This window comes from Malus sylvestris, chromosome 4 (genome assembly GCF_916048215.2).
Source record: "Malus sylvestris chromosome 4, drMalSylv7.2, whole genome shotgun sequence".
NCBI classification, from domain to species: Eukaryota; Viridiplantae; Streptophyta; class Magnoliopsida; order Rosales; family Rosaceae; genus Malus; species Malus sylvestris.
Window position 1 is genome coordinate 22,015,706 of NC_062263.1, and position 60,791 is coordinate 22,076,496.

A 60,791-nucleotide genomic window follows, 5' to 3' on the forward strand; every position below is an offset into this window, starting at 1 on the left:
TGTTTTTCAAATAACTGAAAGGGTTTTTAAAGAAAATATTTTGAGTTCCAAAAGCACTTAAAGTGCTTTATGCAAGAAGCACCAGTTGTGTGCTTCTTCTAGGAAGTACTTTAAATATTTTTCTAGGATTTACTTACATCATTACTAAATATTGGTTTTAAACATTTTCACAAAAAAGACTTTCAGTTATTTTAAAAGCGCATCCAAACGAGCCCATTATTAATTCAATTGCGCTACTTCTAAATAAGACTATCATTCATGTACATTATTTGAAAATAAGACTGTCATACATGTACATTATTTGAAAAGGAAGTTTGGCGGTTCAGTGTTAGGGATTACGCTTCAATTAATGTAGCAAATCGCCTCCAAAATTCATTGCCTCTAACATTCATGCATGGCTATAAGGTGCGAGGGACAAATGCAGGGTGAAGCTTTCTTGATGATTCTTGTGAAACAGGACCAGAGGCGTATGTAGGGGCATTGCTTTTCGCAGAGATAAGGCAAGAGTATTCCTGCAAATTAAAAACATTTGACAAAGAATATTAGTACTTGTACATCAAGTTAAAATGCTCTAATACCATGTTAGATAACCATAAAATGCTTAGATTAAGAAATATCGTCAATCATATGCATGACGATTTCAACTACTTAAATAGAAATCATAACAGAAAATAATGAAATTGAAGGTTACGCGTCCACATGTCTCAAAAGATTAAGAATGCTCAAACAAATAAAAAAATGGAGGGGCATATCGAGAAAATGTCACAAGTTGAGGGGGAAATTTTTAACTACGAAAAAAGGTATCAATAATAAAAGTAAGAAAAAAGGTAAATGCATTGGCATTGCACATGTAAATCGGAAGAAGACAGAATTAGAATCCCCATCATTCTTTACATTATTTTTATTAAACATTTGCTCCTTTTTAAACTTTAATCAAAGACGCTTTTGACTAAAGGCCATGTCATCACATTTAATCTAATTTTATTAATGTATTTATTGTGTTTAATAAAAAAAATTATTGTGTTTTTACGACCAAAATTTCATATTTGTCTTTTTTTATATTTTATTTTATTAAACGATATATTTGTTAAATTAAATGTTAGATTAGGGAGCCGACGGAGTTCGAACCAACGCTGTGGTGTAAGGACAACACTCATCTCCACCATTATGGTAGAGGGCCACTTGCAAATTGTTAGGATTTTAGTTGTATGCTCTATTTTTGTTTCCTTATATGTTAGGATTTTAGTTATTAATTGTTGGTGTACTCAAAAAGCTTTTTATATTAACACCCCACATACTTAATACACATCACATTTGTTTTTTTTTAATTAAAATTTATCTTATTACACCACATGTCCTTTCCCATAATACCCTCACATCTCACATTCTTTCCTATAATACCCTCACACCCCACACTCTCAAAATACACCTTACATTTTCTACAAACACCCCACACTCTTCACAAGGATTTCTTTCTTCTTCTTCTTCTTCTTCTTTTTTTTTTTTTTTTTTTGTCTATGCTATGTATCATTTGATACAAAATCATTTATGTCATACAAGGATTTACTCGATTTTTTTTCTAACTAGTGAATGTGGATGCAAATTTCCGCCGTCTTCTCCTTTGACGAAAATGCACTTACAAAATAATAACACCTAAAATTATGGCCAAAAGTCTCATGCTCCCACGATGAATTTGGGGTGGGGGGGCTTTGGCCGAAGAATTTTTGATGCCAAAGTTAGAATTCTGAAGAGAATGTGTTTAGGAGTTTGTGGGTAGCAAATAACTTAGCTTTTTAGTGGGATAATAGGGTTATTTATAGGAGAGTGGCCGACCATAGTAGACCAGTGTGGATGCAAATTTCTTCCTCCTTGTTCTTGGACAAAATTGCACCTACAAAACAAATAACACTTTAGGTCAAGACCAAGAGCCTCACGTGCACATGATGAATGGGGGGGGAAGCTTTGGCCGAAGAACCTCTGATGCCAAAGTTAGAATTTTGAGGGAAAAGTGTTTGGAGAATTTAGAGAATTTAGCAAGAGAATTGGCATTGAGTTTTGGAGAGAATGAGGGTGTTTATATAGGGGTGTGGCCGGCCCCTTTGGGAGGAGATGGACCGGCCACTTGGATGGCTTTTTGGGTTAGGTTCTTGATTTGTAGCTAATTAGTAAACTAATTGAATATTAAATCAATTAATTAGCTAATTAATATAATTAAAAATGAATGATTTGGGGGTTACCTTGTGGAGAGGATTTGATGAGGATGGATGAAATAGGTTTTGAATAAATACCTATTTTGGGCACTTTTGACTTGGTTGAGGGATGATTGTCCACTGCTCGCGCGTAGGAATTCCAGTGTTCTTCGAGGGTAATTTTCTCCTTTTTACCATAGAATCCATGTGTCGCCTCCATATTCTTCTTGATTATTTTTGGCTCCACAAATGCCCCTACACCAGTTGGGCCGTTCGCAAGAAAGGGCAGTAGGTGTAGAGATCTTCTTGCTTTAGGAAACATAGGATTGCTTCCTATTTTGTTGTAAATTCCCTCTTTAATTGGAAATTAGATCCCTCTAAGAAAGGGAAATAAATCACTTCTAAAGTCTATTTAAGTCTACCTTAAGTAGATGATTAAATCAACTTCAGAGAGCAATTTATTCTACTCTACAAGAAAGAGAAAGCCATAAGATATTTGTTCCTCCTCCCCTAGCAATCTTCTACACTTGCCCATGCAAATGATTGTCTTTCGTTGCTTTCTTTGTCTTCTCCACCCCGCACCGAGGTAAGAAAAATTTAATTTTCCTTGTCTTTTTCTTGGATAGTGTTGTCCCGGGGCAGCCGTTGGGGTGGTGCGGCACGTCAACTAGCAGGGGCTAGGAGTCGGCTCGGCATGAGTCGAGGAGTGTTGTGGCTGGGACCACTGCTTGGGCTGCTTGTCTTAGCTAAAGCCAAAGGCAGCTGTGCGACTAGGGCAACAGATTGTGGCGCTAAGCCGCAGTGCTAGGTGAGTCGTATGGCTCATGTCCTTTAGGCTCTTGAACCTGTCACGGGCTGGGCTGGAGATTGAGAGAAATAAGGAGATCACGAGATTCGTGGGTTGCTGGAATGATGGGCATGCATGCCTCCTGCCTGCTGGTCCGAAAGAAAAAATGAGGGAAAAGTCAGCATGGATTGAGCTCTCCTGCTGAGTACCGTGAATGGCGTTGGCTGCTTAGTCCTCTTCGCTAAGAGAAAGGTGGGCTGCTTCTGTAACGATCCAAAAATTTTATTTGGAAGCTTAATTCGATAATAGGCCAAAATAAAGTCATGGTTAATCTCTACGCTATTAACCATAATAAATTTCTTTCCTTAAAGAAATCAAGTACAATAATAAATTTGGGTTATTTTATGGTTGCATCTAACCTTCGCGTTAGATTGCCCACGTACCTTACGAAAGGATCAAGCCATTCGTAGTTCACAAATTTAATTTTTAACTCATTTTCAAAATCATTCAAGTGACTAACAATCGTTAACTATGTTCAAACAAGCGATTCACACCAATTGCATATCAAATATAGATTCAGAATATCGAAATTAGCTTAGAAGGGCATCTTTGGCTCACTATCCACGTGGCGTCGCGAGTAGCAGTTTCCAGCAAACGGAAACTCCAAATTTCGACGAACTCTAAAAATTACCAAATTTTACAAGGTTGTAAAGTTCAATGAGAGGAACAACTTTCATACCTGGGCTGAAGTCCAATTCAGTCGGGAAACACCTGAAATTAGCCTCTATTCATGTAAAACCCTTGAATTGGGTGGTTTCGATTCGACACCAAAACGAACTTTAACGCCCCATCCAATGCATGGGCTTTGTTCTTGAGGTTGAGGGAAATGTATTGGTGGTGATGGTTGCCTTAGTTAGCTTCAGATTTGGTGAATCTCCACCCAAACCCCGTCATACCCACTGTGGGGTTCCTCATGAAATCGAACCTCATTTCGTCTGTTTTGGGGTGAAAATGGGGGAGTGATCGATTGAGGTTCACATAAGGATTAATATAGCACTGGCCCCGTCATTTACGGTGGCTGGAATCGGGAGTTACAATTGGGTTGGGTCGGCAAGTTAAATGTGACCCGGGTTCGGCCGATTCTTTCCTTTCTTTCTTTCTTTCTTTTTTTTCTTTTTTTTTCTTCTTCCCTTCCCTTTTTCTCGATTGGGCTACAACCCTCATTTCTCTCCTTCTGTTTCTTTCCTCTCCCATCACAATATGACACATGGCACCCATACAACTACTTCAGCAAATCTGGAGCCTTCTAGATTCAGGGCAAATAACCATTTTGCCCTAACCTTCGTTCGTTTGTAATTTATTTGTTTTAACTTTGTTTCATGAACGGTTTTTGCCTACGCGCTCGTGGGATCGAGCTCTATCCAAATATGCCAAGAAATAAGACAAAGCATATAAGGATAAAATATGTCCTTATAAAATTACGTTTAGTCAAATAGGGATATTTTTGTCATTTCATTTTCCAATAAAAATTTCCACATAATCATATATTTTAAATTTTTCAGGGTATTACATTCAATCCCCATTAAAATAAATCTTGTCCTCAAGATTTCAATCACGGGATAAGGATAAGGTATTTAAAACCAATCCGCAATACCGTTAATCTTGAACGAAATCAAAATCTTATTCTATGATTTCATTCATATCCTCACGTGAACCAAACTAACCATATTAATCATGTAGCCATAATCATCATTGGTCAAACAATGATCCTTATTAAAATAAATCTCGTTCTCGAGATTTCCAACCATTGAATAACGAAAAGGAATTTAGAACTAATCCCACCGTTCCATTTATAGTGAATAAAATCATAACCTCAGTCTACGATTTTATTCAAGCTCCAAAATAAATATTTCAACGAAATAATCATCTATACTCAGATTTCCTACCACCCTCATTGGTAGAATGATTTCAAAAATTCTAGCCATACGCATTGGCAAAATAAATATTAAAACATCAAGCCATAATCCTCATGGCCTAAATAAATACTAGATTATCAAACCACATCTCCCATTGGTTAGATAAATACTGGCATAATAATTACAATCATTGGTAAACCACTTACCATCAATGGCTATACACATCCGTTGCCACCATTCTTCGTTAAGATTTCTAGCCACCATCACTGGCAATACCAAACATTAGAAAATCTTTACCATAATCATCATTGGCAAAAAAAATATCATTAATTCAAGCCGTAACTATCATTGGCCAAATCAATATCGAAATTTCTAGCCATAATCATCAGTGGCTGAATAAATATCACAATTTCAAGCCAAGCCATTAGAATTGGAAAAAATCAAATATTAGAAATTCCAACCAAAATCATTGGAATTTCCAATCACAATTATTGGTAAAACCACTTACCATCATTGGTTATACGTAGCCGTTACCACGATTCTTCCTCAATTTTTAGCCATAATCACTGGCGATATCAAACATCAGAAAATTTTTGCCATATTCATCCTCGGCAAAACAAATATCATAAATTCTAGCCAAACCATCATTGGCCAAATAAATATCAGAATTTTAAGCCACACCTACTATTGGTAAAACCACTTACCATTACTGCCATTTTCATCCATGGCAAAACAAATGTCATAAGTTCAAGTCGTAATGATCATCGGCCAAATAAATACCAAAATACCAAGCCATAATCATCAGTGGCTAGGCAAAAATCACAATTTCAAGGCAATCCATTTAAATTGGCAATTCAAATATAAGAAATTCCAACCAAAACCATTGGAATTTCAAATCACAATCACTGGTAAAATCACTTACCATTATTGGCTAAACATAGCCGTCACCACGATTCACCTTCAAAATTCGTGTGCCAACATAATCCAATTTGATGACCGGTCCCGCGACCGATTACCCTCACTTTAATCTGACCACAACAACATAAAGTAGGGTAACAAGAGTGCCCATTTAATCCTACACCCCAGAACCAAGTACCCTCCCCACATGATATGGTACAAGTTTGGCCGTGTAGGCCTCCAGAAGTTTAGAGAATCGAAACCCAAGGCAGCGCGCGATGCCCCTCACTCCTAGTACCTCTCAATCTAGGAGTATCTATTTTTCAATGGCCATACCACATAGACTATCTCGCAGGAATAGCCCGACCAGATAACACCCTCTAAAAGTTTAGGGGATCAAAACCCAAGGGAACCTCACAGTCCCTTTCACTCCCAGGTCATCAAAATCATCAATGGTACCTGCATTCACAATCCATAGGAACCTGCACTCACAATCCAACATGTGAGTGATTCAAAGCACATATATGTATCTCACATAACCATAGAAATTATGAAATATGCAACCGCAATGCAAATCATAATTTCCACTAACAAAATTCCATAATCACCATGGAAATTGCACCATGCTACATACGCGAGTGGTCCTCCATATATATATATATATATATATATATATATATCACCTGAATGCCACTTTATTCACAAAATTTTGAAATAATGCTTTCACAATTCATAAAACTTGTGAAATATAACAATATCACCACAATCATATTTCACATCATCAAAACACGAAAATATATCTATATTCACTCTGCCATTGAGAGATTCATAATACATGTGTATTTCACATTAATGTCACATTAATCATTGAAATAATGAATAATGCAATATCAATGCAAATCATAATTGACACCAACATGAACATGAGAATATTGCATATTATAGAGTAGGATCATTTGCTCTGATACCACTTTGTAACGATCCAAAATTTTTATTTGGAAGCTAAATTCGGTGATAGGCCAAAATAAGGTCATGGTTAATCTCTACGCTATTAACCATAATAAATTTCTTTCCTTAAAGAAATCAAGTATAATAATAAATTTGGGTTATTTTATGGCTGCATATAACCTTCACGTTAGACTGCCTACGTACCCTATGAAGGGATCAAGCCATTCGTAGTTCACAAACTCAATTTCTAACTCATTTCCAAAATCATTCAAGTGACTAACAATCACTAACTAAGTTCAAACAAGCGATTCACACCAATTGCATATCAAATATAGATTCAAAATATCAAAATTAGCTTAGAAAGGCAGGGTCAGCTCACTGTCCACGCGTCGTCGCACGTGGCAGATTCTGGCAAACAGAAACTCCAAATTCTGACAAACTCTAAAAATTACCAAATTTTACAGGGTTGTAGAGTTCAATGAGATGAACAACTTTCATACTTGGGCTAAAGTCCAATTCGGCCGGGAAACACCTGAAATTAGCCTCTATCCGTGTAGAACCTTAGAATTTGGTGGTTTCGATTCGACACCAAAACGAACTCAAACGCCCCATCCAATGCATAGGCTTTGTTCATGAGGTTGAGGGAAATGTATTGGTGGTGATGGTTGCCTGAGTTAGCTCCAGATTTGGTGAATCTCCACCCAAACCCATTTTACCCATTGTGGGGTTCCTCGTGAAATCAAACCTCATTTTGTCTGTTTTGGGGTGAAAAGGGAGAAGGTGTAAGATCCCACATCACCCATGGGAGTGATCCTTATATGTATATTCCCATCCTTACCTAGCACGAGGCCCTTTAGGAGCTCATTGGCTTCGGGTTTCGTCGGAACTCCGAAGTTAAGCGAGAATGTGGCCAGAGCACTCCCATGATGGGTGACCCACAGGGAAGTTGTTCGTGAGTTCCCAGAAACAAAACCATGAAGGTGTGGTCGGGGCCAAAAGCTGACAATATCGTGCTACAGTGGTGGAACGGGCCCAGGAAGTGGTTCATCCCGGGCTGGGATGTGACAGAATGATCGATTGAGGTTTACATAAGGATTAATATAGCACCGGCCCCGTCATCTACGGTGGTCGGAATCGGGAGTTATAGCCGAGTTACGTCGGGTCGGTGGGTTGAATAGGACCCAGGTTCTGTTGGTTCCTCATTTTCTTTCTTTTTTTTCTTTTTTTTTCTTTTTCCCTCCCCTTTTTCCCAATTGAGCTACAACCCTCATTTATCTCCTTTTCTTTCTTTCCTTCCTCTCTCATCACAATATGACACGTGGCACCCACACAACTACTCCAACAAATCTGGAGCCTTCCAGATTTAGGGCAAATAACCATTTTACCCCTACCTTCGTTTGTTTCTAATTTGTTTGTTTTAACTCCATTTCACGAACGGTTTTCGCCTATGCACTCATGGGATCAATCTCTATCCAAATATGCCAAGAAATATGATGAAGCATATAAGGATAAAATACATTCTCATAAAATTATGTTTAGTTATGTTTAGTCAAAGAGGGATATTTTTGTAATTTCACTTTCCGATAAAAATTTCCACATAATCATATATTTTAAATTTTGCAGGGTATTACAACTCCTGAGAGAAGAGATGAATAGGATCAAGGTGAATGCGTTGGATCGTCTGATCGCTGTTGTGGATCCCGCTGCAAATGAAGGTGGGAAAAGAGATCTTCCCTGCCTACTCAAGATATGCTGGCTGAGAAAAAACTAAAAACTTCTTTCGCTGTTCATGAGGGTTCGCCAACTGCCCCCAGGCTTACGATTGACTTGACTTCTTCTAAGGGGACGAAAGATAGGGCTACTAGATCCGAGCCAGTGACGCATGCCATGCCAAAGATGGCTAGTTTAATTGTTGATAGAGTTACTCAGCGTAAATGATCCATTGTGCCTCCAGTGCCAAAACTAGTGCCAAGGCGTTCGTTGGGAGCTAAGTCTGGTTCACCTTTGTAGAGGCTTACTAATATGATGAGCGATAAGGTGGACTCTGCTGCTCAAATGGTGCCAATGCCTACTCATTCTGCTACTAAGATTGATTCGTCTGCTGGGAAGAAGGAGACTGCTCGCGTGGGCAGCTGTGAGAAATTCACTAAGCCTGCTTATGGGGATGCTGCTGAGATATGTGCGCTTTTGAAACCAGATATGCTTGAAGACATGGACACTAGGGCCAAGTTTGTCAATGGCGTTAAAAGGGTTATTTGCCTGAGAAGTTGATGTAGAATATTTAAACTTTACTCAAGATTAAACTCTTTCTATGGCGTGTGGCTACTAATTGCTTACCTACGATGCTAGCCCTATACAACAAGAGGGCTGCCTCAAACCCGCTATGCCCCTTATGCAAAGAATTCCCAGAATCAATGGAGCATGTCCTTTTCCTGTGTCCTTGGACTATCAAGGTTTGGTTTTCAAACTCACTCAATCATCGAATTAACAGATCAAGCATCACAACTTTTGATGACTGGTTTTTAGCTCTAAAGAGAGCTGGGCCATATCTATGATACCTAACCTTGGGTATATACCACTGCTCCCTTTATATGTTGGGAAATATGGAAAGCAATGTGTAATTGCACTTTCAATTGTTTAGTCCTTTCAACAAAATATACAGGTGATAAGGCCTCACCGGACGCATTGGACTATATCAAAGCAAATGCAAGTCCTGAGGGATATAGGCTCTCTTCCCCTCGAACTTTAAACTCTCATCACCAGCCTTGGGAACCTTCCCCATTGGCGTCACAAAGGCTAACTTTGATAGAGCTTGGTCAAGCAAAAACTTTCATTCTGGTTTGGCAGTTATATTCTGCTCTTCCAACTGATCTATTATTGTTGGCTCTTCAAGTCCATGCTTATCTTCCTCATCTCTCCAAACTGAGGCTAAGGCAGCCCTCCTAGCTGTCCGTTCAGCGATCCACAACAACTTTCAAGATGTGGTCTTCGAATCCGACTCTCTAAAGCTCATCAGCAACTTCAAGGGTAACTTCAAGAATTGAAACTGGACCATTTTTCCCTTGTTACTCCAAATTTGGAATCTCTCTAATCGCTTTCATTTGATCAACTGGTGGTGGATTCCTCGTCAAGCGAACTATACAGCCGATTGGGTTGCTTCGCAATGTAAAAGAGGGATGCGCTTTGATGTTTAAGTCATAAGGCCCCCATCTTCTGTAGTTCACATTTTATCCAAAGATCCCTTGCCCCACCCCCCCCCCCTTAAACCTTTGGAAGCTGAGATTGGGGAGGATAGCAGATTGGACCTCAGCCTCGCTTTTGTGTCGTGCTTTGCCTTCTTCCCAGTCTCAGCTCTGGGCAAGACCTCTTTTGGCTTTCTCTTGTTCTATATTTCTTTTTTTTTTTTTTATCTATATTGTGAAGTTTTATTTCCTTGTATTGTTGTGTAGCTTCTAGGCTTCGCCCCTAATGAAAAGTTCTCTCTTGTCCAAAAAACAAAAAAAACAAAAAAAAAAACCTTGGTATGTTGATTCTTGGAACATGAAACCACAATAATTATCTTGCAAGTTAGGTTCCTAGTATGCATACAATGTAATTAGTTAACAACTATAAATCCATGTTTGTTTTCATTTGTTTCGTAAACAAACACTACATGAATATTTAAACGTGTCATGCATGACTAGTTTTGTTAGGTACGAAATTTAAGAACACTTATATGACGATAAATACGTTGCATATTCTAGAATTAAGTAACAAATATCATAAGCGTCACTCTAAAGGTAGGAAAAAAAAGGCATTTATCAAAAAACCCCCAAATCATATAAGTCATATCTAATGCATTTCACTGATCTCTCTCTCAAACTCACTCCCTCTCACTTCTCACTCAGACAACGAAGTCCCTCTCCCTTTCTAATCTTCCAACCGCCGTCCACATCCTCTCCAACTCTTACCAACCATCACTCTCTCCCAAGCTCTCTTCTCCAGTTTTCTCACTTCCCAGTCTCAAAGACGAATTCGATCGAAAGTTTGAAACCCTAGAAAAAACCAGTCACGTCATCTCCTTCCTCTAGTCGTAATCGCTGCCACTCCAATCATAAATGGTAAGTCAATCTCTTGAATTTATTTGCATTTTATAAAATTAAGGTCTTGATTTTTTTAATTTTTACATTCAAATTGGGATTGGGATTGGGGGTTTACTAGAAATTGTTGTTGATTTAGAAATTGGGAGTTTAGGTTCACTTGTGCACAAGGTATTGATTTTTTCTTTTTGATGTAATGTAAATTAATTGGGGTTTACTGCTATCTCTGTATGTGTGTGTATATGTAATATGTGTATGTGCGTAATCTCCGTGTGTGTGGCTTGCAATTTAATGATTTTATTTATTTATTTTTTTTTTTTTGGTGAATAATTTATGAATCAATCTGAACAATTTAGGCTTATTCGAAAGTTTGTTATATCAAACTCTCAAAGTGTGCAGCTCAATAGTGCTGAAGTCATGGATAAACCTGAATTCTTAGTCGGAATCGCTTGATTTTGGTATATAGATAAGCCTTGTTGGTATGTATTCTATACAATTCTTTCTTATTTAAGTTAGAGACCACTTTTGATGAGTTATTATACGACTACAAGTCTGAAGAACTCCATTGCTGCTCATGGAAATAAGTTCTTTTATAACTAATATGTCTATTTTTGACAAATTTGTTGACTCAAGTGTAATCTGCTTCATGTAAGATTTTTATTTTTTTGGCATTTTGTTCTGTAATTGTGTCATACAATAGTAGATTGGCATTGTTAATTACTCTTAATCATTGTAAAGTAAGATGAATTATTAAATATATTCTTGATTATTCTTAATCATTCTAATTAAGTTCTAATAGAACTTAGAATAAGCAAGAAGACGCCAGATAAACAACTAAATTAATTTCTTAATGAAAGGGCTAGCTAAACCAACTCTCCAGGTTTTCTACACTGCCAGGAAATGGACGTCGGAGGGCCGAGATCGAAGCTATTCTAGGTAAGCCGAACTATCGAGCTTTCCCTAGGAAAACTGTAGCAATTTTTAGGTCTTAAAACTGTTACAATGTGATTGTGGATGTCCCTAGCTTCGTTTTGGTACAAATTTCATGAAAAATGGTTAAGAAACGAGCGAGAATAGACGTTTTAAAGTTTTACCCAGTTTTCCGGCAACCGGCGACTCGTCGAAGAAGATGACGACATTTTCCGTCAGTTTGGACGGAATATGCTGACGCCGTCAGTCAGTTTTAACAGAATCTGTTAGATTTTAACGGAATATTTCCTAACGGCAGTTAGGAAATCCGTCAGTGCGCCTGCGCGTGGGCCGTGCCCTCCCCGACGCGTGAAGGCGCGTGAGCCACAGAAAAATTATTTTAAAAATATCACGATGTTTGTGAGGTTGTGTAGGTCACGTTGATATATTCAAATACCAAAATTGAGCAATGTATGAGAAGTTATTAGCTAGTTTTTCCTATGTGCTTTAAAATAACATTTTTATAGTTAATTCACATATAGGTGAGACTTATCCCAAGGATGAGCGTATCCATGGGCGACTCGGAGGTTACGACCCGTCGACATACCAGTGAGTGGGCTTTTGTTTTCAGTATATATTTATATACTTGATATATTTCCTAGAAATGCATTTTTAAGGAAAGTATGCTTTGAAATAATATGCCAAATGCTTTTATATTCTGAATATGCATTTCATGGTTGCATATATATATATAAATGTGGTGATGTGGACGTATAAGTAAGTTCAGGTAAGTTATGTTTGGTTATGTGAATCATCGATGATGTGATATGTGATTGAATAATGTTGAGCTCATGAAACTGCACCTAGGGTGATTATGATTTAACCAGAGATATGAAATACATGCCTGTTTATTTACATCACCTCCCACACTATATGCTCATATTGGATCCAACTTAAGTGCACAGTCTTGTCGTACAGAAATTATTTATGGTTCTGACTCGTAGGTGACTAGCGATTTATCGTCCGGCTATTATGAGAGAATATAATTGAGCATAATTATATTACACCCAATCTTGTCGTATAGACCCCTTTTTAGTGGTTCCAACTTATGTGCATTATATTGCCGTATAGGTAATTGTAATGACTCCGGCTAGATTGACCTTTGAGCTATGAATTCAGCTGTACAGACTACCACAGGGGTTTCGGCTAACATATCATATTTTTATGAAATCATTCTTACCTGGATTGTTTACTTTGTTATATTTTGGCATGGCATACATATGAATATGATTATGTGAAGCATGAATTGAATTGTTATGATTTCAAATATATATATATATATATGCTTATATCTTGATTCTGGGAAAATTATACATGTTTTACAGCGAGGGGTTAGATATGTTGATAAATGAAATGATTTTGTAAAACATTTGTTTTTGCCCACTCACGTTTTCTGTTTTGCGCCCCTCCAGGTTTTAAGTAAGCTTGATGTTGGTGGCTTAAGGACGTCGGTAGTTCTGACTTATCTAAATAATAGTAGGACATTCCTAGTACTTGTCCTACTGGACTGCACCTAGACTTTATGCTCTGATTAGGAGTGTTTACTGTTGTAACTAACTCCTATCACTTTCTATTTAGTAGTGCACTCTAGTAATTTGGTTTTCAATTATTCGTATAATTCTTATCAGTATCGCTTCCGCACTGCTACGTCACTCTCACGTGACGGCCAGCATGCCTTGATCTTGGTTGGGGTGTGTCATTTTTTCTAAAACCTAAAAAATAAAAGTTTTTCTTCTTTGTTTTGAATTGTAATGAGTTAATATTATTATCTGATTTGTTATAAATAATGCATGATTATATTATTTAACCCAGAGGGCAGCGCACAAATTCAAATAATTTGTCGTTCCTCACCCCCCCTTTCTCTCTTTTCTCCTCAAGTTCTTCAACAAAAAAAAATTATAGAAAAAATTCAAAGAAACCAACACAAATCAAGTACTGAAACGCATACTTGTCAAACAAAAAATTTAACTAGGTTGCAGACAAATCAAGAACTCAACCCACCCAAATCAAACCCTTAAAAAAAAGGGAATTTTAACGAAAAGCACCCGGTACTGTTCACTTTAACGAAAAACCACATTTTTACACTAAAAAGTCAATCCTGGTACTATTCACTTTACCCTTTATTTTGTCCTTATCATTAAAACTCAAAGTTTTCAATCCCTTTTCATTAGTTTTCCTTAAAAAAAATCGTAGCCGGTTGTCGTCAAGATGTTGTCACGGACTGGGCAAAATCGAAAACAACGTAGCTTATGCACGTTGCCCAACTTTATTGGGTTGGTTTTTTGTTTGAGTTTTTAGCCTAATCATTAAATAAAGTTATGTAAGTGTTTTTTTTTTTAGATAAAGATTTAAATATTGGAGGCCCTTATCATTACGAGAAAAGAGAGGGGAGGACGAGGGGAGAGAGAGAGAGAGAGAGGTGGGGCCAAGAAGAAAAACGAGGAAGAGAAATGAAAGGACAATGATTGTCTGCCCTCCTAGTTGTGGTGCCCTTCCATGCCTTTTTATTTTGTGCGGTCACGGTTAAGCCACGTTAATATTTTATATTTTTATTATTTTTTGTCTTATTATCTCATTAAAAAATTAATATAAAATGTTGACGTGGCTTAACCGTGACCGCACAAAATAGGAAGGCATGGAAGGGCACCACAACTAGGAGGGCAGACAATCCTTGTCCGAAATGAAAAAGACACTCTTATTGGGATAGTTTTATTGAATTTTGTACTCAGAATTAAATAAAAAGAAAATTAATGAAAATAATTTGAAAACTTTGAGTTTTAAGAATAAGAACAAAATAAAGAGTAAAATGAATAGAACCAGGATTGACTTTTTAGTGTTAAAAAGTGATTTTTTGTTAAAGCGAACAGTACTTGAAGTTTTTCATTAAAGTTCCCTTAAATAAATTTATTAGGAAGCTTTTGGTTAAAATTCAAAATTTTAAACCATTTTCATTTTTTTAAATTATTTGGGTGTTGGAAACAGTTCACAAACTGTGTTTTATTGTTCGATCAAATCCAATGGTTGGGGTTAAAACCTAAATTTTTAGCCGAGAAAGTTTAGGTTTTAACCCAAAATAGTTTTTCTCCTCCAATGCTTTTGACTTAAAATTTTAGCCCGATATTATTAAAGAATGAATTGAGGCTAATTTTTTTTTTCAGTAACTTTTTGAAAATTAAAATTTATGTAGATTATCAATCTTACAACAATTACTAATACAAATGTTTTAACCATCTGATTCGTTTGGAATAGGAAAAAATAGTTTTGGAAGTGGGTATAAAGAAAAATTAGAAGAATTGTATGAGGAAGGTGAATTTTTTGGGTATTTGAACAAATACATAAGTATTTATAGAGTTTTTTGCTGAATTTTGATTTAAATAATTTTTTTAAATTGTTTTAGTCATTGAATTTTATTTTGTGCCATTTGACTTTTCGTTTTTTACTATAAGATTTGATTTGGGTGGCCAGTAAAGCTGTCAGCAGTGGATCCCACCCGCTGCAACTCTGTCACGTGTGGAACTTGGGGGGTGTCGGTGCACCAAGCGTGCATTTTTTCCTTGTGCGTGAATGCAAAATGGTGGGCTAGAAATATAGGTTTGGCCTATTTTTTGGGCTAAATATGCCCAACTTTTAGGTTGTATCCCAAAACTTGTTTAAGGTACAATGATTGGAGATGATTTGAATAGGTTTAACACCTAAATTTTAGGTTTTAATCCAATTATAAGAATTCATTTTAAGGAAAACTAATGAAAAAGTCTTGAAAACTTTGAGTTTTAACGATAAAGACAAAATAAAGAGTAAAACAAATAGTATCAAGTTTGACTTTTTAGTAGGGGTGGGTTCAAAAAACCGAAAACCGAAAAAAAAACCGAAAACCAAACCGAACCGAAACCGAAAAAACCGAACCGAACAAAAAAACCAAACCGAATTGAAAAAACCGAACCGAACCGAATTCTTTTGGTTCGGTTCGGTTTTAGTGATCTAGAAACCGAACCAAACCGAATTAATTAAATTAATTTTTTTATTTAATTATTTGTTTTCGGTATTATTTTCTAAACCCAATTTGTAAGTTAAAATGTGCTAAATCCAATGTGTTGCCAAACTTTAAGCTCAAAATATTAAAAAAATGCCTTTAAAAACTCTAAACCCTAACCTATTATTTCTCCCCCATATAAGGTTCCGGAACCAAACCTCCTCCTGAAGTACCTACATCCATCTCCATAGCACTGTCTACTTCTGGCCCAGCTTTCTTTTCCAAATCTACTCTCATATAACATGTAACATAATCCATAAACATTTACTTCAGGTAGATTACTTGGGTAATTTGTGATGGAAAAGAATCCAACACACACTAAATAAATCCACCCACGCATTACCTTTACTAATCAAGTTGTCAACATGCAGTTACTAGCAAACAACCCTGATCTTTGAACAACATCATATAATTTAACTTTTCTAAGTCATTTGTACGATTTTTGTGTTGTGAGGTTGTTAGTTTGGACTTTAGAAGACTTGATTGATGATTTTAGTTCAACTTTAAATGTTTATTTTCATTGTCTTTGATTCTAGTTAGAATGCTAATGTTATGATTGTGTTGGATATGTTAAAATTTAAAATTTCAATGTTTTTCATTTTTTGAAAAAAAACAAAAGCAAAAAACCGAAACCGAACCGGAAAAAACCGAACCGAAAAAAAATTGAACCGAACCGAACCGAACCGAAATTTTGGTTTGGTTTCGGTTTTGGCAAAAAACCAAACCCACCCCTACTTTTTAGTGTAAAAATGTGGTTTTTCGTTAAAGTGAACAGTACCGTGGACTTTTCGTTAAAACTCCCTTGATTATAGTGGTCACATACTAAACATCATTAGGAGATTGCTTCTCATCGTCTGCAATCCAAGGAGAAATACATAGCCTATACCTACACTACACACATAATATTTGATAGTAAAATGAACAGAGCTTACGCGCAAAACATACGTAGAAAAACCAGATCTTGGTTGCCACTTTCCACCGAGTCAACTTCTTAGTCCTCTTTCTCATAGTCGTCAAGAAGAAAAATTTAAGTGAAAAAAATGTGGAAATAAGGATATTATTAATTAATCAAGTTGAACATTCAGATTGCATTTATCTCTCAAATAATAAAATTGTTGGAAGTTTAGAAGACTAACTTTCCCAACCTGCTACATAAGACTCAACCAAAGATCTTTTACGTGTGAGAACTTTTAAGGGTCTTCCATTATTTTTATTGTCTGGGTATATATAATTTCAATTTCTCACCAAATCATCAACCACGTAAAGTTGATACATATAAATGAGGAGGCTACAACAAGGATTAAGCTTACAGTATTTAGTTTTGCTTTTAATACCAATAGTTTCGTTGAACAATGACAAACGAAATTGTTGATTCCATAGAATATTTCCTTTATTAACCTAACCTTAGTTGACCAAATTAAAATAGTTCTCTCTCATAATTTTAGAATGTCCCTGTATTACCAAAGGTGGTCGCAGTGAAAGTTTTATTTTTTGGGTTAATTTAAGATTTTTTTGATGTGAAATTTGTAGTTGTTAGTATAGTGTGATGGGTTAATCTAATGAATATCGTTATATATATATATATATATATATGTATGTATTAAAAAAGCCATTGATTGTGCTCGTGGAATTCAACTCTAAAAATTCCAATTTCCAGTACTCACTTTTGCAATTGGATGGGGCATCATATGTCGAATTAGTAAATCTATCGGCATCTGATTGTTAGACATTTTTTGATAGCTTAATTAATTAACATACTAATAACGAATTTGAGTATGACCTGAGGATTAAAATAAGGTTGACCGTATCTGTGATGTGACCATTTATGTCTACTACCACATAATACAACCCCTCCCAGAAAATTTGTTTGATTTCTGGGATTTTAATCGGTCAAAGATGGAATGTACGCGTAGTGGTTTAGGGTTTCATCGAATGGTCAGCTGCGATGGGTGGGTTCGAAGCAATACAGCGGCGACATGATCATAAGATGTTGTCAACTTATTGAAAAATCTTGGAAATTGATCGAGCTCCGTCTCCTAGAAACAAATACCAATTCATTGTTACTCAATATACAGAAGCAAACTTTATAGTTGGAGTAAACTACCGATCTTTCTCCTGAACTTTCACTTAACTTTTGATTCTCCCCTAAACTTAGAAAATTAAGGACTTAAACTAATTTTTTTGGCCAATTTCCCCCTACTGTTAGTTTTCCATAGATTTCATCCAATTACGTTAACTTTTATTACGTGCATACCACATAACTCTCTTTTGAGGACAAAAGTGTCACTTCGCTAGACCTTCAAATACAACAGCTAAAGAATCACACATATTTGCATAGGGTGACATTAAATCTAGGGTTTTCAATTATTTTAAAAAATAAAGCAACTAAACTACCTTATCTCACATGTTGTGCGCATGCTTCCATTTAACAAAAATTTGATGGAATTAATGAAAAACTAACAATAGGAAAAAATTGACCAAAAAATTAGTTCCTTAATTTTTCATTTAATTATTTCCTCATGCTTGCATTACTTTCTCTGTTTTCTATCTGTTGTTTTATTATTTCATACTCCAAATATACAATATATCCCATATCATGTTGGTTTATAAAAAAAAAAAAAAAAAAAAAAAGAACCCGTCATGTACATATAATTAACTAAACAATATAGTAGCCTTAAACTAATGAGTAAGGAACTAAACAATATAGTATCCCACCTCTCACGTTAACTAAAAAGAAAAAAACAACACCAAAAAGTTATATATTTATATATGTTGTTACTCTCTAAATTCTATTATGGGTTAATGCCAATCTTGAAAAAATGAGATATTTCATGCCAACGTGATCTTTGGGGATTAAGATGTTCCAATTGTGAAAATGAGCTCAACAAATTAACAAATTCAATCCCTGCCACATCAGTGATAGTAACTTATCATTCAATCCAGTTGATAGGAGGAATGAAGGTAAGAGCGAAATAACAGTGTAGGAATAAGAAATAAATTTTGTATAGAGTACTCAGGGACTTAGCTAAATGCAAATAGGTATTTGCATTTAGCGACCTTACTTGGTGTACAAGCCAGATAGAAATCAGTTAACAGAATGGGATGAGTATTGAAGGTAAAGAGCGAGATAATAGTGTATGAATAAGAAATAAATTTTGTATAGAGTACTCGAGACTTAGCTAAATGCAATAAATTTAATGACCATACTTGGTGTACACACATTTTCGGATAGAAATCAGTAATAAACCTTTTCATTTCATAAGCACTGAGAATTCACCCTAAATTAAATAGAAGAAGAAAAAAAAATACTTACACAAATGGCACACGACCTTGTCCACTTTATCGAGAAGATGCAGTCTTACAAGGTTTACATTGAGAAATATTCAACTCTAATACACCGCGGTAGTTCCCTTATCTTAAAGTTCGTCAGCCTGTAAAGTGTAATTTGGACACGGTCAAAATGATGTCATTCAACATGGTTGGTTTGGTTGAAGAACCAAGTTTCCGACTTGTGTTCATATCTTTATGCTAGCATTCTCTGACGAGTCACCAATTTAATCAAACTGTTAACCGCGTCTGTGATACTAAAGTTATTTTGTATGCCGGTATCTTCAACATTTCAAAGTCCTTGACAAAACAAATGCAAATTTATTGGTTAATTTTCCACGCAATTGTGGAAATAATGGGCCGGTTAGCAACTACTTTCCAAATGCCTATATAAACATAGCATATATCGACCTCTGAGATATCACAAGAGTAATACAATATTCCATAACAATAGACAATTCTCAAACTTCTCATTTCCCCTTGAGCTAGCTCTTTTAATTTGTTCCCCATATGGCACGCTTAGCCTTTGTGCTAGCTTGTGTTCTAGCTCTATTAGCTTCCTCAGTAGCCTCTGGTGCAATTGTTGAGCATTCTTTTAATGTAAGTCTTGCCTCAATTTTGGGTAGCTTATTAATGTTTCTAGAATGGCTAAAAACGCATTATAACTTTTAAAAATACTTCTGATTCAATTTGACAAAAAAAATGAAAGTATTTTTAGGTCATAGAAGCAGTTTTTAGAGACAATTTCAAATAAGCCATTTGGCAGCCTTATTTTATCATGCATATTTCCTCTCCAGTTATTCGAATGTTTCCTTTGAATAATAGAAGTCATGATATTATTTTTTTCCATTGTTTTCAGGTGAACAACCTGACTGTTAGTCGACTATGTCAGAATCAATCAATTACTGTAGTAAATGGAAGTTATCCAGGACCAGCCATATATGCACGAGATGGAGACACACTTATTGTCCACGTTTTAAACCAATCGCCCTATAACATTAGTATTCACTGGTAAATACCAATTATCCAAAAATCATTTAACAACCCCCAAGGGGAATTTTGAGTTATATATATTTTGCTCAGGTTGTATAGTTTTTGTCTTATTGCAGGCATGGAATCTTTCAGCTTCTGAGTCCATGGGCGGATGGACCTGTATATGTAACTCAATGCCCTATACGCCCCGGACAAAGCTATACTTACAAATTTAATATCACCGGACAAGAAGGCACCCTTTGGTGGCATGCGCACATTTCGTGGCTCCGCGCAACCGTCCACGGAGCGCTCATAATCCACCCGAAAGCTGGTCGATCCTTCCCCTTCCTCAAGCCTGCCAAAGAAGTTCCCATCTTATTAGGTAAGGATTAAACTATACCATTCAACTTACTTAACGTTAATCGTGATACGCAATTTAAATTGTAATTTTGATAACTAGCTAGTTATATGTTAACTGTTCAATGGAACTATAGGAGAGTGGTACAATGGCAATGTGGTCGACATTGAGGAAGAAGGCCTATCTAAAGGAATTGCTCCTAACATTTCAAATGCTTACACCATCAATGGACTTCCCGGCGATCTCTACGACTGCTCTCAAAATCGTACGTGACCATGCATGCAAGCATGCATACACGTAAATTTATTAATATAGTTTATGTGTTATTTTTGCATAATGAATATTAACAAAGTGACATCAAATTATCAGAAACATATCAGCTAAGTGTGGTGAGAGGAAAGACCTACTTGCTTCGCCTAATCAACGCTGGACTCAATACCCAGCTCTTCTTCAAGATAGCCAATCACAATATGACAGTTGTCGCCATCGATGCCACCTACACCACTCCTTACATCACCGACGTGGTGGTAACCGGACCTGGTCAGACCACCGACGTTCTTGTCAAATTCAATCAACCTATTGGATCTTATTACATGGCCGCCACTCCATACGCTAGCGCTAGTGACACCATCGACTTTGATAACTCGACCACCAGAGGCATCATCGTCTATAAGAGCTCCAATTCATCAACCCCCATTATGCCTTCAATGCCCAACCCTCACGACACGCCATTGGCCCACAAGTTCCTCACCAATCTCACCAGCCTCGCCAAAGGGCCCCAACGGGTCCCAGTCCCACTCAAGGTGGATGAGCACATGTTCGTGACAATTGGCGTCAACTTGGAGATGTGTCCAGAAAACGCCACGTGTCAGGGCCTATTCAATAACCGACTGTCCGCAAGCATGAACAACGAGTCATTCGTGCTCCCAAGCAATACATCCATGCTGGAAGCACAATTTCACAATGTGAGCGGGGTTTACACTAGAGACTTTCCTGACGAGCCTCCATTCAAATTTGACTACACGGACACAAACATCAGCCTCGACCTATCATTGATATACGCACCAAAATCAACCAAGGTCAAGACACTGAAGTTCAATTCGACGGTGGAGATGGTGCTTCAGAACATAGCATTTTTGGCCATCGAGAACCACCCAATGCATCTCCACGGCTTCAATTTCCACGTGTTGGCACAAGGGTTTGGAAATTACGACCCGATTAATGACCCCAAAAAATTTAACTTAGTTAATCCGCAAATACGTAACACAATTGGTGTGCCAGTCGGAGGATGGGCTGTGATCAGGTTTCAAGCAAATAATCCTGGTTAGTTTTCTTAATCTACTCATTAATTAATTTTCTTTGTATTTTAATGTATTATAAACATTTCATTTCTGATTATTTGTTCTAAACTATTGTTTCAGGTATCTGGTACATGCACTGTCATTTGGACGTTCATCTGCCATGGGGGCTGGGAATGGCTTTTGAGGTTGAAAATGGACCAACACCAGAATCTACTTTGCCTCCGCCACCACTTGATTTGCCTAAATGTTAGAAGGTGTTCAGAAGAGACCTCAAAATATTCTTTCATTTTGTATTGTTTAAATTATAATATCGTGGTTAGTTAACTTAATTTCATTCGTTTGGTTACAAATAAATAACTTTGTAATAAAAGTAGTCACAAATGTATTGTATAAGTTGGTCATCATTATTTGACTAAAATCGTAATAAATTATTTAATTACAAATATATTTTTTTTTACTCAAAGATTGATTTTACTAGATTTTTATGAGAATTGTTTACATCTCCCATCAAAATATTGAATATAAAATCCGGACCAATACAATCCTAAGAACGGTTTCCCACATGCTTAGAAACAAAGGATGCTACAGCATGCGCACCGTGATAGCTGTTTTTTGTGGGAGTACTTGAATAAAATAGACTACAATGATTTTGGGCAAGGCTCCAAACATCATGAATCAAACCTTCCAACATTGCATCTGTTTGAGTGGAAATTTAATGACTGGGCTTAGTAGGAGTGAAGGCCTAAGGATACAAAAGCAAAGAGGAAACTAGGCTCGAACAAGTCGATGGCCCAGAAAGAATTTAAAAGCCATTTCAGTAAGGCATAGGCCATATGCCTATGTGAGGAAACCAGACTCTACCCTTTGTAGTCGTAGATCCCCCATAGAAAGTCATCTTTTGTCAATTTTAGAAGCTCTGCTACCTTCCCCTAGTATTGTAGTATCAAATCCCTTTGGAAAACCCTATTTATATTTCATTTTCCAGAGTCTACAAACCCCTGTAAACATAAAGAGAAGTGGTTGCAAGAAGTTGAATATTGCCTGACAAGGATATAATATTGCCCGAGTCTCTTTTGTTTTTGTTTATATAGAGTAGATATGTTGTTCAATGCATATTACTTTGTGTTTTTAATCATTTTCGACTGATCTTCATCCAAAGTTATGGTTAATCTGGCTAAGTTAATCAATCTTGTTTCTTTAGTGTTAACAGTAATCAAGGGAATGGTTGGAACTCCCTTTATTTGAACATATGATATCATGAGTTAAAAGTCCTTGTTTACAAGGCAAGAAAAAGAACTTTATACATACTCAACTCATCTGTGACAATCTATTGATAATCAAGAAGTCTAAATAACTCGTGGCACAAGTAATCAACTCAATTCATAACTAAACAACAATCTGTTATACAAAGATAACAGTGGCATGCTCATATCCTTGTTAGTTTTGATTATGAGTCTCAAGGCCTAACAAAAACCCCACAAAGGCACCATTCAAACTAACTGCAAACTCATCTTGTAGCACACAAGCAGCAAACCTTACCCAATAGGCAAGAGCCCCAGGAGCTGTGTAAGGGACAGATCCAGCCCGAAAAGAATCATTATCCATCTCCTTGTTAAGCATCTGCACTAAAACCTTCGCATCTGTTTCAATCTCAGAGGGTTGAATGCCTCTCACGACACATTCCTTCAGCGCTGCCCCAAATGCAGTGGTCTCCGCCATTGCTGCATCTTGAAAGTACAGGTCCCCAGCACCGCCAGCAGAGTGCAGAATGCCAGCAAACTTAGGTCTTTGACTTTTGATTCCAGGCTGCATCTCAATTCACTTTTAACGTCCCAAACTTAGGTCTTTCCCATCTCTTGATCTTGCCCGCAAACTTCAGCTCAGCAGCTTCTGTTTTAGTTACCCGCGCCTCATTCAGGTTCTTAAGAGCCTCCCTGTCTTCCATAATCCTTTCTTTACATATTTCCATCGCTTCAAGTGGTGACTTGAGGGTTCCTCGAAATACCATTTCATTTCATTTCATTTTCAGATTCTCCAAAGTCCAAAGATAATCTCCTGCAAAACTCCTTGTGTTTACTTGATTGAAGGTTGCTGCAAAGCTGATTCCAGCAAGTGATGAAATCGCAGCCATCCAATGTGGATAAGTCGAGTTGCAGAGGGTTGCAGAACCAAAAAGCTCGATTAAAATCTCACTGGAATAATAGGCGAGTCTCAGTTTCAGCCGGATTTCTGCAAAGAGCACAAGTATTATCTACGTTCATGAGCCTTCTTTGGAGGTTATTTCTCACAGCAAGAGAATTATTGGAGCATCGCTACAGAAAAAAATTTAGTTTTGCCTGGTACCCTCATTTGCCAAAGTTGCTTCCAAGTCCGGCACTTCAAATCCCCGTTGCTGCTGCGCCCAATTCCCCTTTTTTTCTAGTCTTATCGGAATGATCACCATTTTTTATGTAATGCCAAATTACTATATCTTCGCATCCATTACTGCTGATGAGTAGACCAAGTATCAATTCTGCCTCGTCTTTTTTAAGACAGCGCTGGAACAAATCAATCTTCCAAGCACACAAATTCCAATCAATTAACTCATGCACCTTTGTTATCACCAGAGGACGTGGCAACCTGACTTTTCACACCTGACAGTTTTTGTTTATTTAATTACGTTATTTCTGATCTCTTTTTCCTCCAATAAAAATAAAGTATTTATGACTAGGCTAGTAATAATTTTTTTATTAGTAAGTGGAAAGTCTCGTGTTTGACTCACACGAATGACAATAACATTTAATATTTGTGTGTGTATGTGTGTTTTTTTTTTCGTCACAATATAATATTTGACAAAACACGCCTCTTCTTATACCTACTTCAACCCTTAAAGTAAAACTCAAATTTTAGGTTATAAACATATCCCAATTTGCTCCAACCCTTGGGGTAAATATGAGTTTTAACCCAGAATTCATTTCTGTGAATTATTTTGGGTTAGTAAGGCTGACCCACCATATATGTGTATTATTTTTAATTTTATATTTATAAATGCATTGAATCCAACGGTTAAGATCTACTATGATCAAATCCAACGGTATAAAAATTCTAAGGAAAACTAATGAAAATGACTTGAAAACTTTGAGTTTTAACGATAAGGACAAAATAAAGGGTAAAGTAAATAGTACCAGGATTGACTCTTTAGTGTAAAAATGTAGTTTTTCATTAAAGTGAATAATACCATGAGTTTTTCGTTAAAGTTCCCAAAAATCTAACACTCCAAATTTAAATCCAACAGCTAAGTAATTAAAAAAATTGTTGTATGTGCTTCATATTCTTTCATAGTGTATGACGAGTTTGATGGTGTCGATTTAGTGATTTTTAATATTTATCGAAATCTAAATATTTTTAGGTTAAAATGTTCATAAAATTAAATTATGATAATCTACATAAAAAAAAAAATTTTAAGTTACTTTAAGAATTTAACTCAAAGAATTTAGATTTTAATAATCTCAAATTAAAAATTTAACCCAAAAAAATTTAGATTTTAATCTAATAATTGGAGATGATCTTAGAGTGAATTTTCCCAACTGGAATATCATTTTTTGAAATGGAAAAAAAAAAAGTCATATATGAACACCATTTGGATTTCTCTCTAGGCTGTATTTCCTTTTTGAGAAGCAGTAAATGGTCTGAAACTCTGAATTGCACTGAGCCCCTAAACCCAGATTCTAGGCTTCTGCACTATCAGAGATTTGGGCTGCCCATCACATCAGCCTCCACATATTAGTTCCTATTACAAAAATGTTGAATATCTTGAGTTTAAAAACTTATAAACGAACAGCCGTTAATAATATTTATGAGAACTGCATTCCCTCTAATCTCCTTGTAATAAATCTTGACTTTATCTTATGTATAACACGCTAACAAACATGAGCTACATACATTATTATTCTAACTGACAATATAATTTGATTTTACAAAAATTAACAATTTTTCCTGTGTGTGATTAAGTTGTGTCCTTGTTGCCCAAGTTGACTTCAAAATGAGTCATTGCATATTGTTATGATTGCCTTGATCACATTACTGGGTCGATTTCCATTTGTGGGGTGAACTTACTCACCTCTCTAATAACGGTGATGAGAAACAGCGATTCAAATAACATTATTAGTTCAAATGTGCGCCTTTTTTGACCTCATCTACTCCTAAAATATAAGACTGTCATACGTGTAATTATTTGAAACAGAAGTTTGACGGCAGTCTAGTATTACGGATTAAGCTTCAATTAATGTGGCAAATCTCCTCCAAAATTCATTGCCACTATCATTCATGTATGGCTATAAAGGGGCCACGGGCAAATTCATTTAAAAAAATATATTATCAATCTTACAACAATTACTAATACAAACTTTTTTACCCATCTGATTTCGTATGGAATAGAAAAAAAATAGTTTTGAAAGTGGGTAGAAAGAAATATTGGAATAATTGTATGAGGAAAGTGAATTTGTTTGGATGTTTAAACAAATACATAGATATTTATACAAAATTTTGGATGAATTTTGATTTAAAGAATATATTTTTTAATTGTTTTAGCTGTCAGATTTAATTTTGGGCCATGAGATCTTTTTTTTTTACTGTTATATTTGATTTCAGTCGTTGGATTCAATGTTTTTGTCATGTGAGGCGTTGGATGAAAAATAGCCATATGGGAGGATTTGGGTGGCCAACAAAGCTGTTAGCGGTGGGTCCCACCCACTGCAGCTTTGTCATGTACAGGACGTGAGGCGTGTCAATGCACCGAGCGTGCATTTTTTTCTTGTGCATGAACACACAATCATGGGTCAAAAAAATAGATTTGCCCTATTTTTGGGCTAAATTTGCCCAAATTTTAGGTTCCCCAAAACTTGTTTTAGACTCAATGATTGGAGACGGTTTGGTTGGATTTAATAACTAAAATGTTTTAACCCAATCATTAGAATTGGTTTTAGGGGTCACAAGCTATATACCATTAGGAGATTGCTTCTCATAATCTGCAATCCAAGGAGAAATACGTAATAACTGTAATAACAAACTAGGACATGTGTCAACTGTGTATTAATCCACTTGTATTGATTGTATCGGTTGTATGGTAGCTTGCTTGATAAGCTAAGTAATAACAAGCTTTATATATGATTGTATGTAATAAATAAGTCGCCAAACTTTCTTCTCATTGTCTTTCTCTCTCTAGCTTTCACTGATGTTCTTCGAATTACCTAAAGTTCATTCAATCTTTCTGCAAGAATCTCAGACAGTTAATAGGGTACCCAGAACAGGTTTTTCCTTTGTGGAATTGCTTCGTTCGTGAATTGCTTCACAATTTGCTGCAATTTAAGGAGAGAATTCAAGATCTACGATGAAATTTTTTGGGGGTGGTTTCTTTTCGCCTGCGTTCTTTGATTTGAGGTTTTTCTGGTGATTTCAACTTCGTGTTCTATGTTCTTCATTGCTTTGCTCAATAATTTCAGCTGTTCAGGTTATTTCTTCCATCAATTGTTTAATTGAAAGAATCTTGAAGGCCAAATGCCATAGTTTTGAAATTGATTTGGGATATGCTTGAAGGCCGATCCATAGCTCCAAATCTTGGATATTTTCTGTGAATTGTTGATCAAAATTATTACTTATGTGTGTTGCATATATTGAAGACCTATTGCCATTACTTCTGTGCAAATTGGTTTTGTTCAAGTTCTTTGGATTCTTTTCGTTTCTTGATAGCATTACAAGATGACTACTCCTATTGTGAAGATTGAGAGTATTATGGGGATGTTAACCATAAAGCTTAATGATACGAATTACTCTAAATGATCTTTTCAATTCAAGGTTGTTCTTAGGGGTTACAAGTTTTGTTATCACTTTGATGGTACATCTGTTTGTCCACCTAAGTTTGTGATTAATACTGAGGCTAGAGTCATTTAGGAAATCACTTTTGTATTTCAAGAATGGGAAACAGTGGATCTAGCTCTTCTTAGTTTGTTAATAGCCACCTTGTCTGATGATGTTGTTGAACATGTGCTTGGTTGCAACTACTAGTGAGGCTTGATTAATTATTGAAGATCGATATGCCACTTTTTCAAAATCTAGATTCAATATGCTTAAGACAAAATTTCAAACACTTCAAAAGGGCATAGATAGTATTGATAAGTTCTTGTCTATACTCAAATCCATCAGAGACCAATTAATTGTTGCTGGATAAATTGTCTCTAAGAATGATTTAATCATTGATGCTTTAGCAGATCTTCCAATGGAGTATGCTATTATCATCTTGGCCAAAGAGAACACAATTTCTTTGAAAGAATTTCGAGCTCAACTTTCGAATACTAAAAGGGACATTGAAACTACGGAACACACTTTTTCCACTTCTATGGCTGCATTGTATGTTCAAGGTTAATGTTCACAGGCTTCACAAAATTTTTCTACTCAATGAGCTTCTTTCTCAAATACTTCATCTCATGCTGATATTCCATCAGCTACAGTTGGTACTATTGCTCCTAGTTCGTATTATCCACCCAATGTGCCACAAGTTCCTCCAGTTCCATATAATATCCCACCTCCACCTTACAATGCTCCTCCTTCCCCACCTATACCATTCCCATATAATGCTCCTGGATATGGATATGGTTTTATTGGTTCTACTAATTCATCCAGTCCTCAGTCACAGAATTCAATGTCTTCTTCTCAATCATCTTTTCAGCAAAGACCTTACTATGGTGGTTCACAAAGAAACAATGGGGGTTATAGATTCAATAAAGGCAAAGGCAATAATGGATAATATAAGCAATGAGGATGGTCTAGTAATACTAATTCTTGATTTAACATGTAGCCTGAGTGTCAGATTTGTCAACGAAGAGGATATACTTCTCCAAACTGTTTCCACAAAAATTCAGCACCAAGTCCCAATTTTATAAAATGTCAAATATGTGGTAAACGTGGCCACATTGTTTTGCAATGCTATCACAGGGGCAATTATGCCTATCAGTGGAATGGTCCACCTCCTACTCTTCAATCTAAGTTAGCTTATCCATAACCTGCAAACAATTCATTTCCAGTTGCTTCACCTCAACAATCTTTTCAAGGACAACCTGGTTCTAGTTCTCAAATACGTGTCATGGCTGCTCATACTATAGCTCCTTATCCCATATAAGATGCTTGGATTGTAGATACTGGAGCTTCTCACCATATGATTTCAAATGTTCACAAGTTGAATCAAGTCACTCATTTTAAAGGCAATGATAGAATCAAAATAGGCAATGGTCAAGGTTTGCCTATCAAGCATGTTGGATCTACAATGCTTACTACACCAACACATTCTCTTAAACTTAATCAAGTTCTTCATGTTCCTCATCTTGCTGAGGATTTATTATCTGTTAAACAACTTTGTAAAGACAATATGTGCTAGTTTATTTGTGCTGACCCTTTATTCTTTGTGCAAGACAATGTAACAAATGAGATACTATATCAAGGCAGAAAAAGGCATAATGAGTTGTTTCAAATTCCTGTTTTCAAGTTTATACAACCTACAGTGCAGCAAGTTCAATTTTCTGCTTATCTTGGGCAGTTAATAAAGTCTACCTTATGGCATCAAAGACTCGGACACCCAACTAATGAAGTCTTATATGTTATGTTGAGGAAGTCTCAAATAGATAATCTAGTAGATGATAAATGTACAATGTGTTTAGCATGTATTCAGAGGAAGATGTCCAAATTACCTTTTCCTCAAGAGTCTTCTAGATGTTTAGTACCTTTTGAAAAGATCCATTCTGATATTTGGGGTCCATTTCCAATGAAATCCATTGAATGATGTAGGTATTATGTAACCTTCGTGGATGATTGTAATCTTTTTGTATGGATCTTTCCTTTATGCAATAAATCATATGTGTTTTCCATCTTTGTCAAGTTCTACAATTTCATTTCAGTTCATTTTAATGCTTCTGTTAAGTATTTGCAATCTGATGGAAGAGGTGAATACACTAGTAAATAGTTTGAGGATTTTTTGAGTTCAAAAGAAGTATTACATAGGATATCTTGTCCTTATACTCCTTAACAAAATGGATTTATTGAAATGAGGAATAGACACATCATTGAAACTGTTATTACATTGCTCGTTATTGCTGGTTTGTCTCATGATTTTTGGTTATATGCATATGCTCATGTTGTTTATTTGATTAACAGAATGCCTTGCAAATCTTTGCTTAAGGACTCACCATTTTTTGCCTTATATCATAAACCTCCACTGTTGCAATATCTCAGAGTTTTTGGCACTATTGTTTTCCTTATATCATGCCATATAATAGTAACAAGCTTCAGCCTAGAACAGTCTTATGTGTGTTTTTGGGATATTCAGTTGGTTATAAAGGTACTATATGTTACATTAGTCAATCAAAGAAGTTGATATTGTCTCAACATGTTGTCCATGATGAAAGCTTGTTTCCTACAAAGATTACATATGCAAGATCTCATTGTGCTCATATTTCTCAAGATTCTAAATTTGCTGCTCTCATATTGGTTACTCTACCAGTACTCAACAATCTGAATGGAATTAGTTTTTCTAGTACTCCATTTAGTACATCAGTGTCTATTTCTTCATCACAAATGTCTACAATCATTAGTACATCCTATTATATCTTAACCATCATCAACAACACTTACAGGTTTTGCTTCCCTTTGATTCTTTTGATATACCCTCTTATATTACTTCTGAGCCTCGTACTTCTTCATTCCAAACTAAATTGAAAACAGGTGCTATATCAAGACAAGATTACTCAGCCCATTTGGCAACTTCTTTAGAATCATCTTCTTTACAAATTGCTTCCAATGAGTACAGTTTTTCTAGTTATACATATTTAGCTTATGTGATTGATGTAGAGGAACCTAAAACATTCAGGAGTGCTTTTACTAATCCATTATAGCAGAAGGCCATGCAAGAAGAATTTGATGCTCTTAAATCTCAGGGCACTTGGGTATTGGCTTCTAATCCTTCTCACTAATCTGTAGTAGGGTGTAAATGGGTTTACAAAATAAAATGAAATTCTGATGGTAGTATTTCTAGATACAAAGATCGACTAGTGGCACATGGCTTTACTCAAGAGCAAGGAGTTGATTATTCTGAGACTTTTAGTCCAGTGGTGAGGCATTCTACTGTTAGGTTAATTTTGGCTCTTGCTGTAATGCCCCGGAAATTTTTATTTCCGAAACTAATTATGGTAATAGGTCATATTAAACTCTTGTTTATTTACTACCATTAATCACAATTTCTTCATAAATTCTTAATTCCTCACAAATTTTATAGCTAAATTTATTTAACAAAAATATAGGGTCCATCTTTAAACTAAACACCCAATCTCTTTTCTTCTTTCTAATTTTCGATAAAGATTAGTCTCGGTTATTTTATGGCTGCATCTAACCTTCTCGTTAGACTGACTACGTACCCTATGAAGGGATCAAGCCAATTGTAGTTCACAATCATTCTTTTATCCATTTCCGAAAATATTCTAGTAATGGAAATATTCAACATTAGCTTTCACAATCGAATCATCTCAAATGGCTATCAATTAAGGATTTAAAATATCAAAATTTGCATGAAAAGGCAGCATCAACCCACTGGCCACGCGCCGCCGCAAGAGGCGGTTTCTGGTGAACAAAAACCTAGTTTTCCAACGAACTCCAAAAATTACCAAATTTTACAGGAAAGAAGAGTTCAATGAGATAAACAACTTTCATACTTGGGCCATATTCCAATTCGGTCGGGAAACACTTGAAATTGCCCTCAATCTACCGGAAACCCTTGATTTGGGTGTTCTTAATTCGACTCCAAAACAACTCCGCTGCCCCCAATAAATTGTTTCAGAATTGAAGGATCGACAGCAAGAACCCCCGCACCCATCGTTCCCCAATTCAATCCAATTTCATCAATTTTTCGAGTGGAAATGAGAGAGAGAGAATGATTGGGTTCGAAATAAGGATCATTTTGGCACCGGTCCCATCGTCAACGGTGGCCAGAATCGGAAGATAAGGACGGGTCTGAAGGAAAAATTTTGTCCTAGCTAAGAACAAGTATGAACATTTGAATACATATGCAAGTTATAAACACTTTAAAGTAGGCATGCATCCAAAAACAATTCATAAAACCCATGACTTTCAAAGCCTAGTATATGGTGAACCAAAAGACTCTTTAACAACATTAAAGAGAAGTAAAGATTTAAAGTTTCTTTACCCTTGAAGCTCATCCTTGTTTACACAAGGGATTCACCCAAGTGGAGGGCCTTCAAGTCACCTCCAAGCTCCTTGAATCTTGCTTGTGATTTTCCCCTTTTAGTGCTCCTTTGCTCCTTAAGGATGTGAGGAAAGGATCTCCAAAAACACCAAAGGTTTGGTGTCTCTAAGTCTCCACACCAAGGGTGAGGTGTGAAGATGAAATGGATGACTTAGAGAATAAAAGATTGCTAGCTAAATCTTCCCTAAGTGGTCGGCCTCTTTGTAGAGAGAAAGAGAGAAAATGTTTCACCTCTTTGCCTCAAAGAAAACCCTAATGAAAATAAAGCTATAAAGTTGCTTTTATACTTCATTACATTTGGTGAGTGGCAAACTTGCAATTAAGCAAAGTCTCACACTCACCCCTTATGGCCGGCCCCTTGTAAGTGATTGGGCTTATTGCCCATTTTGTTTTAGTTGTCATACAACTTAAACATAATAGGCCTTGTGGACCAAAACGCTTTTGGGCCCCGAAACCCAAAACCAACTTAAAAGCCCAATACAAACCTTTCGTAAAATTAATTAACTAATTAATTAATCTTGACCATTCTTCAATTAAACCATTTAATTGCATATCCATTTCATTTAATTTCTTCACTATCACCCTTACTCGGTGTACGATCCATTAGGTTCCATTTAGCGAGGTAGTGGGCGATTGTTACTCTTAACGATCGATTGTGAATTGAAACCACATTTCAATTCTCCCTTTATGATTAGTGTTTGCTAGTCATTAGGGCTTCCACAAACCATGAGTGACACCTAGCAGTATGTCATGGTTACCCAAGCTAAGTAGAATTGGTTGGAGAACCTATCCAGTTACAACTACAATGCAATACGGTCCTTCTCTAATACAATACTCTTAATCACATTGTTTAAGTGATAGTTTGTTTCATGTCTACTATCCAATGTGATACATATCTATATGATTCCCTTGAATATGATTTGGAACAAACTTCCTAAGTCATATTCATATGCTTTGGCCAAAGACTTTAGAATCATATCTTAGAGTATTCTCCTTCCACCATGGAAGGTTAAAGATCCCTTGTTGTGCATTCATATGCCTACACAACTAGATAGCTTGACCCCAACAATGCCGTGGACACTCCGATGGAATGCCATTGACATAATCAAAGATCAAGGACCTAACCATTAGACATCTATGATGCCTCAGGTCAAAGGACTACTTTGCATATTGCAACTTTAGAGTTCATACATGACATGTATGTTCGAACTCTCTTTTGATCGTTGTTTAGTGTACTCGATTACTCTTTCGAGCACCTATGTGTTTGTCTTAGTGTACAACACTAAATGACTTGAGACTATTCATACTCACGCTTGAGTCAACATAACACATACTAACCTTAGCGGATTGTCAATACCCAATTGGCAATCCTATGGCTAGGAACGTTTTAGGAATGAACATAAGAGAATGGTCTCGATAATCTAACTCACTTAGATCACTTGTCTCTTAGATCAAATACATCCCTTGGATTCCCTTATTGCTTAAACACATGATACAATAAATAGTGATTAACAATAAGCTTTGCCCTTCATTAAACATATAAAAGTTTAATACATTAAGTATTCCAAAAGCTATTACATCAAATGAGTGGCTTTGTGGGCATACTTCCAACAATCTCCCACTTGCACTCAAAGCCATCTTCCCATGTATCTAATACCCATCTTTTCCATATGACTGTCAAGCTGGATTTGAGACATTGGCTTTGTCAATGGATCTGCTACGTTATCGGCTGAAGCAACTTTGAGGATGTTGACTTTCCCCTCGGCAGCATATCTTCTAATGATATTAAAGCGCCTGTCAAAATGCTTGTTCTTTTGATGTGCCCTGGGTTCCTTGGCTTGAGCTATCGCCCCACTATTATCACAGTACAAAGTTACTGGTGATGTAATGGTTGGAACCACTCCAAGTTCAGTGATGAACTTCTTCATCCAGAACGCTTCTTTGCCGGCTTCAGCTGCAGCGACATATTCAGCCTCTGTCGTGAAATCAGCAATTACACTTTGTTTATTGCTTTTCCAACTGACAGCCCCACCATTCAGAGTGAATACATATCCGGAGTTGGAACTCCTATCATCGACGTCAGACTGGAAATCTACATCTGTATAAGCTTCCACTCGCAACTCTGTTGCTCCTCCATAAACGAGGAACATGTCCTTAGTTCTTCTTAAGTACTTAAGGACCGTCTTGACAGCTGCCCAGTGTTCTGATCCTGGGTTAGATTGATATCGACTAGTAATGCTCACAGCATATGCGATATCAGGCCTTGTGCATATCATGGCATACATGAGACTCCCTATGGCGGAAGCATAAGGAATAGCATTCATTTGCCGTATCTCTTCAGGAGTTTTAGGTTCCATGGACTTAGAAAGGTGAATTCCATGTCTAACAGGAAGAAAACCTTTCTTAGACTGTTCCATCTGGTGCCTACTTAGCACCTTATCAATGTACATAGATTGGGATAATCCAATTAATTTTTTGGATCTATCACGATAGAGCTTTATCCCAAGTACATAAGATGCATCTCCTAAATCTTTCATGTGGAAGGTTTTGGACAACCACACTTTTACAGAAGAAAGTACTGCAGTGTCATTCCCGAATAGTAATATGTCATCTACATATAACACTAGGAATACAACTGCATCCCCAACGACCTTTTGATAAATACAATTGTCGTCTTCGTTTTGAGTAAAACCAAACGATTTGATTTCAGTATCAAAACGAATGTTCCAGCTCCTGGAGGCTTGCTTAAGTCCATAAATGGACCTCTGAAGCTTGCATACTTTAGTCTTTTCAGACTTGGACACGAAACCTTCGGGTTGAGCCATGTAAAGCTCTTCCTCTAGGTAGCCGTTCAGAAAGGCCGTCTTCACGTCCATTTGCCAGATTTCATAATCATAGTACGCAGCTATAGCAAGCAAAATCCGAATGGACTTAATCATGGCTACAGGAGAGAAAGTTTCTTCATAGTCAATCCCTTCTCTTTGCCTGTAACCTTTGGCTACGAGTCTAGCCTTATAAGTCTCCACGTTCCCATCAACGCCTATCTTCCTCTTGAAGACCCATTTGTTTCCAACAGGTACAATACCTTCTGGAGGGTCTAGAAAAGTCCAGACCTAATTTTGATACATGGAATCCATCTCGGATTTCATGGCCTCTTGCCATCTCTTTGAATCAATGTCGGACATTGCTTCAGTGTAGTCCTTAGGGTCCTCATTTGTGTCATTGTCACCTAGAAGGTGCAATTCCGCAAAGTCATTGTCTAAGCCATACCTCTTAGGTCGCTTACTAACCCGTTTAAATCTACGTGGAGCTAGGGGTTCAGGAACAGAGTTGTCATCTTGTTGAGTGCTTGTTTGTGGTTCATCATTAATCTCATTAATTTCCTTCAATTCTATCGTTTTCTCGCTACTTCCATTGAGAACGAATTCGTCCTCAAGGAACATAGCAGTTCTGGCGACAAAGACTTTCTTGTCGTCGGGGTTATAGAATTCGTATCCCAAAGTCTGTTTGGAATACCCCACAAAGGAACATTTAACAGATCTTGCTTCAAGCTTGTCAGCTTCAAGCCTTTTAACGTAAGCCGGACAACCCCAAATCCTAATATGATTAAGATTTATGCTTTTGCCATGCCATATCTCATATGGCGTTTGTGAAACTGACTTAGAAGGTACTCTATTAAGCAAGTAAGCTGCTGTATATAGAGCGTATCCCCATAATGTTACTGGTAGATTAGCAGAACTCATCATAGAACGAACCATGTTCATCAAGGTTCGATTTCTCCATTCAGAAACTCCGTTATGCTGAGGAGTTCCTGGTGGAGTCCACTGTGATACTATTCCACACTCTTTGAGATAATCTAGGAACTCGTTACTCAGATATTCACCACCTCGATCTGATCTTAGGGTCTTTATCTGTTTCCCAGTTTTCTTCTCAACTTCATTCTTGAATTATTTGAACCTTTCAAAGGATTCTGACTTGTACTTCATAAGATACACATAGCCAAACCGAGAGTGATCGTCGGTGAATGTGATATAGTAGGAGAAGCCTCCTCTCGACGTAGTAGACATAGGTCCACATACGTCAGTGTGGATTAACCCTAGAATTTCAGTGGCACGCTCTCCTTTCCCAGTGAATGGAGATTTGGTCATCTTCCCTTTCAAGCAACATTCACAAGTACCCATCTGGTCATTACCTAATGGGCGGATATATCCGTCTTTCGACATCTTGCGAATCTTTTCAAGGTTCACATGTCCAAGTTTAAGATGCCACATCTTTTCTTGGTTAACTTCTTCTCTAGCCCTTTTGGGTTTTGAGGTATTCCCGCTTTCAATACAGTGCATCCCACTATTCGTCTCTAGGTGAAAAAATCCCTCTATCATATTACCATGAGAGATAATACGACCGTTCAAGTATAAAGTGCAACTCATTTTGTCAAACAATACTGAGTGCCCATCTCGTAAAAGCTTAGAGATAGAAATCAAATTCTTTATACATGAAGGAAAATATAAACAATTTTTAAGTTCCAGGACTTCCCCAGAGGGTAGGTTAAGCATGTAGGTGCCTATTGCTTTTGCAGAGATTTTAGTGCCGTTCCCAACTCGCACAACCATTTCCCCATTGCGCAGTGACTTGCTCCCCGTTAGTCCCTGCATCGTATTACAGATATGTTGACTAGCGCCTGAATCAAATATCCAGGAATTGGAGCTCACTGTAAAAGCACTCTCTATGACAGAAATAGTCTCTTCAAAAGTTCGAGTCATAAGGCTCGCAATGCGCACCCTGTATTTCTTCTTCCAACGTTCATCCTTTCCACAATGAAAGCATGTTCCTTTGGATTTCTTTGCCTTCTTCTTATGCAACATTTTCCTTGTGATTGCATTCTCACTCCCACTGTCTCTTTTGAAACCTTTTTCAAATTTACAGCACATGTCAATCATCTCATTTAAAGCATGATCGAATCTATTCACTTTACAGTTTACAATAAACTTAGTGAAATCATCCGAGAGAGATGCAAGGAAAAAGTCTTGGGCCATTTTCCCATCAATGGAAGTTCCTAAACTTTTAAGATCTTTAAATATCTTTTCCATCTTTTGTCCATGTTTATGGACCGATGTCCCCTTTGCCATTTTGGCATTCATTAGACTACAAACATTTGAGAATCGTACATTACTAGTCTTAATGTCATGCATCTTATGCAAACTTTCAACCATGGCACAAGAAGTATCTATGTGCTTATGTAGCTTCATAAGCTCCTCCCTAAGTGAAGTAAGGATTAAGCATTTGGCTTGTAAATCATCCTCATAGTGTCTAACATAATTTTGACACTCCTCCTTTGAAGCTAGTTTCGTAGGAGGTATATGAGGAGGGGATTGCTTAAGCACATACAATATGTCTTTCACCTTTGAGACATTCTCAATGTGGCGATACCAAGCAAGGAAACGTTGGCCCTTAAGGCCCTTTTTGTCAAGTATAATGGTGGGTATAATTTTAGGCATGTCGTTAACTACATAACATAACAGAAATCGTATTAGATTGTTTGTTTAAAACTATTTGATTGGGTCTTTGAATCAAAATAGTACCACCCACTATTTTTGGCAAATTCCACATCCCTCAATAGAATTCGAGAGTTATATTGAACTCTTAGCGGGGTATGGGAGACTCACCATTACCAAGCCCACCTCAGAAGAATATCATATTGGTTAGCAACAATAATGATGAGAGAATAACGCATTATTCATTTACAACCTTTTGTAATTACCCATCTAGTTTGGCCTTTAGAGAATGATACCTCAGAAGAATATCATATTGGCACCATTGCACTTAGTTAAGTCGTTCCCACCATGCTTGTTCAAGTAGGGGTTCAAGAATGGCCTCAGAAGAATATCATATTGGCCATACTCGTTGCCTACTTTCACTTCATCATATGTTTATGGGCTTCTCCTGAATGTAAGCACATACTTTGCATACCCCAAAACTGGACGAATACAGTGTATGAGTCACAAACGATTGAAGCCCACCACGGTGGAAGGCCTACGAAGAGATGTTCAAAACATCTCTCGCTTATCAACTTAATATTCGTTTGTTGAGGGAGTAGTTTTGGGCTACATCAAAATCATTTTAATCATATTAAAAGAACATGGGCCTATCACAACTATTGGTCCAAGTTAATATGAATTTAGTAGTTTATAATACTCCCACTATTTCGAAGAAATAAGTGAGACTATATGGAACTACTAACGAATGCATTGCATCCTCATATGGACTATATAGTCATATTAGGTCTTAGGATGATTATGAACCGTTTAATTTGATCCAACACGAGCCTTGTGTTGGACCTTGGGTTTAAGGTAGATAGTTGTTGATTTTAGTTACGCGTTTAATCCAATTAAACCGTTATTTCCTATTGGGCTTTGGACCCAACTATTCCATTTTGCATACATATAAACAAAAGGAATACATGAAATAATAAGAAGGGCTTATGCCCTTTTACAACACAAATGATGGACTTATGTCCATTTACAACAAATTGAATTAATCAAATTACATTCAAATCTACACTACCAAACCCAAACATTCATAATGTAAAGCGGCCAATCACATAGCTCAATTATCGAAGCCTTTGGTTCATAATCACCCTTTTCTTAATCAATCACATTAACTAAGAAAACAACTTTAAACAATTGGTTTTTGGATCCATAGAATTGATTTAAATGGAACTAAATGAAATGAAAATCCAATTCTCATTAAAGAGACAAAAAAATTTTGTTCTCATCCTTTTGGGCCAAAAGGAAACTATGACCACAACAATTGGGCCACAATGCAAATACAAAAACTTTTGGGGTCACTTTGTAAAAACACAAAAGTCCACAACTTCATGTAATTACAACTAGAACCCAAAATTTTAAAATGTAAAAACATCATTAAAGGATCAAAACAATTTGTCCTTTAGAGTTTTTGGGCCTTAACGTAAAAACGTAAACTTTTTGGCCAAAATGCAAATACACAAAAGTATCTCAAACTTTATGTAATTGCACAAAAGGCCCCAAAAGTACCCCCACTAGGGGGTGGCCGGCCTTTAGAGAGGAAATGAAAAATTTTCTAAAAAGTTTTTGCAAGTTGATTTTGGTAGGTGAGGTAAAGGTGAAATTGATGGTTTGTAAGAAAAATAAAAGATCTATGACAAAACATTAAAACCATTTCATCACATCTCACCAATAACCATCAACCATCAATTAATAAACCAAAACTTTATGAAAAACATAAAACTTTTGAATCAAAACTTCAAAACTTTATGTTCTTGGCAAGAACTTCAAGAACATTGAAGAACACTCATGAAAACTCATAATAGCTCCATGAATGTTTTCACTCACCAAAACTCAATTTTTCACCACTCAAAAGAGGGCTAATATCCTAGGGTACTTAGGGGTTCCAAAAGTCACTTTAAAACCATTTTAACAAGACAAACATGAACCCAAAAAATCACCCTTTGGATTTGGCCGAATTTCCCAAAATACATGGCACCAAATTTTAGTTCCAATATTCATGCTTAAATGAAATACATCTACAACATTTGAGATGCTAAATTTTCTAGCAAAATTTATATATTCAAAAGCAAGAACAAAGCTTGTAACATTTACAACATTTAAATCACATATTATGAAAATCACAAAACCCAAAAGGATTCACCATAAACTAGGCCTAGGCTCTGATACCACTTGAAGGAAAAATTTTGTCCTAGCTAAGAACAAGTATGAACATTTGAATACATATGCAAGCTATAAACACTTTAAAGTAGGCATGCATCCAAAAACAATTCATAAAACCCATGACTTTCAAAGCCTAGTATATGGTGAACCAAAAGACTCTTTAACAACATTAAAGAGAAGTAAAGATTTAAAGTTTCTTTACCCTTGAAGCTCATCCTTGTTTACACAAGGGATTCACCCAAGTGGAGGGCCTTCAAGTCACCTCCAAGCTCCTTGAATCTTGCTTGTGATTTTCCCCTTTTAGTGCTCCTTTGCTCCTTGAGGATGTGAGGAAAGGATCTCCAAAAACACCAAAGGTTTGGTGTCTCTAAGTCTCCACACCAAGGGTGAGGTGTGAAGATGAAATGGATGACTTAGAGAATAAAAGATTGCTAGCTAAATCTTCCCTAAGTGGCCGGCCTCTTTGTAGAGAGAAAGAGAGAAAATGTTTCACCTCTTTGCCTCAAAGAAAACCCTAATGAAAATAAAGCTATAAAGTTGCTTTTATACTTCATTACATTTGGTGAGTGGCAAACTTGCAATTAAGCAAAGTCTCACACTCACCCCTTATGGCCGGCCCCTTGTAAGTGATTGGGCTTATTGCCCATTTTGTTTTAGTTGTCATACAACTTAAACATAATAGGCCTTATGGACCAAAACGCTTTTGGGCCCCGAAACCCAAAACCAACTTAAAAGCCCAATACGAACCTTTTGTAAAATTAATTAACTAATTAATTAATCTTGACCATTCTTCAATTAAACCATTTAATTGCATATCCATTTCATTTAATTTCTTCACTATCACCCTTACTCGGTGTACGATCCATTAGGTTCCATTTAGCGAGGTAGTGGTAGATTGTTACTCTTAACGATCGATTGTGAATTGAAACCACATTTCAATTCTCCCTTTATGATTAGTGTTTGCTAGTCATTAGGGCTTCCACAAACCATGAGTGACACCTAGCAGTATGTCATGATTACCCAAGCTAAGTAGAATTGGTTGGAGAACCTATCCAGTTACAACTACAATGCAATACGGTCCTTCTCTAATACAATACTCTTAATCACATTGTTTAAGTGATAGTTTGTTTCATGTCTACTATCCAATGTGATACATATCTATATGATTCCCTTGAATATGATTTGGAACAAACTTCCTAAGTCATATTCATATGCTTTGGCCAAAGACTTTAGAATCATATCTTAGAGTATTCTCCTTCCACCATGGAAGGTTAGAGATCCCTTGTTGTGCATTCATATGCCTACACGACTAGATAGCTTGACCCCAACAATGCCGTGGACACTCCGATGGAATGTCATTGACATAATCAAAGATCAAGAACCTAACCATTAGACATCTATGATGCCTCAGGTCAAAGGACTACTTTGCATATTGCAACTTTAGAGTTCATACATGACATGTATGTTCAAACTCTCTTTTGATCGTTGTTTAGTGTACTCGATTACTCTTTCGAGCACCTATGTGTTTGTCTTAGTGTACAACACTAAATGACTTGAGACTAGTCATACTCACGCTTGAGTCAACATAACACATACTAACCTTAGCGGATTGTCAATGCCCAATTGGCAATCATATGACTAGGAACGTTTTAGGAATGAACATAAGAGAATGGTCTCGATAATCTAACTCACTTAGATCACTTGTCTCTTAGATCAAATACATCCCTTGGATTCCCTTATTGCTTAAACACATGATACAATAAATAGTTATTAACAATAAGCTTTGCCCTTCATTAAACATATAAAAGTTTAATACATTAAGTATTCCAAAAGCTATTACATCAAATGAGTGGCTTTGTGGGCATACTTCCAACAGGGTCAGGTCAGCGGGTCAAAGGAGGTCCGGGTTCCCCTCATTCTCTCCTCCCTCATTTCCCTCTTTTCTTCCTCTCCTATTGGTTCCTTTCTTTCCTCTCTCCTCCTCTTATTGCCTGATCCCTCTCCCTTCTTCTCCTTTTCTTTTCTCTTCCTCCATCCATCTCTCTCTTTTCTTTCCTCAACCCAGCATCCAGCCAGCCACACACATGGCATTTTCCCACTGCTCCAAAATTGTTGGAGCCTTCTAGATTAGGTTAAATTTACAAAAATATCCTTGACTTTTAAATGTTAATAACTCTGATTCACAAAAGGTTTTTGCCCACGCTTTCGTAGGGTCAAGCTCTATCTAATTATATTAAGAAATACGATAAAATACATCCTCGTAAAATTACATTTAGTCAACTAAGGGCATTTTCATCTTTTCCACTTATAAATAAATTTTTCAACGTAAGTTATAATAAATCCCAGAAACAAAATTCTAAAATTTCTCTACTCAATTTTCATAACCATAAATCTATTTATTCTCGATTTACTTTGCATATTCATATATTTTAAAATTTTCAGGGTATTACACTTGCTACCTCTTGTAAATGGCCTCTAAGATAGTTAGCCATTAAAAATGCCTTATTCCATGGTGATTTGCAAGAAAAGGTTTATATGCATCAGCTTCAAGGCTTTTGTCAATTCCCAATATCCAACACATGTTTGTAGAATGGTTAGGTTCTTGTATAGAGTAAAACAAGCTCCTCGAGCATGGCATTCTAAGTTCACTGGTGTTTTACCTAGTCTTGGTTTCATCGTTTCTCAATCTGATGCTAGTTTGTCTATCAAGTATGATGGTACACTTGTTATGATTCTATTGTTATATGTTGATGATATAATCATCATTGGTTCAGATGCATCTCAGGTTCAAACTGTCATCACTACTCTTGGCGAATTGCTTGAATTAAAGGATATGGGCAAATTGACTTATTTTTTGGGCCTTCATAGTCAATATGAGGAGAATGGTGATATGTTTATTAACCAGGCAAAGTATGCAACATATTTGTTAAAGAAAGCAGGTATGGATACCTGCAAACCTGCACCAACTCCAGCCAAACCACATTCTTAGTTTGTGAAATCATGTTCCTGGATTTCACTGTTATAATCTACGTATTTGTATTATTGAGATTTTACATCATTTTTTGAGAAATTATATTAATTTATTTGGATTTAGATTTTAATTAAACTAGTTACGAAGTTCAAAGTTTGAAAATTAATTATCTAAAATTTGTTGACCTTTCGAGGTCACAAGTAACATTTTCGAATAGATCTTGAAACTACGAGCGCATAGGCAAAAACCGTTTGCGAGTCCAGATTATAAAGGTATAGATACGGACATTTGAAGTTGTGTTACTAAACTATAGATTTTAAATTTATTTTAAACTCCCACCTTGTGGGAAAGAGGCCAATCAAATTTATGTTAGTTAAGGGAACCAATCAGAAGGGGGAACAAGGAGGGAAAGGAGAGAGGTGAGGAAACACCCAACCAACCTTGACTCGATTTCAAATCCCGACCCAATTCCTTGACTCGATTGTATCTCTTTCGTTCGACGTCCGATTGAGGTGATCTTGGTGTCTATGGAAAGCTCTCGGCGAACCCAACATCTTTGTGGTATTATAGTTCACAATTTCTAACCCAATTTTATAAACCGAAGCCACAAAGTCCGTGATTTTTCGATAGTTTTCTCATTTTTCCGTTGAATCCGATAATGATTACTGTCGACCACCACCACCAAAAGACTTCTCGCAACCTCAAGAACAAAGCGTATACATTGGTTGGGGCATCGGAGTTCGTTTTGGCATCGAATCAAGAACACCCAATTCTAGGGTTTCAGCAGTTCGTGGGCGATTTGAGGTGTTTGCCGGCCAAAGTGACCTTAGTCACATGTATGAAACTTTCTCTAATCATTGAGATCTACATTATTGTGAAATTTGGTAATTTTCAGAGTTAGTCGAAAAATCGGGTTTCCATTCACCGGAAACAGCCACCTGTGACGGCGCCTGGCCAGTGGGTCACCAATGATATCTTAAGCTAAATTGATGTCCTCATATTAGATTTGATATCCGTATGGGGTGGTTTGAATGTTTGAACCTAGTTTCATTACGATACATAACTTGATCATTGTATGATTCGACGATCCGACTGTTGGATCGTCACCAAATTCTAACATATTACAAAACGTAATATTTGAGGATATTAGAAACAGACGGATCTGGAATCCGACGTACGGATCTTTCCTAATTGGATTTCTAAGTTTGTAAAATAAGTGGTTGACCGCCACTTAATTCTAGTAATTGGCGGAGATCTGATTGTTGGATCATAATGACATTTTTATATGTTGTTTTAGAAGCATAATGTGGGTCTTTGGAAGTTACGGATCTGAAATCCAATGTGCGGATCTTATGGATCGAATTACGTAGGGTTGTGGGCACCACCGTTGATCAAGAGTTGACTTTTGGTCAACATGTCTCAAATCACTTATAAAATTAAAATTAGTATTAATAGAGGCTCAATGAGGCTTTGCAGACCTTTCTAGGTGAGTGATTTTAATATATGCGATATGGTGATTACCCGATTCTTTATATTAATATCCTTTGTGGATATGACTTGGTTTTATAAATGTGTTTTCTGTTAAAATGTGACTTGGTTTCATAAATGTGTTTTGTTAAAATGTGACTTGGTTTTATAAATGTGTTTTCTGTTAAAATGTGATTCTTTTATAATTGGCCATCGATCTATTTTTATTAATTGTGAATTGATTCATGGATTGATAATATTTGTGAAAAAATTATTTTAATTGCATATTGAAATGTTTGTTAAATTAAGGGCTTGTAGGAGACCATGACCCTGCTTGGTTAATCCACGATAGGGGGTCACTAGTGGTCCTGCTTGGTTAATCCACGGTAGGGGACCATATTATTTATGGATCTTGCTTGGTTAATCTGCGATAGGCGATCCTTATGGTCATACATACTTAGGAGTGATCATGCTTGGTTAATCTGTAATAGGTGATCACTGCCTAACAGTTCCGTAGGTGTGACTCTGCTTGGTTAATCCGCGATAGGGGGTCATTACCTACTTAGTTATCTTGGTCCTGCTTGGTTAATCCGCAATAGAGGACCTGCTTGGTTAATCCATGATAGGGGACCATATTTTCTGGGGATCGTGTTTGGTTAATCCGCAATAGGTGATCCTTATATCTTTGGTATGGCCATACACATACACACTTGGGGGTGATCATGCTTGGTTAATCCACGATAGGTGATCATTGCCTAATAGATGCGTAGGAGTGACTCTGCTTGGTTAATCTATGATAGGGGGTCACTGCCTACTTGGTTACTGCAGGGGTGGTTTGCTTGGTTAATCCGCGATAGGGTGCCACTTCCTGTTTGGTTACATATGTAGGTTTCGGCCGAACTGCATCCCTCAAACCCTAGTTTTTAATGCACATATGAACGATAGTTTTTGAGAATCTTGGTGGTTTGAATGGGAAAAGTCGATGGATGTCTGGGTGACTCCTTCGGAGTTGTTACAGACTGGACTATGTTTTCATAATTACAAACTTATCTTTGAGGTTTATAAACTGTGATCGATGGTCTTTCTTTTTATTGAATATCACATACTTGTATTATTGTCACTCACCTGAGCTTCGCAATTTATCCGAGTTCTAGTTGGCCAGTGCACCATTCCCATGATGTAGGCATTGATTATATATGTGATAGATTTGGGTAGATTACGAGAAACCGCTAGATATTTTAGATTCCGTTGAGTGGTTCAGAATCCTTGCTCTTGTTCATTTCCATAAGGTTAGTCTAGAACCCTAGATTCGAGTGAATGGGAATTACCCTCAAAAGATCTTGTGAATATTAATTAGATTCACCATGTATAATTACTTATAATTCAAATAGGGAATTATGTAGAGTTCCTTAATTAAATACATGAAATGATATGTATTCACATTGATTGATTAACGTTAAATGCTAAGATTATGCATCTTTGAGTCATGAATTGATTAATTGACGGGATTGTGGAATGACGTTGGATATGATTGTTATTATTATAATTATTTAGTTGATCATTATGGCTTGAGAATAATATTGTGCTTCGTTGGTTATTGATATGTTACATGATGTTGATAGAGGTATCATGTTGAAAATAAAGTGAATTATGGGATGATTACTCGAGTGTAGTGAATGGTGAACTACGAATGGCTTGATCCCTATTTAGGGTACGTAGGCAGTCTAACGAGGATGTTAGATACAGCCATAAAGTATACGAAAAATTACTATGCGATTCAATTCTTGAGTCATGCTTCTTACATATCTCATAGGCGGGATCTGTTGGATATATGGTTACTTGGTGACGTCACGTGTCAATCTTGGACGTAGGTCGGGATCGAGGCGTGACACAGTTACTTGTTACAGAAGGAATAAGTCCACTTCCATATGCAACTTTATACAGAAGCTTAGTGGGGGCTTTCAATGCCTCACTTTTACTAGGTCGTATCTTTCACATTCAGTTGGTGTAGTAAGTCAATACATGAGTCAGCCTACTGATGCACATTTCTTTTTTGTCAAGAGAATTTTGCGATACATCAAAAGGACCTTACATTGTGGTTTCACTTACAAATCAGGTTCTTCTTCTCTTTTGTCAGCTTATTTAGACTCTGATTGGGCTGCTGACATTAACACTAGAAGATCCATCACTGGTTATGTTGTATTTTTAGGCCAAAATTCAAATTCATGGCAATCCAAAAAGCAGTCATATGTGTCTCGTAGTTCTACTGAGACAAAGTATAAATTCCTTGCTCACTATGTTGCTCATATATGTTGGCTTCGATCACCTTTTAGAGATTTACATGTTTATCTTCCTTCTTCTCCAATATTGCATTGTAATAATCTCTCTACGCTTGCACTTATAGTACAAATCCAGTGTTCCATTCTTGGATTAAACATCTTGATACAAATTTTCATTTTGTTAGAGAGAAGGTTCAAAAGGGAGATCTCAAGGTGCAATACATTCCTACTAAGGAGCAAGTAGCTGATATCTTCACCAAAGGTCTTCACAATCCTGTGTTTGTTCAACATTGCTGCAATCTTTACCTTGATACCTCGGTTAAGATTGAGAGGGAGTAATAACTATAATAACAAACTAGGACATGTGTCAACTGTGTATTAGTCCACTTGTATTGATTGTATTGGTTGTGGTAGCCTACTTGATAAGCTAAATAATAGCAAACTATATATATGCTTGTATGTAATAACTAAGTCGGTTAATAAGAATTTCAAACTTTCTTCTCACTATCTTTCTCTCTAGCTTTCACTGCTGTTCTTCGAATTACCTAATGTTCATTCTATTTTTCTGCAAGAATCTCACAGTTAACAATACATAGGGCTGGTTTGGTATTGCTGTGCTTTGACAAAAAGTTGTTGTGAGAATAAGCAGCTGTGCTGTGAGAATAAGCGGCTGTGAAATAAATCAGCAGAGTGTTTGGTAAACTTTTTTGTAAAAGTGCTTTTGGAAAAAAAAAAAAAAACAGTCTAATAGTGGGCCTTTTCATTAAAGAAGCATTGTAGCTCCGTGTGCTTTGAAAAAAAGCCAGTTTTCCAAAGCTGCAAATAGCAGCTTCAGCTTTTTCCTTTGATTTCAGCTTATTCTCACAACAGCTTCCAAAATAAGCCCTTTTTTTAGTTTATCAAACACCTAAAACCCTCACAGCTTTTTTTCATGGGTGCTTTTTTTTTAAGCACCTCACTCCCAAACTAGGTCATAGCCTCCTCAAAATGTGTGGGAGGCAGGGCCAGCACCACGCCCAGCCTATACCTACTACACATATAATATTTGATAGTAAAATGCACAGAGTTTCCGCGCAAAACATACGTAGAAAAACAAGATCTTGGTTGCCACTTTCCACCGAGCCAACTTCTTAGGGCTGGTTTGGTATTGCTGTGCTTTGAAAAAAAGCTGCTGTGAAAATAAGCGGTTGTGCTGTGAGAATAAGCAGCTGTGAAATAAATCAGCAGAGTGTTTGGTAAACTTTTTTGTAAAAGTGCTTTTGAAAAAAAAAACAGTCTAATAGTGAGTCTTTTCATTAAAGCAGCACTGTAGCTCCGTGTGCTTTGAAAAAAAGCCAGTTTTCCAAAGCTGCAAATAGCAGCTTCAGCTTTTTCCTTTGATTTCAGCTTATTCTCACAGCAGCTTCCAAAATAAGCCTTTTTTTTTCAGTTTACCAAACATCTAAAACCCTCACAGCTTTTTTTCATGGATGCTTTTTTTTTAAGCACCTCACTCCCAAACTAGGTCTTAGTCTTCTTTCTCATAGTCGTCAAGAAGAAGAAAAAATTAAGTGAAAAAAATGTGGAATGATAATCACGTTGAACATGCAGATTTTATTTATTCTCTCTTAAATAATAAAATTGTTGGAAGTTTAGAAGATTAACTTTCCCCAACTGCTATATAAGACTTTCATCAAAGATCTTTTACGTGTGTGAATTTTTAGACGTATTCTAGTATGTTTATTGTCTCGATATATATAATTTTAGCTTCTCACCAATCATCGACCACGTAAAGTAGATATATATAAATGGGAAGGCGACAACAGGGATTGGATATATTAATACTTTTGCGTTTGATACCAATACTTTCGTTGAACAACGACAAACGAAATCGTTGATTCCATGCAGGAATTTCTTTATTAACCTAACTCTAGTTGACCAAATCAAAATAGTTCTCTCTCATAATTTTTTAATGTCCCTGCATTGTCAAAGGTGGTGGCCTTGACGGTTTGGTGTTATGAGTTAATTTAGAGACAGTTGTTTAGGTTAGTTCAGTTAGGAGCTTAATTAAGACACTAATAACAAATTTGAAAATGACATGAGGATTAAAATAAGGCTGACGGTATCTGTGATGTGACCATTTATGTCTGCCACCACAGAATACAACCCCTTGCCCAGAAATTTTGTTTTATTTGTGGGATTTTTTAGTCGGTCAAAAATGGTAATGTACGTGTAGTGGTTTAGGGTTTCATGGAATGGTCAGCTGCAATGGGTGGGATTCGAAGCAATTCGAAGCAACAGCGGCGAAATTATCATAAAATCTTGTCAACTTATTGAAAAGTCTTCGAGCTGTTCTTCCTCTCCAAGAAACAAATATCAATTCATTGTTATATCAGCATATCTGTAAAATAATTAAAAAATTTCACATGCATGCATGCATTACTTTCTCTGTTAGTGCTCCAAATATATATCCCATTATCATATTGATGTGTAAAAAACAAAACTCATCACGTACATGTAATTAACTAAACAATATAGTATATCCCACCTCCCACGTTATATAAAAAGAAAAAAAATGACTAAATAATTATCTAAACTATATAATAATAAAATTTTATTTATCAACCAAAATAGGATGAAAAAACTATTTAGTGTTCTATCACAAAAAAAAAAAATTAAGGGCAGCAAGATAATTTCATAAAACAAAATTTTAGTTTTTTTTATTTAAACATCATTTACAGATGACTATAGTATCTCTACTTTTTTTTTTAAAGGAAAATTTGAAATAGGTCCATTTTTATAGCTCAACTTTTGAAATAGGTCCAATTTTTAGTGACTTTTGACTTTTGAAATAGGTCCAATTTTTAGTGATTTTGGACCCATATCAAAACATCCCTTTTAAAAAACTAAAAAAAAATTAAACTTCTCTCCCTCTCTCTCTACTCTCACACGTTCTCTCTCTATCTAAGATCTCCTCAATTTTAAAAACAAAAATAAAACCTTTCACACGCTTAAGCGTACTGTTACTCAAAAACAAATAACAAGACCAAATCCCAATATGTGTTGGTGGCCTAATAGATTCAGTAAACCATGCATGGGTCGCTTACAACAAAAATGCAATGGTGTGAATGCATTTTTTTTTTCCAATAAGGTGTGAATGCATAAATAAAAGTACACTATCATGTTTCATTTTCTTTGCCGGCCATTAAATGGTTTGCAATTTGCAAAGAAGTGCGAAAAAATTACTTTTAATCAAAATATAGGATAGGCAGATTTGACTATTTATTTAAAATTGCTTGCATCAAATGTTTGAAAAAAAAATTATATAAAGTATGAACCGATCATTTTTGTTTATTGGACACGCAGTTTTTAATTTTCTTAAAGTTTAGGGTTTAGTTCGTTTAATTTGTGGATTTTGATATATTTTGGTGACAAGAAAATTGCACATGCACTTGAAATTTTATCTTATTTTTAATTATTCCTCTTGTATTCTACATAATATATCATTTTGCTCTCTACATTCCATTATGGGTTAATGACAATCTTGAAAAAAAATAGCTATTTCATGCCAAAGTGATCTTTGGGGTTTCAGATATTCCAATTGTGAGAATAAGCTGAACTAATTAACAAATTGAATCCCTAGCCACATCAGCCAAACTAATCTGTCATTCGATCCATTTGATAGAATGAGATAAAGTAGAATGCAAAGAATGAGTATTGAAGATAAAGAGCGAAAAAATAGTGTAAGAATAAGAAATAATCTTTGTATAGTACTCGGGACGTAGCTAAATGTAATCCTTTTAATTTCTTAAGTGCTCAGAATTCCTCCTCAATTAAATAAATAAAATAGAAAATTTACACAAATGGCACACGACCTTTTCCACTCTAATGTCAACGTTCTTCCCAACTTGTTTTTTACCAAGCAGTATTCAAACCAAACGTCTTCTTCGAGTACACCGGGGGTGTTCCATTTTCTTTTAGTTCGCCAGCCTGTAAGTGTAGTTTGGCCACGGTCAAAATGATGTTATTCAACATGGTTTGTTTGCTTGAGAACCAAGTTTCTGACTTGTGTTCATATCTTTATGCTAGCATTCTCTGACGAGTCACTAATTTAATCAAAATGTTAACTGGATATATAATACCAAAGTCATCTTATAGTATATGTCTGTATATGTTCAACATTTCAAAGTCCTTATAAAAAAAAATGCAAATTTACACGCAATTGTGGAAATAATGCGTTAGCAACTTGTTTTCCAGTGCCTATATAAACATAACAAATATCGACCTCTGAGATATCACAAGAGTAATACAATATCTTCATAAAATATACGATTCTCAAACTTCTCATTTCCCCTTTAAGCCAGCTCTTTTGTTCCCCATATGGCACGCTTAGCCTTTGTGCTAGCTTGTGCTCTAGCTCTATTGGCTTCCTCAATAGCCTCTGGTGCAATTGTTGAGCATTCTTTTAACGTAAGTCTTGCCTCAATTTTGGGTATGCTCCTGCATGTTTCTAAGATGACTAAAAGCGCATTCTAACATCCAAAATTACTTCAATTTTACGGAAAAAAAAAGTAAATATTTTTGGGTCATAGAAGCGGTATAAGAAACAAATTCAAACGGGCCCTTTGGGATCTTTATTTCATCATGCATATTTCCTCACCAATTATTTGAATGTTTCCTTTAATAATAGTAGTCATGTTTTTTTTTCCTATTGTTTTCAGGTGAACAACCTAACTGTTAGCCGATTGTGCCGGAATCAATCAATTACTGTAGTAAATGGGAGTTATCCAGGACCAACCATATATGCACGAGATGGGGATACACTTATTGTTCACGTTTTAAACCAGTCGCCCTATAACATTAGCATTCACTGGTAAGTACCAATTATCCAAAATCATTTAACAACCCCCAATGGGAATGTTGAGTTATGTTTTGTTCACGTTGTATAGTTACTTTCTTAATGCAGGCATGGAATCTTTCAGCTTCTAAGTGCATGGGCGGATGGACCTGCATATGTAACTCAATGCCCTATACGCCCCGGACAAAGCTATACTTACAAATTTAATATCACCGGACAAGAAGGCACCCTTTGGTGGCATGCCCACATTTCGTGGCTCCGGGCAACTGTCCATGGAGCACTCATAATCCATCCGAAAGCCGATCGATCCTTCCCCTTCCCCAAGCCCGCCAAAGAAGTTCCCATCATATTAGGTAATTAACGATTAAACTATACCATTCAACTTAGTTAATGTTAATCGTGATACGTACTTAAAAGAGTAATTTTGATGCCTAATTATATATTATAATTAACTGTTGGATGGAATTGCAGGAGAGTGGTACAATGGCAATGTGGTCGACATTGAGGAAGAAGGCCTATCTAAAGGAATTGGTCCTAACATTTCAAATGCTTACACCATCAATGGACTTCCTGGCGATCTCTACGATTGCTCTCAAAATCGTATGTAACCATGCATGCATGCATGCATACAAGTAAATTTATTGATTTATTTTATATGTTATTTTTGCATGATGAATTAACAATTTGACATCAAATTATCAGAAACATATCAGTTCAGTGTGGTGAGAGGAAAGACCTACCTGCTACGCCTAATCAACGCTGCACTCAATAACCAGCTCTTCTTCAAGATAGCCAATCACAACATGACAGTTGTCGCCATCGATGCCACCTACACCGCTCCTTACATCACCGACGTGGTGGTTACCGCACCCGGTCAGACTACCGACGTTCTCGTTACATTCAATCAACCTATTGGATCTTATTACATGGCCGCCACTCCGTACGCTAGCGCTAGTGATACCATTGACTTTGATAACTCGACCACCAGAGGCATCATCATCTATAAGAACTCCACATCAACCCCGATTATGCCCCCAATGCCTAACCCTCACGACACGCCGTTGGCCCACAAGTTCCTCACTAATCTCACCGGCCTCGTCGGTGGGCCCCAGTGGATCCCGGTCCCACTTGAGGTGGACGAGCATATGTTCGTGACAATTGGCGTCAATTTGGCGTTATGTCCCGAAAATGCCACGTGTCAGGGCCTATTCAATAACAAATTGTCCGCGAGCATGAACAATGAGTCATTCGTGCTCCCAAGCAATACGTCCATGCTGGAAGCACAGTTTCACAACATGAGCGGGGTTTACACCAGAGACTTTCCCGACGAGCCTCCGGTCAAGTTTGACTACACAGACACGAACATAAGCCTCGACTTATCCTTGATATACGCGCCAAAATCGACCAAGGTCAAGACGCTGAAGTTCAATTCGACAGTAGAGATGGTGCTTCAAAACACGGCATTTTTGGCCATCGAGAACCACCCGATGCATCTCCACGGCTTCAATTTTCATGTGTTGGCACAAGGGTTTGGAAATTATGACCCGATTAATGACCCCAAAAAATTTAACTTCGATAATCCGCAAATACGTAACACAATTGGTGTGCCGGTCGGAGGATGGGCTGTGATTAGGTTTCAAGCAAATAATCCTGGTTAGTTTTCGTAATCATCTCCTTAATTAAGTGTCTAATTTGTATTTTAATTATATCATAAATTAATTTCTGATTATTGTTTTAAACTATTATTTCAGGTATCTGGAACATGCACTGTCATTTGGACGTTCATCTGCCGTGGGGGCTAGGTATGGCTTTTGAGGTTGAAAATGGACCGACTCCAGAATCTACTTTGCCTCCACCACCACTTGATCTGCCCAAATGTTAGAAGTTGTTCAGAAGAGACTTCAAGTTATTGTTTCATTTTGTATTTTAAAATTATATTTTTGTTGTCAATTTCATTCATTTGGTTACAGATGAATAAATTTGTAATAAAAGCAGTCTCAAATGTATGTATTATTATAAGTTGGTCATCATTGTTTGACTAAACTCACAATAAATTATTTAATTACTAATATTTGAAGTGCCTTAATTTATTCACGAAATGACTCAGCAATCTTTTGTTTCTTTAGTTAAATTACTAGAAATTTGAGCTTACACGTTGCCGCGCAGTATTGAAAATTGTATGAAATATCATGCAATTTTATTTTTCATGAGTCAAGAATTGAGAATTATAAACGGCAAAGCAAGAAGAATAGAAGCAAGTTGCTGACCCTAGTTTTTTTGTGAACATTAATAAAATTCAATCAACATGTACCAAACAAATGCATACGTAGAAACTAAAATAGTAAACCTTCTCATTTTCTGTTTGAGAAGTCTTGCAGGCGTCAGAAGTTTGCTACTGATGGATTCCAATTCTCTTGTTTTCAGTTCAAGAGTTGTTCCTGCAATAATATCAATCAATGTGATTCTGGATATAATGGTATATTTGAACAGTAATGTAGTTTTAAATTGGAATGTATGCAGAGTTTCTCAACAAATTTATAGTTAATTCAAAAAATAGTAATTTGCAAGTAATTTAGAAACTCGTTCCAACCCGAACAGTAGTTCAAATCTTTGAAATTGTAATTTTATAAGTCACTAAACCCAACTTACAAATTATGTAATCAATCTCATTTCTTTGCCTTTCATTTATTTCCTCCAATTGCATCAAAGCAAATACTTTCAAGTTCAATCAATCAAGAAATTCAAACATATCATAAAGATCAAAAGAACATATAATACTTAATACACATCAAAAGTTGAAAAACAATACAGTTTCTTTGAAATTTTTCAGTGAAAGTACCTCATCAGATGCCTTTTGGAAATAAACTCTTACCTCATTCTGGTCCAGAGCAGATAAACCATCAAATAACAGCTGAGTAAAGTGAAGTAGGATTATCATAATGTAGTGCCAACTTAATTAATCGCAGTAGAAATTCGTGTTTAGACTACATGTTAGTGAAGATACTGGACATCGATTTTTTATAAGCTTTCGGTAGACTAACAAAGTATGAACTGTAATACAGAGTGCAATTTTTGGTAAAACAATTGTTGGCAGCATCAAAATACGCATGTGGTGCCTCCTTTGCAATCATATGGAGCATGATAGTTGTAGTAACTTGTCAAAAATAACTCAGATACTACCACCATTCGAACCAATAGACTGAAAGGAGTAGGATTGTGAGAGTATGATTAAGTGATTGATAACTTGAAGGATTGCCTTATTTCCTCTAGTTTTGTATAGAACTACCCAAGGTAATTGTAAACGTTACTTGGATAACAAAGTTGGTGTTGCAGGACTCAGCATAAGGAAAAATCAGAAAGATGCAAATGCAGAAAACTAAGTTAGTACCCAAAACACATGGCACCTCACTTTCTCACAATGACTTAATCTGTTCTCCACCATTTAGCAACATGTTTAATTCCAGTTAATATTACTTCGAAAATCCCAAGACCACATTATAACTCAATTATAGAGAAATTAAGGTCCCGTTTAATAACCATTGTCTTTTTCTCAACTTAAGTTTACTTCTCAAATGTAACAGAATGCAAGGTTCTCAACTTAAACATGAATACACTAAAGTCGCAATTTGTGCACAACATCTGCAGGAGTAAGAGTAGCACTATAATGCAACAAAAGGCTCAAGACTATCAAAAGATTGTAGTTGAAGAATCCATGTTTTAATTAGCACTAATCCTGACACGAATACACTAAAGTCGAAAGTTAAGTGAAAAACAACGGAAAACAGATGCATTATGACAGGGAGACACAAATGTAAAAAACAATCAATACCTTTAACTCTTTGTTGATCGGTAACGGATCATTAAAGTTGCAACCTCTCTGTTTAAAGGGTCGGCGGGATTGGGATATAGCAGAAGTTGTGGCGAGAACACTTCAAATACGCGTGCAAGATCTGGAAACACTAGGCGATGTAATTAGAATTTGATAGTATTCCTTGTTTGGTTCATTTAATAGTTCTACACAATTTAGAATAGTAGGAGTTTATGATAGTGAGTACTGACATCTTATCAACATTTGGGTGGTAAGTCTTATTGGCAAAGCCTAATGAGGGAGATTTATAGGGATAAGCATCTGGTAGGTCAACTGCTATCCTCCCCACACTTCCCTGATAAATACCTTATGGACGAAATGGGGGGATTACGCGATGAAAACAAATTACGGCCAATTCAAGTAGCTATTTTGGATACCAAAATCATCAAAACGAATTAGAGCAATAACCAAACTACAAATTCCATTAAAAAAAAAAAAAACTAATGATTGGATATGGAGAAACACAAATACTGTTTCAAATTAATAATAATGAGTGTAAATATAATCGTTTCACATATGATAAGGTAGGCAAAAGACAACGGTGATTAATACAAAATTGTAACTGCTAGTGGTTAAGATTGAGACAGAGAGGTAAAACATATTATGCTAAATTTGGTTCTAAAGGTTGGTAACAATTACGGAATGAGCTGGATATGATTGTAGCCCATGGCGAAGTTACTTTTGTAATTATTTATTGACTAACATTGGATACATGGTGTAGTTCAAGGTTTTATACGTTTTTACCACCAATTGAGTTTGGTTCCAATGTGCAGAAAACGAAAATAATATGTTGGGGTTAACACTAAAGACTTTAAGATCAAACTGGTTAAAATAGTTAAAACGAAAGATATCGCTTGAGAATAGATCGGGTGATCAAATTTATCCAATGAAAGATTACAAACTGAGGACAATGGGTTGAACAAAAGCGAAAGAGAAGTGGATAAAAAGGGGAAAAAAAAGGAGGCAGCAATGAAAGTAACAGAAAATTAACAACACAAAATATTTAATATATTGAAAACTAAATGGCTGAACGGATTATATACCATGAATAAATAGCAGCGGTTCTTGAAAGTGAATAAGAACAAAACCAGACGGCAATATGAAGCATCTGATTACGAAGACAAAATCTGCAACATAGCAAAATGAGAATTTAAACGTAAAATTTATCTGTAAATCAGAACGACCGCAGCCTGGTTGAACACCAATTCAAAACGACCGTAGCTGGGAAACTATACTTAACACCATGATGGGAAGATGTAGAAGTGGCATGATAAAATAATAACAACATCGAAAATAGAGAGCTCACAAAAGGGTTATAAACAAAATGTTTAAGTTGTAGAATGCAGATACAAAAGGCTAAAAGTTGTTTATTTACATACAGACATGTGTTGGATTTTAGCACTTGGAATCACCCTTCAAGCGCAAGCAGCATTCGGATACAAAAAATTGTTAAGTGTTGGTCTATGTACAGGCAAAAAATATTATGAAGTTCAGATTAGAGAGATATTTACATGGTAAAGAAATAGGACAAATATTGTTTCATACACATTAACAAAAAAGCATCAGCATTTTTTAGCAATTTGATTGGTACTTCATCCAATTCTCTTGGATCTGTTTATGAAATTTCCTCGACTCCACTATTTTAAACAGGTTTTCTACGTTAAATAGTATGAATATATGGAAATTTGAAATTGATAGTTGTAAAAGCAGTTACGGCATAAACCTTTGTTCACCGGCAGTGAAAAGAGCTCTCATAATCGATTCCCTCTTCCGTTTATATGATTGCTCGGTGGTTTCAGCCATTGAAGTAAAAGATGAAACAACGGTGAAGGACACTGTGATTTCTCTTGTCAAAGGCTGCGGAGTTATCGGTTGCATAGTCATATCCTCAATCACATTGTGAATGAGCACATCGTTTGAATTAAAAGTATTCCTCATGTTGCCAAATCGCAGATGAAAAATCTTCTTTTGTCCAATAAGCCTGAGAAACTCGTTTGGTAGTTGTCACTGCTCCACCAGTCGCTGATTCACTAACAGGTCTTTGCAGGGCATGCCAAAAAGTTTCCCACCACATTTACCAATTATTAAAGCATTCATTTCATTTGTTTCATCTTCGAGAATGAGATTGACTTTGTACCTACATTTAAAAACTCAACCTCATGAGATTTTTGAGAATCACAGATTACCAGAAACTCAATACGTAAAAAAAGTAGAATGAAAATAGATTACACACATGTAATAATACAACAATCATATGTAACCAAATATAAGAAAAAAGAAAAAGGAAACAAACAGGGGGAAAAAAAGGCTTTGCCACGGTAAGGCAAAAAACTATAAGATTTAAGTTTATATGACTTAAATGGGATAAAAACACAAATCAGGGAGAAGACAATGATAAATAAATAATTTTTCAAACAACATGTTTATGAACCATTATGTACATCCATTGTTCAAACGGTTGACAATCCAGAATTATAAATTTTTTAAAGTGTGATTATATAAAGCATCAAACTGAATTTGTATATTCCGTATTGGATGTTAATAATCTTTTCTGTATTTATTTGTTCCAATTGGTTAACGACAACAAACTACACAACAGCAAGAAAGAGCAAATTGTTTGTTAGCTTCGGTTTAAATACTTAATGTAACATTACCAAGGCATTGGAATCTGGTTAGGATTCTTTTGGCAAATGAGTTGACCAGTGGTTAGGTCCTTGTGCATCTATTTTACGCAGTTTGGGCAAGCACTGTACCACCAATCAAAGCGCGTGTCAAAACGCTTAATAGATGTTTTGCACAGAAAAGTGACGTCCTGTAATATGTTTTTTTTAACACATTTGTAACAGTCATAACAACATAATTAGTTCTGTTGAAAATGTTAAACTTGAATCGTGAAATTTTGATACCTTGTGCAACACCGAATCCAAACACGCCAAATTGTAACCCTTCTAGCAGTTTGCAAAATTGCAGCTTCATTTGCTTGTTTTGAAGAGGGGGGGAGCACTTTCAAAGGTTTTTTGCAATTAGAAAACCTGCAACATCAAAACATTTTATGAGTTTAACAATTTAAAAAAAAAAACAAACAAACAAACCATCTTTACAAAAATAACTAACAGAGCGTTTTTTTTGTTTTAACAATGAGAAATACACTCACACTGACTTATATGCATTCACTTCGGGGATGTCTGGATCAGTAAAAAAAAAGGGATGAACCAGTTCTATTCAAAAGGATCTTATCTACACATTGAAATGATAGTGTAGAAAAGAAAGAGAAAATATTAATAAAGGTAGCTGATTACATTTTGTGACAAAAACTACACAATAGAGATAATCGATAATACGCAAATACTCAACTGTTTAAAAAGTTTTCACAAAATGGTGGCACAATGAACTTTATGAAGTGGTGCATTTCAAACCAACTAACTCATTCCTAACACAATATTCATTGTTTTCTAACTGTTAATGAAAAACCAATGCTCATATCTACTTAACAGACATGGTTGAATAAAAAAGAAAATAAAGTAAGAAAGCGATTAGTACCAGTCAGTAATGACTGAAATATTAAGATACTTGTAAATTAATTGACAAAGAAGAACGAAAACATATAATGACAAATCAGTCCAAAGACAGATAATAAAATTGCAAAATGATATAACATTCAAAGAATTTAAACAAAACAACATTTGCACAGACCAAAATAAACAGCGAAAAATAAGTTTTTAAGAAAACAAAATACCCAAGTAGAGCTTCACTTTCAGACTTGTGAAAATAACAACAACCGGCAAAGAAAACGCATTCGTTGACAAAGAAGAGAAGTCTTCTCCAACATCTGCCCACAACGTAACCATCAGTGCTTCTTTCCTGTTGACAAAGGGAACAACAAATAAAATCATCACTTTTTTTATAGCAGCAAATTAACAAATAGTGAAAACAACTGCAAACAACATCCATACGAAACAAAAAATAACCTTATATTTTCGATACGGACACCACACTTGTATGCAATCCTCTGATTAATCTGTTTAGATTTGAGAGGTTGTATAGAGCTTATATGACCAATGACATCTTATTATTTAAAAAATAAACAGAGGCAGGTCGTTAAAAGACCATTTTGGAAAACAAATATAAACACACTTTAACCCATGCACATGCACCTATATATATTAACAGTACATGTGAGAATGTCAACCATGTTCAATCAAGGGTAAAGTGTGTTATAATCCTGCAGAAAAAAAATCAATGGCGAGGGATAGGCGGGAATACAATTGCTAATTTTCATAATACTGTTTTCGAGCTGAACAAAACATGGGTTTCATGCAGCACTACCCTGTATTGTCCCCTAATTCTTATAGTCCGAAAATCAGTTATTTCATAGCATCCACCGGCTTCAATTTTGAAAGCCATAACCTCAAAATCAACATCTGATGTACAGCCATCCACCGCATGTTGCTTCACATTGTATCAATCAAATTGTTACCATAATGAAACACAATGAATCAGAACAGTAAAATTATTTCAAGCAAGATGGAAAGAAAAATCCAAGGCTCCACAAAAATTTGAGACAGAAAACATCACTCGTTAAACATAAGCGAAGAAGCCAAAAAACTGAGAAAACAAAAAAACAAAGAGAGAAAACAGATGGTCAACGCACACATTTCGCTAACCATAAGACAACTCATTTTAATCATGTGACATGTAAAAAACTATCCCAACACAATCATTATTTGCTGAGTTAATTGTCATTGTTTGTACTTTTGATTAAACTAATCAAACAATTATTTCTCACTGCTTCGTCAACCAATATACAATGCAGGGCAATGTACTTCTGAACAGTTCCTGGAATCATCGATTTCCAAATTCTACATATCCGAACTTTGATTTTGTCCGCTTTCACGTATGGTCTTAACTGATCAACATGAGTTGGACAGATGTTCTCCATTTATCCTACGAAGAAGAAATTGTAACGACACATTAGAAATTCTCATAAAACCATAGAAAGAAAAAATAATAAAAGTTATAAACGATGTGCAATTTACTTATCCATGTTGTGAAAGAAAGAGACAAAGAGTTTAGCAACCACCAGTATCTACCACAATTACAAAACAGAAGGTATGAACCCAAAATTGATTAAAAAAATGCTCCAGAAGCTACAAACATAAAATAACAACCCAAACACATAACCAAAACGGCTAACATGAGGGCCAAAAAAAGGGAAAATTTTAAAGCAAACGATGTAAAAAAAAAAGAAGGGGGAGGGGGGAATTCAAACAAAAGATGCAGATGGCACCTATTCGATAGCTACATAAGAATTGCATAAATTGAACACCTTCAAATGAAATATACAACGCAAAACACATAGGTGAATTGCAGATCCCTCCAATCACACCACCAAATAACAAACAATTTTCACGAAAACAATGGGATACCCTGGTTTTAACATCGACAGCAGTACTTATATGCAAAAGATTTCGAAACGTTGGGCTATTTACATACAAAAAATGTTAAAGAAATATTGTGTCATTTACATTGATAAAATATGAAAAAAAATTGTTCAATGGAACACCAAAAGCTCCCCACAGTACTCTTGATTGTCAAGAAAGTAGTTTAA

At 36.1% G+C, this 60,791-nt stretch overlaps 2 protein-coding genes, 2 long non-coding RNA genes and 1 pseudogene across 4 annotated transcripts; 3 read left to right on the plus strand and 2 right to left on the minus strand.

Annotated features, from left to right (window-relative positions):
- The first annotated feature begins 19,568 nt into the window (after nt 1-19,568).
- LOC126617876 (laccase-7-like) lies at nt 19,569-22,218 on the plus strand. The gene is made up of 6 exons (XM_050285966.1): nt 19,569-19,742; nt 20,002-20,153; nt 20,252-20,496; nt 20,609-20,737; nt 20,842-21,795; nt 21,894-22,218. The coding sequence occupies exons 1-6, from the start codon at nt 19,653-19,655 to the stop codon at nt 22,022-22,024; spliced, it is 1,701 nt and encodes a 566-aa protein (XP_050141923.1). The 5' UTR covers nt 19,569-19,652; the 3' UTR covers nt 22,025-22,218.
- A 4,754-nt stretch (nt 22,219-26,972) lies between these two features.
- LOC126617912 (uncharacterized) lies at nt 26,973-29,672 on the plus strand. Its single transcript, XR_007621581.1, has 2 exons — nt 26,973-27,261; nt 29,216-29,672. It is a non-coding gene; the product is annotated as an uncharacterized LOC126617912 (long non-coding RNA).
- A 21,061-nt stretch (nt 29,673-50,733) lies between these two features.
- LOC126617877 (laccase-7-like) lies at nt 50,734-53,405 on the plus strand. Its single transcript, XM_050285967.1, has 6 exons — nt 50,734-50,927; nt 51,179-51,330; nt 51,424-51,668; nt 51,787-51,915; nt 52,018-52,968; nt 53,067-53,405. The coding sequence occupies exons 1-6, from the start codon at nt 50,838-50,840 to the stop codon at nt 53,195-53,197; spliced, it is 1,698 nt and encodes a 565-aa protein (XP_050141924.1). The 5' UTR covers nt 50,734-50,837; the 3' UTR covers nt 53,198-53,405.
- Nucleotides 53,406-53,540: 135 nt separating this feature from the next.
- LOC126617908 (uncharacterized) lies at nt 53,541-54,214 on the minus strand. The gene is made up of 2 exons (XR_007621576.1): nt 54,155-54,214; nt 53,541-53,753 (listed from the first exon to the last, which is right to left on the minus strand). It is a non-coding gene; the product is annotated as an uncharacterized LOC126617908 (long non-coding RNA).
- Nucleotides 54,215-56,218: 2,004 nt separating this feature from the next.
- On the minus strand, nt 56,219-60,122 carry LOC126618201 (uncharacterized; annotated as a pseudogene).
- Nucleotides 60,123-60,791: the final 669 nt, after the last annotated feature.

Excerpts from the sequence above, each read along its gene's own strand:
- LOC126617876 (XM_050285966.1), top strand. The coding sequence starts at position 19,653 with ATGGCACGCTTAGCCTTTGTGCTAGCTTGTGTTCTAGCTCTATTAGCT. Across the intron at positions 19,743-20,001 it reads TTGTTGAGCATTCTTTTAAT|GTGAACAACCTGACTGTTAG; the intron begins GTAAGTCTTGCC and ends CATTGTTTTCAG. Across the intron at positions 20,154-20,251 it reads TATAACATTAGTATTCACTG|GCATGGAATCTTTCAGCTTC; the intron begins GTAAATACCAAT and ends GTCTTATTGCAG.
- LOC126617877 (XM_050285967.1), top strand. The coding sequence starts at position 50,838 with ATGGCACGCTTAGCCTTTGTGCTAGCTTGTGCTCTAGCTCTATTGGCT. Across the intron at positions 51,331-51,423 it reads TATAACATTAGCATTCACTG|GCATGGAATCTTTCAGCTTC; the intron begins GTAAGTACCAAT and ends TTCTTAATGCAG. Across the intron at positions 52,969-53,066 it reads GTTTCAAGCAAATAATCCTG|GTATCTGGAACATGCACTGT; the intron begins GTTAGTTTTCGT and ends CTATTATTTCAG.